We start from the raw sequence: 72,089 nt of genomic DNA on the forward strand, positions 1-72,089 counted from the left end.
ATAGTTTCCACGGAGAATATATTTAATATGATATTTAAGTGTGTCAAGTTTGATCTAATTTGGTTCAGAATAAGATAAAGCCTCCATATATTCGTTTTTCCGGTTTATACAAATATGGCCAAAATTCCCACACTTTACACAAAATTATGTGATAATTTCCCCATATCTTAGTCATATCCTACACACTGTAATGCCAGACTTTCCACAGAACGGTTGAGTTTTAAATGAGGCTCCAAGTCGCCCGACTTGACCAAATAATATATCACAACCCACACTTGACTATATATCTTGGCGGGATCTAACCAATATCCCTGTAAAGTCGCCACTGCTAAGTATCAAAAATTGTAAATATTACTAAAATTGCCCTATATCTCGAATACATATGTATCACCTGATCAATCATAAATGCTCTTTTGTATAATTGCATTCAAATTTCTCTCGCTTCATATTTCCCATATTTTTTTACTGTGTTAACATTGTGCTTCATCCCAGGGCGTTAGCCGATTTAAATTGTAATTCTAGAGTTTTTGTAAAAGTACAAAAAATTGTCTCCATTAAAAGTATTTGTATCTGGAAATGCAAACCTTTATATAGCTCCCAGCAAATTTGAAGTAGTTGAGAGTCTACATAGTGGTGAAGGTTATAATATAGTCGGCTCCGCCCGACTTTAGACTTTACTTACTTGTTTTTTACTAACATTGTGTTTCATCTCAGGGTATTAGCCGACTTAAATGTAAAATCTATAAGTATTGCAGAACTCTGTACAGATCTGCTCAGATATACAGAATATATGTGTATGGATTCATATAGCATCCAACACATTGGACGGATTTGATATGGTATCGAAAATGTGGACTTATAAAGTGGTGAAGGGTATAATATAGTCGGCCCCGCCCGACTTTAGACTTTCCTTACTTGTTTTTTTTTTTAATTTATCCCTTATTACTTTATTTCGGATCATAATAGCCTTATTTAATAACCGGAAATATTTTATTTTTATTATTATCTTCTAAAAATATACATTTCGTCCCTGCAATGGATAAATACAAGTTTCAAAAAAATATGCAATAACTAAATTACAGTAAAAATTACGTTTTAAAATCAAATTGACCCAAGGAGTACACAAGGGTTAATTCAGAAGGACAGGTATGATATAGTCGGCCCCATCCGACTTTCTACAAGTTATAAAATAGCTAAATCGTCAACCGACCTTAGATTTAACGAAGCGCGCCTAACATTATGCAATGGAAATTTCCTCTACCAATTCTATAAAACTTACGCAGCATATTAGCGACACCTATCGGAACATATATATGTTTTGCAACAACTACATGGCATATGAGGTAAGAAAATCTCGATTTTGTAAAAGCGACAGTAAAAAAACTATATTCTATAAAAAATCTTCCAAATTTTATTTCTCTAGAAAAGATTTTCAAAATCTTATTTCTATGGAAAATTTTTTCAAAAATTTATTTCTATAGATAATTTTGTCAAAATTTTATTTCTATAGAAAATTTTGTCAAAATTTTATTTCTATAGAAAATTTTGTCAAAATTTTATTTCTATAGAAAATTTTGTCAAAATTTTATTTTTATAGAAAATTTTCTCAAAATTTTATTTCTATATAAAATTTTCTCAAAATTTTATTTCTATAGAAAATTTTGTCAAAATTTTATTTCTATAGAAAATTTTGTCAAAATTTTATTTCTATAGAAATTTTGTCAAAATTTTATTTCTATAGAAAAATTTGTTAAAATTTTATTTCCATAGGAATTTTGTAAAAATTATATTCTATCGAAAATTGTGTCAAAAATTTATTTCTATACAAAATTTTGTTAAAAATTTATTTCAATACAAAATTTTGTTAAAACTTTATTTCTTTGAAAAATTGCGTAAAAAATTTATTTCAATACAAAATTTTGTTAAAATTTTATTTCTGTAGAAAATTTTGTTAAAATTTTATTTCTATAGAAAAATTTGTTAAAATTTTATTTCTGCATAAAATTTTATCAACATTTTATTTCTATAAAAAATTCTGACAAAATTTTATTTGCATAGAAAATTTTGTCAAAATTTTATTTCTATAGAAAATTTTGTCAAAATTTTATTTTTATAGAAAATTTTCTCAACATTTTATTTCTATATAAAATTTTCTCAAAATTTTATTTCTATAGAAAATTTTGTCAAAATTTTATTTCTATAGAAATTTTGTCAAAATTTTATTTCTATAGAAAATTTTGTCAAAATTTTATTTCTATAGAAAAATTTGTTAAAATTTTATTTCCATAGGAATTTTGTAAAAATTATATTATATCGAAAATTGTGTCAAAAATTTATTTCTATACAAAATTTTGTTAAAAATTTATTTCAATACAAAATTTTGTTAAAACTTTATTTCTTTGAAAAATTGCGTCAAAAATTTATTTCAATACAAAATTTTGTTAAAATTTTATTTCTGTAGAAAATTTTGTTAAAATTTTATTTCTATAGAAAAATTTGTTAAAATTTTATTTCTGCATAAAATTTTGTCAAAATAATATTTCTGCATAAAATTTTATCAACATTTTATTTCTATAAAAAATTCTGACAAAATTTTATTTGCATAGAAAATTTTGTCAAAATTTTTTTTCTATAGAAAATTTTGTCAACATTTTATTTCTATAGAAAATTTTGTCAAATTTTTATTCCTATAAAAATTTTTGTCAAAATTTTATTTCTATAGAACATTTTGTCAAATTTTTGTTTCTATAGAAAAATTTGTTAAAATTTTATTTCTATAGGAATTTTGTCAAAATTTTATTCTAAAGAAAATTGTGTCAAAATTTTATTCTAAAGAAAATTGTGTCAAAATTTTATTCTATAGAAAATTGTGTCAAAAATTTATTTTTATTTATTCTACCAACTGTGGCAAGCGCGATTACAATACTACTGTACTCTTTGTAAGCGGATATAAAACAAAATAAAAAATATTTAAAATTGTGGAGTTGACAGTCAAAATTTTGTCTAAAATCAAAATTTTGTCTCGACAATAATCTTCCAATGGAATTTTTGTTGAAATTTAGTGAAAAGTACTTTTTCGCTAAGGTGTGACCCGAATTCAGTGTTTTGGGTGTGAATTAAATCATTTTGTGATATTTTGCCAAATAAATAATTTTAATATTTTTTTATAATTTTTAATGCATTCTGTCCCCAAATATTTTCCAAAATTCTTGATTTCCCTATTGGATTGGATCCGAGTATATTTGTTCCTAGTCCTAGTCGAATTCGAGTTTACATTTACATTAATTCTCCGCTTCTTTGGCTCGGAATCAATACCAAAATTATTCTTCTAAAGACAAAATCTTTGTGAACCGGACATGCTTCTGTTTTAGTGTATATGAGTCTGAAATAAAGCGGGCTACCATTTATCCTAACCTAAATTAAAAATTTAAAAATTTCTTTTTGGAATAAAAATTGCGACCAAAACACCGCAAAAATACCAAATTAAATTAAAATTTTATTTCTATAGAAAAATTTGTTAAAATTTTATTTCTGCATAAAATTTTATCAACATTTTATTTCTATAAAAAATTCTGACAAAATTTTATTTGCATAGAAAATTTTGTCAAAATTTTATTTCTATAGAAAATTTTGTCAAAATTTTATTTTTATAGAAAATTTTCTCAAAATTGTATTTCTATATAAAATTTTCTCAAAATTTTATTTCTATAGAAAATTTTGTCAAAATTTTATTTCTATAGAAATTTTGTCAAAATTTTATTTCTATAGAAAATTTTGTCAAAATTTTATTTCTATAGAAAAATTTGTTAAAATTTTATTTCCATAGGAATTTTGTAAAAATTATATTATATCGAAAATTGTGTCAAAAATTTATTTCTATACAAAATTTTGTTAAAAATTTATTTCAATACAAAATTTTGTTAAAACTTTATTTCTTTGAAAAATTGCGTCAAAAATTTATTTCAATACAAAATTTTGTTAAAATTTTATTTCTGTAGAAAATTTTGTTAAAATTTTATTTCTATAGAAAAATTTGTTAAAATTTTATTTCTGCATAAAATTTTGTCAAAATAATATTTCTGCATAAAATTTTATCAACATTTTATTTCTATAAAAAATTCTGACAAAATTTTATTTGCATAGAAAATTTTGTCAAAATTTTTTTTCTATAGAAAATTTTGTCAACATTTTATTTCTATAGAAAATTTTGTCAAATTTTTATTCCTATAAAAATTTTTGTCAAAATTTTATTTCTATAGAACATTTTGTCAAATTTTTGTTTCTATAGAAAAATTTGTTAAAATTTTATTTCTATAGGAATTTTGTCAAAATTTTATTCTAAAGAAAATTGTGTCAAAATTTTATTCTAAAGAAAATTGTGTCAAAATTTTATTCTATAGAAAATTGTGTCAAAAATTTATTTTTATTTATTCTACCAACTGTGGCAAGCGCGATTACAATACTACTGTACTCTTTGTAAGCGGATATAAAACAAAATAAAAAATATTTAAAATTGTGGAGTTGACAGTCAAAATTTTGTCTAAAATCAAAATTTTGTCTCGACAATAATCTTCCAATGGAATTTTTGTTGAAATTTAGTGAAAAGTACTTTTTCGCTAAGGTGTGACCCGAATTCAGTGTTTTGGGTGTGAATTAAATCATTTTGTGATATTTTGCCAAATAAATAATTTTAATATTTTTTTATAATTTTTAATGCATTCTGTCCCCAAATATTTTCCAAAATTCTTGATTTCCCTATTGGATTGGATCCGAGTATATTTGTTCCTAGTCCTAGTCGAATTCGAGTTTACATTTACATTAATTCTCCGCTTCTTTGGCTCGGAATCAATACCAAAATTATTCTTCTAAAGACAAAATCTTTGTGAACCGGACATGCTTCTGTTTTAGTGTATATGAGTCTGAAATAAAGCGGGCTACCATTTATCCTAACCTAAATTAAAAATTTAAAAATTTCTTTTTGGAATAAAAATTGCGACCAAAACACCGCAAAAATACCAAATTAAAGTTTTAGCGGATGTGTTCTTTACGGTGTTTTCACGTTCCCCGTGAAAAAGTAACATTATGCTCCATAAACATATTTGGGATCATCATCAATCATTCTCCTTCTTCGCTTGCAATCGTTTTCGATTTGATTTTAAAATAATTAAATACTTACCTCATTTAGAATTTTGTCTTGAAACGACCATAACAAAAATAAATTTATAGTAAAACACACACTTTAAATAATTCATTCAAAAATCTTTATTTTGATTTGAAGTTGTCGAGTTTTGCAAATTTCCATAAGAATTTGAAAGGCAATTCATGCCAGCAGACGATCGTACTCTTGGATGACATATTCAAACTTTTTAATGGCATACTCCACATCCTTATCCGTAATCTGGTGATACAGCACAATGCGAGCATATGACCAGTCACGGGCACTGACCCTTAACACAATGCCACTTGCACCATCCTCCTCGGATGTGACCACACCGTCAGCAAGTTCTTGAGCCGTTACTGTAGCCAGACGTTTGGCCAAGTCATCGGCACTTACTTTCGGATTAACCATGTGTATCAACAGTATATTAGAGTGCACATTGTTTAAGTCAACGGAAACGTTTGGACTGGCCAGATTGTGTAGAGCTAGACATTTGGAGTTGGAGAAAAAAAAAAACAAATGATGAGGATGTCAACGACAACGAAATGCAAAGCATAAATGGGGGAAAACAAAAGATGGAAATTTTAAAATGAGTCGACAACAAAAAAGGGTACAAAGTAAAAACAAAGGATTTTCAAAAAAGAAATGCTTGCCATCATAACGAATAGCAATTCAAGTGCAAAGGAAAAAAATGGAACTTTCTTTAGCAGTTTATTTAAAAATCTAACCTGAGATTCATATGAAAATTATGAGAAATGGGGTATGGATAATGGTAATGGTTAAGTTCCCCGATGTAAAAAAACTCGTTGACTTTAATGTACACAAAGCTATTGTAGCTCACGCACATTTTCATTACACATACGTGAGTCAAGCTGATGGCAACAGCGTGAGTGAGCTTAACCGTGAGTGTGAGTTACGAAAATATTTTCTGTGTGAGTAATAAATTTCGGACTAATACGCTCTCGAAAATACCCATGGTTGCATTGTTGTAAAAGGGCTTATATAAACATCACATACTGAATTTAATCCCAATCGTACGATTCCCAAAAATAGTAAGAATGAACTACTGTATAGTTCAAATGGTCATGATTTGGCGCCAATGATTTTCTTCTTTACTTTTAGTTAATTTAATCTTCCATGAGAGGGTGTAATTTCGTGAACTGCCGTTAAAAAGTACAACAGGACACTAATTTTTCCTGGATTTAACAACGCTGTGTTGAAATCTCAAAATGTGGAGTACAATTTAGTTCAATTTTCGAATGAGTTAGTTTATTCTTGCTATAAAACAATTTTCGGTACCCGACTTTAAACCTTACTTAGTTGTTTTTCTTGAAATTAAGGAAATATTTGTATAACCTCCACCATGGGACGGGGGGTAAAGGGTGATACGGTCAAAATTTGGTCAAGGGAAAACGCGTGTAAATCGGTGAAATCGTTTATTTAAAAATTCAAATTAAATTTCTTTTTCCAGTTTAATTAGTATAAAAGGAAAAATATTCAGTTAGGCTTTCGCTTTTCCAAATCCGAATTGCCGGCCCTCACCCTTAACACCTGCCATCAGATTTTGTACAGCCACCTTGTCCACCTTCTTCGCCGCAGAAAGCCAGTTTGCCTTGAACTGCTGCTCGTCCTTAGCAGTTTTTTTGGTCTTCTTTAGGTTCCGCTTGACAATAGCCCAGTATTTCTCAATTGGGCGAAGCTCTGGCGTGTTGGGAGGGTTCTTGTCCGTGGGAACCACCTGCACGTTGTTGGCGGCGTACCACTCCATGGCCTTTTTACCGTAATGGCAAGATGCCAAATCCGGCCAAAACAGTACGGAACAACCGTGTTTCTTCAGGAAAGGCAGCAGACGTTTATTCAAACACTCTTTCACGTAAATTTCTTGGTTGACAGTCCCGGAAGCTATGAAAATGCTGCTTTTCAAGCCACAGGTACAAATGGCTTGCCAAACCAGATATTTTTTTGCGAACTTTGACAGTTTTATGTGCTTCAAAATATCTGCTACCTTTCCCCTTCCTTTTGCCGTATAAAACTCCTGTCCCGGAAACTGCTTGTAGTCGGCTTTGACGTAGGTTTCGTCGTCCATTACCACGCAGTCAAACTTCGTCAGCATCGTCGTGTACAGCCTCCGGGATCGCGCTTTGGCCGTCGTATTTTGTTTATCATCGCGATTTGGAGTCACTACCTTCTTGTAAGTCGATAGTCCGGCTCGTTTTTTGGCTCGATGCACGGTTGTAGACGATACACCCAGCTTATTTGCGGCATCTCGGAGAGAGAGGTTAGGGTTTCGCTTGAAACTACCGGCAACTCTCTTTGTCGTCTCAGCGGCTTCCGGTTTTCGATTTCCCCCCGATCCAGACTTCCTGGCTGTCGACAAACGTTCCCCAAACACTTTAATTACATTGGTAACGGTTGATTTGGCAACTTGTAGCGATTTTGCCAGCTTTGCGTGCGAGTAGCTCGGATTTTGGCGATGCGCGAGCAAAATTTTGATACGCTGCTCTTCTTGCTTGGACGGCATTTTGACAACTGAAGAGTGAATTCCAAAATCAAAATAGCAGCAACATTCTACACACACACACCTTCAAAATGAGGGGTGTTCAGGTTAATTGCAAAATTGAAAGAAATACGTCAAGTTTATATTGACCAAATTTTGACCGTATCACCATTTATATTAACTTTTTCATTCCGTTTGTAACACATCGAAATATTGCTCTAAGACCCCATAAAGTATATATATTGTGGGTCGTAGTGAAATTCTGATTCGATGTAGCCATGTCCGTCCGTCCGTCTGTTGAAATCAACTTCCGAACGAAATAAGCTATCGACTTGACACTTGGCACATGTAGTTGTTATTGAATGTAGGTCGGATGGTATTGTAAATGGGTCTTATCGGATCACTTTTACGTATAGCCCCATATAAACCGACCCTCAGATTTGGCTCGCGGATCTTCTTGGAATAGCAAAATTCATCCGATTCGGTTGAAATTTGGTACGTGGTGTATGTATATGGTCTCTAACAACCATGCAAAAATTGGTCCATATCAGTTCATAATAATATATAGCCCCCATATAAACCGATACCCAGATTTGACCTACTGAGTCTCTTGGAGGAGCAACATAAATCCGATCCGGTTGAAATTCGGTATGTGGTGTTAGTATATGACCTTAACAATCACGCAACGATTTATTCATATCGGTCCATAATTATATATAGCCACCATATAAACTGATTCCCATATTTAACCTCCGGAGCCTCTTGGAGGAGAAAACTTCATCCTATACGGTTGAAATTATTAAATTATTCTTAAAATTTCTTTATTTTAAAGAACCGACATCTTTGGCTTGGTATCAATACAAAAATCCTTAAACGAAGGTCAAAATCTTTGGATCCAAGTAAACTTTTTTAAAGTGTACCTATAGCGCACCTCAGTAGAAGGTCATTCATTTCTGTCCGCTAAAGGTGGTAACCACGGTTGCCACTGGGGCCAAAATTTAACAAAAATCTATCAACTTCATCACGTATTTTGAAAATTGTCAAAATTTTATTTCTATAGAAAATTTTGCCAAAATTTTATTTTTCTAGAAAATTTTGTCAAAATTTCATTTCTATAGAAAATTTTGTCAAAATTTTATTTCTATAGAAAATTTTTTTATCAGTTTATTGTATAGAAAATTTTTCCAAATTTTATTTCTATAGAAATTTTTCTCAAAATTTTTTTCTATAAAAAATTTAGTCAAAATGTTATTTATGTAGAAAATTTTGTCAAAATGTCATTTCTATAGAAAATTTTTATCAAAACTTTATTTTTGTCAAAATGTTATTTCTATAGAAAATTTGTCAAAATTGTATTTCTTTAGAAAATGTTGTCAAAATTTTATTTCGATAGAAAATTTTATATCTATAGAAAATTTTGTTGAAATTTTATTTCTTTAGGAAATTTTGTCAAAATTTTACTTCTATAGAAAATTTTGTCAAAATTTTATTGCTATAAAAAATTTTGTCAAAATTTTATTGCTATAGAAAATATTCGTCCAAATTTTATTTCTATAGAAAATTTTCGTCAAAATTTTATTTCTATAAAAAATTTTGTCAAAATTTTATTTCTATAGAAAATTTTCGTCAAATTTTAAAGAAAATTTTACCAAAAATCTATCAACTTCACCACGTATTTTGAAAATTGTCAAAATTTTATTTCTATAGAAAATTTTGCCAAAATTTTATTGCTATAGAAAATTTTGTCAAAATTTCATTTCTATAGAAAATGTTGTCAAAATTTTATTTCTATACAAATTTTTTTAAAAGTTTATTGTATAGAAAAATTTTCCAAATTTTATTTCTATAGAAATTTTTCTCAAAATTTTTTCCTATAAAAAATTTAGTCAAAATGTTATTTATATAGAAAATTTTGTCAAAATGTTATTTTTATAGAAAACTTTTATCAAAACTTTGTTTCTATAAAAAAAATTTGTAAAAATTTTATTAGCATAGAAAATTTTCGTCAAAATCTTATTTCTATAAAAATTTTTTTCAACATTTTATTTCTACGGAAAGTTTTGTCAGCATTTTATTTCTATGGAAAGTTTTGTCAAATTTATTTCTCTAGAAAATTTTTTATATTTTTTTGCCAAAATTTTGTTTCTATATAAAATGTTGTCAAAAAATTTTTTTCTATAGAAAATTTTGTCAAAATTTCATTGCTATAGAAAATCTTGTCAAAATGTTATTGCTACAGAAAAATTTTGACAAAATTTTCTATAGCAAAAAAATTTTGTCAAAATTTTATTTCTATAGATAATTTTTTTAACATTTTATTGCCATAGAAAATTTTTCCAAATTTTATTTCAATAGAATTTTTTTAAATTTGTTTTTCTCTAAAAAATTTAGTCAAAATTTTATTTCTATAGAAAATTTTATCAAAATGTTATTTCTATAGAACATGTTTATCAGAATTTAATTTCTATAGAAAACTTTGTCAAAATTTTATTTCTATATAAAATGTTGTCAAAGTTTTATTGCAATATAAAATTTCGTCAAAATTTTATTGCTATAGGAAATTTTGTCAAAATTTTATTGCTTTACAAAAATTTTCCAAATTTTATTTCTATAAAAATTTTTCTCAAAAATTGTTGTGTTTGTTGTTGTTGTTTTTGATTACAGCTTAAAACCATGCATTGACTAAACCACAAGTGTAGCTTAACAGAGGCAGCCCGATGTATCAGGCTCACTTAGACTATTCAGTCAATTGTGATACCACATTGGTGAACTACTCTCTTATCACTGAGTGCTGCCCGATTCCATGTTAAGCTCAATGACAAGGGACCTCCTTTTTATAGCCGAGTCCGAACGGCGTTCCACATTGCAATGAAACCACTTAGAGAAGCTTTGAAACCCTCAGAAATGTCACCAGCATTACTAAGCTGGGATAATCCACCGCTGAGAAACTTTTTGGTGTTCGGTCGAAGCAGGAATCGAACCCACGACCTTGTGTATGCAAGGCGGGCATGCTAACCATTGTACCACGGTGGCTCCCACAAGTGTAGCTTAACCTCTGTTAGTTAAGCTACACTTGTAGTTTAGTCAATGCATGGTTTTAAGGTGAAATCAAAAACAACAACAATGATTAAAGGAAAAAAAACAACAATAACAAAACGAATGAAAAAAAAAAATTATAAAAAATTTAGTCAACATTTTATTTCTATAGAAAATTTTGTCACAATGTTTTTTCTATAGAAAATTTGTCAAAATTTTATTTCTTTAGAAAATTTTGTCAAAATTTTATTGCTATAGCAAAATTTGTCAAAATTTTATTTCTTTAGAAAATTTTCTCCAAATTTTATTTATATAGAAATCTTTGTCAAAATTTTATTTCGATAGAAAATTTTATATCTATAGAAAATTTTGTTGACATTTTATTTCGTTAGGAAATTTTGTCAAAATTTTATTTCTATATAAAATTTTGTCAAAATTTTATTTCTATAGAAAATTTTGTCAAAATTGTATTGCTATAGAAAATTTTGTCAAAATGTTATTGCTATAGAAAATGTTCGTCAAAATTTTATTTCTATAAAAAATTTGTCAAAATTTTATTTCTATAGAAAATTTTCGTCCAAATTTTATTTCTGTAGAAAATTTTCGTCAAAATTTTATTTCTATAAAAAAATTTTGTCAAAATTTTATTTCTATAGAAAATTTTCGTCAAAATTTTAGTTCTATGGAAAGTTTTTTCAATATTTTATTTCTATGAAAAGTTTTGTCAAATTTTATTTCTATAGACAATTTTGTCAAAATTTTATTGTTATAGAAAATGTTCGTCCAAATTTTATTTCTGTAGAAAATTTTCGTCAAAAGTCTACCCAAACATTAAGAATTCTACCAATCTACAAAACAATAAAAAATTGACCATTTTTTGTAGAACTCTACCAGCTGTGGCAACTCTACCAACTGTGGTCGTAACCATCGACGCAAGAAAGAGATGAACAAACAGACGGACATCTCCGGTTAGATTGATTGAGCTGGTAATTCGGAGTTGATGGGTATACATAGTGAAAGCTTTTGGATGTTATTTCCGGGAGTTGAATCTTTGTGCTGATTAATTAATCACTGAACCCTCATCATAAATGGAGGTCTATGAAAAATGTGTTAGCAAAGGTATTGGTGAATATCAGTGAGATATAAAATTAGACTTTCTAATACATTTTATCTTTAACCACACCTCGTATTAGTCTCACTTGTTTTAGCAGCATTGGAGATAGTCGTACATCCAGGCCTTTTTCCGGCTCAAAATCAAAAAAAAAAACAAGGATAAAGGACTGAATAATAACAAAATGCTCAGTGATGTTTAGGGTAAGTGTGTTATGGAACAAAAAGTGGCACTTTAGGCAGTTTATGAGAGAGTGTTTGTTGCATGCAACACATACACTCATTGAAATCCACACACACACTCACTCACTCAATCAAGTTCCTGCAGCATTCCATGTCGCCCATAAGACAAAATAAATGAACGGATGAATGCATACAACGATAGCTAGATCCTATGCGACGACGACGGACACACGAAGAGACGTATGAATGAACGAATGAATGAACGTATGAGGGGATAAGGATGATGAAACAAAACAATACCAAATGAAGCATCTTCTATGTAGCTCCAAGGTGTGACTGTGTGTTAGGAGACATGTCTTTTCGATTTTTGTATTTTGGTATAAATTACCTTCTGCGATACGTTTCGTTCTTTGATAATCCCCATTCAAGCGTGGCACAATTGTCTCGAGAGCCACTAAGCCGGCAGCAGCAAGAACACCACATTGGCGCATTCCACCACCCAAAACTTTGCGTAGATGTCGGGCTCTATAGGGGGAAAAAAGAAAGAAAACAAAAACAGAGTTATACGTATGAGTAATGTACACTCACTAACAAATATATATGGGGTTCCTCTACACACACACATACGCGCGCGCGTACTTTCATATGGGACGTTTCCAAGAAGTTTGATATATCTACAGGGATTCATTATAAGGAGATATAAAAAAGAAGTCAGTTTGCAATTAATATAAAACATTTTATTCAGGTTCATGTGAAGCAAGGTCATAATTTAGCACCATGCAGACTTGTGAAGGTGTCTTTGACACTTAATTAGAGAGAACCTTTTTGGATGACATCGTAATTTACTAAAGGTTAAATGCTATTTCAATTATATAGCTCCTTTGCGCTAGAGAGTATAGATTTAAGAGGTGTTTGGGTAATTTTATACTATAACAATTGTGATTTTTTTCGCACAAGATGGATTAATTTGAATTAACCGGCATTACCGTATTTGCCACTTCAGACACGTAGACACTTCGATCGGGCTGAAGTGTCTGAAGTGAGATGGTAATTTGAAGCCATACTTTTTATATTAGAATCCAAATTAATTTAATTTCCTACGTTGTATTAACGAAATTCTTCATTAAAAGTCAGCCAACGTAACATTTCGTTATAACAATGTAATTTCCGTTACATTTACGAAACCAAATATGAAATACATCTCGTAGTAATAACGAATAATTACATTGCATTTCGTTGAATTAACGAAAACTATTCGTTGTATGAATGAAACTTATTTATTGCATGGATCACGGTTGCAACATTTCTTTGAGAGAGATCCCCAAAATTTCGAAATAATTTCCACAAAAAATCCCCAACTCAAATACTTTTCCCCATGAAAAATCCCCATAGAAAAAATGCATATAATTATTGCATGTGTGCAAATTTTATTCTATGAAAAATAAAAACAATCTTACAATATCGAATTCTTTAATAGGTAAGGACTTCAGCAAGTCTGTTACTCCTCTATTGTTGCAATAGATGTGTGTTTTGCATTAAACATTGCGGAGTTTTTCAGAAAGTTATACTATTCCATCCAAAACTAATCTACCAAAAATTGGAGAAAATCCAAACAAGAATTATTTTGTCAAAATTTTATTTCTATAGGAAAATTTTCTCAAAATTCTATTTTTATAGAAAGTTTTGTCAACATTTTATTTCCTTAGAAAATTTTCTCAAAATTTTAATTCTACAGAAATTTTTTTTGTCAAAATTTTATTTCTATAGAAAATTTTGTTAAAATTTTATTTCTATAGAAAAATTTGTCAAAATTTTATTTCTATAGAAAAATTTGTCAAAATTTTATTTCTATAGAAAATTTTGTCAAAATTTTATTTCTATAGAAAATTTTGTCAAAATTTTATTTCTATAGAAAATTTTGTCAAAATTTTATTTCTATAGGAAATTTTGTCAAAATTTTATTTCTATAGCAAATTGTGTCAAAATTGTATTTCTATAGAAAATTTTGTCAAAATTTTATTTCTGTGGAAAATTATGTCAAAATTTTATTTCTATAGAAAATTTTGTCAAAATTTTATTTCCATAAAAAAATTTTGTCAAAATTTTATTTCTATAGAAAATTTTGTCAAAATTTTATTTCTATAGAAAATTTTGTCAAAATTTTATTTCTATAGAAAATTTGGTCAAAATTTTATTTCTATAGAAAATTTTGTCAAAATTTTATTTCTGTAGAAAATTCTGTAAAAATTTTATTTTTATAGAAAATTTTGTCAAAATGTTATTTCTGTAGAAGGTTTTGTCAAAATTTTATTTTTATAGAAAACTTTGTCAAAATGTTATTTCAATAGAAAATTTTGTCAACATTTTATTTCTACAGGAAATTTTGTCAAAATTTTATTTCAATAGAAAATTTTGTCAAAATTTTATTTCTATAGAAAATTTTGTCAAAATTTTATTTCTATAGAAAATGTTGTCAAAATTTTATTTCAAAAGGAAATTTTGTCAAAATTTTATTTCTATAGAAAATTGTGTCAAAATTGTATTTCTATAGAAAATTATGTAAATATTTTATGTTTTGTCAACATTTTATTTCCTTAGAAAATTTTCTCAAAATTTTAATTCTACAGAAATTTTTTTTGTCAAAATTTTATTTCTATAGAAAATTTTGTTAAAATTTTATTTCTATAGAAAATTTTGTCAAAATTTTATTTCTATAGAAAAATTTGTCAAAATTTTATTTCTATAGAAAATTTTGTCAAAATTTTATTTCTATAGAAAATTTTGTCAAAATTTTATTTCTATAGAAAATTTTGTCAAAATTTTATTTCTATAGGAAATTTTGTCAAAATTTTATTTCTATAGAAAATTGTGTCAAAATTGTATTTCTATAGAAAATTTTGTCAAAATTTTATTTCTGTGGAAAATTATGTCAAAATTTTATTTCTATAGAAAATTTTGTCAAAATTTTATTTCTATAAAAAATTTTGTCAAAATTTTATTTCTATAGAAAATTTTGTCAAAATTTTATTTCTATAGAAAATTTTGTCAAAATTTTATTTCTATAGAAAATTTTGTCAAAATTTTATTTCTATAGAAAATTTTGTCAAAATTTTATTTCTGTAGAAAATTCTGTAAAAATTTTATTTTTATAGAAAATTTTGTCAAAATGTTATTCTGTAGAAGGTTTTGTCAAAATTTTATTTTTATAGAAAACTTTGTCAAAATGTTATTTCAATAGAAAATTTTGTCAACATTTTATTTCTACAGGAAATTTTGTCAAAATTTTATTTCAATAGAAAATTTTGTCAAAATTTTATTTCTATAGAAAATGTTGTCAAAATTTTATTTCAAAAGGAAATTTTGTCAAAATTTTATTTCTATAGAAAATTGTGTCAAAATTGTATTTTTATAGAAAATTATGTAAATATTTTATTTCTATAGAAAATTTTGTCAAATGTTATTTCTGTAGAAGATTTTGTCAAAATTTTATTTTTATTTCTGTAGAAAATTATGTCAAAATTTTATTTTTATAGAAAATTTTGTCAAAATGTTATTTCTGTAGAAGATTTTGTCAAAATGTTATTTCTGTAGAAGATTTTGTCACAATTTTATTTTTATAGAAAATTTTGTCAAAATATTATTTCCATAGATCAGTTAATAAATGAGGCCCCTATGGTCAAAAATAAGGTTATTAGGGGCAAATTTTTCAAAATCGGGCGATACATATATATGGGAGCTATATCTAAATTTGAAACGATTTCGATGAAATTTTGCACATACAGTTAGTGCTATAGAAGATTACATTTAGGGAACCTTGGTTACGATCGGTTGATAAATAAGTGTTTTACGGTCAAATTTGGCAAAATCGGCCGATACATATATATGGGAGCTATATCTAAATCTGAACCGATTTCGATTATTTTTGGCACATACTGTCAGTACCAGAAAAGATTAGAGTAAGCCAAGTTTGAGTAAGATCGCTTAATAAATAAAGTTTTTATGGCCAAATTTGGGAAAATTGGGAGATACATATATATTGGAGCTATATCTAAATCTGAACCCATTTCGATGATATTTTTCAGACTTAAAGGATGATGAAAAAGTTTACTATGTGCAAAATTTGATGACGATCGGTTTGTAAAAAAAGCACAACGTGGCTCCATTTGTCGAAATAGGGCGATACATATATATGGGAGCTATATCTAAATTTGATCTGATTTCTTCCAAATTCAATAGCGTTCGTCCTTGTGCCCAAAAAACACCCTGTACCAAATTTCATCCAAATCGGATGAAAGTAATTGCGACCGGAATCCGGTGAACAACAAATACATGGACAGACGGACGGACGGACGGACACCAAGCGCTAGATCGACTCAGGAGGTGATTCTGAGTAGATCGGTATATATTTTATGGGGTCTAAAATCAATATTTCTGGTAGGCAAATTTTTTGGCCGATCAAACTTATTATACCCTGAGCACTATGTGGTTTAGGGTATAAAAATTCAAAATGTCAGTTGAGTTAAAGACGATTTCTTTAAATTAAAAATGTTTTTCTTTATTTTAAGGAGCATTTGCCTTACTTCAAAGATCTACAACTTCAACAATTTCACGATTTGTGTTCTAAATTTTAATGAAATGATGCAAGGATTATAAACTTTCTTTTAATTAAAATGTCATTATTTTCAAAAATGTTGTCCTTCGCATTACGTAAATTTTGGGTCCTAAAATTTAAGTTGCATAATCTTCCATATTAGGTCAATATTTTTTTCAGTGTAGGCCGATATGGCCCATCGTCGAACGTGGTTTGCATGCAGACAAAAAAAAACAAGTATATACGGCCGTAACTTCGGCCAGGCCGAAGCTTATGTACCCTCCACCATGGATTGCGTAGAAACTTCTACTGAAGACTGTCATCCACAATCGAATTATTTGGGTTGCGGTACTTTTGCCGATGACAAGGTATCTTAAAACTTCCTAATGCCGTAGTATATACCATGTAGTCCATACGTGGTATATATTAAATTTAAAATGGCCGATTACATACGTATATAATTAAGTTTGACAAAATTTTCTATAGAAATAAAATTTTGACAAAATAAAATGTTGACAACATTTTCTATAGAAGTAAAATTTGGACAAAATTTTGTATAGAAATACGATTTTAACAAAATTTTCTATAGAAATAACATTTTGACAAAATTTTCTATAGAAATTAAATTTTTACAAAATTTTCAAAAGATTTAAAATTTTGACAACATTCTCTATAGAATTAAAATTTTGACAAAATTTTCTATAGAAATAAAATTTTAACAAAATTTTCTATAGAAATAAAATTTCGACAAAATTTTATATAGAAATAAAAATTTGACAAAATTTTCTATAGAAATAAAATTTTGCTAGATTATTTTTGCTCGAGTGGCAAGCATGATTATGCACCGATATGGACCAATTTTTGTGTGATTGGGAATCGTCTATATATAACTATAGACCGATATGGACCAATTTTGGCATGGTTATTAGCGGCCATATATTAACACCACGTTGCAAATATGGGGGCTATATATAATTATTTACCGATGTGGACCAATTTTTGCATGGTTGTTAAAGACCATATACTAACACTATGTACCAAATTTCAGCCGGATCGGATGAAATTTGCTTCTCTTAGAGGCCTTGCAAGCCAAATTGGGGGATCGGCTTATATGGGGGCTATATATAATTATGGACCGATGAGGACCAATTTTTGCATGGTTGTTAGAGACCATATACTAACACCATGTACCAAATTTCAGCCGGATCAGATGAAATTTGCTTCTCTTAGAGGCCTCCCAAGCCAAATCGGGGGATCGGTTTATATGGGGGCTATATATAATTATTGACCGATGTGGACCAATTTTTGCATGGTTGTTAGAGACCATGTACTAACACCATGTACCAAATTTCAGCCGCATCGGATGAAATTTGCTTCTCTTAGAGCAATCGCAAGCCAAATTTCGGGGTCCGTTTATATGGGGGCTATACATAAAAGTGGACCGATATGGACCAATTTTTGCATGGTTGTTAGAAACGGATGAAATTTGCTTCTTTTAGAGCAATCGCAAGCCAAATTTGGGGGTCCGTTTATATGGGGGCCATACGTAAAAGTGGACCCTATGGCCCATTTGCAATACCATCCGACCTAGCTTGTTTCGTTCGGAAGTTAGCGTGATTTAAACAGACGGACGGACGGACGGACGGACGGACATGCTCCGATCGACTCAGAATTTTACCACGACCCAGAATATATATACTTTATGGGGTCTTAGAGCAATATTTCGATGTGTTACAAACGGAATGTCAAAGTTAATATACCCCCATCCTATGGTGGAGGGTATAAACAGAATCTGTGTCAAAATTCAGTACGATAGCGCCATTATTGAAGGCTGTAGAGTGATAACAACAGACAAACAATGTAAGATTTCAGATTTGAATAAGATCGGCTAATACATCAAAATTTGAAATGGGAGTAACATAAAAATAAATAAGATTATTATGGTCAAATTTCGATTTGAATCAAAATCGGATCAACTCAACATATAGTTCCCATATATACTATGTATCGTACGATTTTATAAATGGGGTCACATTGCGCAATTTCAAAAAAATTTCAACAAAATCGGCTCAGATTTAGACACAGCCCGATTTTCCCAAATTTGGTCATAAAACCCTCTTTTTATCAACCTATCGTACGCAGAGTTGCCTAAATCTAATATTCTATAGAACTAACTATAAGTGCACAGACTCATCCAAATCAGTTCAGACAGTTAGATAGAGCACCCTTACATATAAATTGCCCGATTTTGAAAAATTTGCTTGAAATTTGAAATGTAGAGGTATTTTAGGACCTCAAATAGGTGTGCCGAATATGGTGTATATCGGTCCATGTTTGGGTATAGCCCCCATATAAACCGATATTCCGATATTACTTATTGGGCTTCTGGACCGTGGTTTTTTTCGATTTGTCTGAAATCGGAAAACTTAAGGACCATAAAGCGGTGTGGAAAAAAATGATGTGTATTGGTACATGTTTTGGTATATCCCCCATATATACCGATCTTCCAATTGTACTTCTTGGGCTTATTGAATCCATAGTTTGTGTCCAAGTTGCTTGAAATTGAAAATCTAGAGGCTTTTTAGGTCCACAAAAAGGGGTGCCGAATATGGCGTGTATCGGTTAGGATTGCCATATGATGGCTGCATACATTCCGGGATTCGTCGGGACAAGCAAAAACAGTCACATTTTTCGAAAATAGTTGCGCATATTTTATCACTTGGTAAATTCGCATAAACGCCATGGCGTAGTCAAACTTTAAAATTCCTAAATATGTTGGAGCCACAGCTGTTTCGGAATTACCACATTCCTCATCAGCATCCTCTACTTGCAGCAAAACTATCAACCAATTATCAGAATAAATTCGGGTAATTCACTCAACCCAAAGTGAATTACACTTGAACCTTCCGAAAAAGGGTTTGGGTTGGAGCCTCTGAAACTTTCTTCCAAGATTGTTTTTTAAAAAACGGAAACCCAAACTCATATTTACTGGCATATTACTTTCGGGTTTGGCAAACAAACTTTAAGCTCTGAGGTTACAATTGCTGCTTCTTTTGTAGTGGCTTTCGATACTGGGAATTTGGATATAACCATGGACATGGGTATACTTCGCATCAGAGTTGGGGATTGTTATAGTGTCACTAAAGGGTCTATGGTGGTGATAGGGATAAAATCGAACTTTCAAACGTTGGCAGGGAGTTCAGACTTGACTTTCTAACAAGCATTTCGCAGAAAAACGTGAATTTGAAATAAAATTAGATATTTGCGTATATCTTTTTACATTTGCTGCTCAAATAAGAGTTGATGATTCGAAAGACAGTGCTTCGATTTTTTTCTCATAGTGATAAGATTAAATGAAATGGTACAAAATCTGACAGATAAATGTACATTTCAAAAGTATGAAAATACAAAAATAGTTTTGAAAACGATTTAATTTAAAATCATTTTCATTTATAAGAAATGGAAAAAAATAAAACATAGGTCCGTCCGTCCGTCTGTTGATATCACGCTAACTTCCGAACGAAACAAGCTATCGACTTGAAACTTGGCACATCTAGTTGTTATTGATGTAGGTCGGATGGTATTGCAAATGAGCCATATCGATCGACTTTTACATATAGCCCCTATATAAACGGACCCCCAAATTTGGCTTGCGGGGACTCTAAAAGAAGAAAATTTCAACCGATCCAGCTGAAATTTGGTACATGGCGTCAGCATATGATCTCTAACAACCATGCAAAAATTGGTCCACATCGGTCCATAATTATATATAGCCCCCATATAAACCGATCTCCCGATTTGGCTTGCGGAGCCTCTAAGAGAAGCAAATTTCATCCGATCCGGCTGAAATTTGTTACATGGTGTAAGTATATGGTCTCTAACAACCATGCAGGAATTGGTTCATATCAGTTCATAATTATATATAGCCCCAATATAAACCGATCCCCAGATTTGACCTCCGGTGCCTTTTGGAGAAGCAAATTTCATCCGATCCGGCTAAAATTTGGTACATTGTGTTAGTATATGGTCTCTAACAACTATGCAGAAATTGGTCCACATCGGTCAATAATTATATATAGCCTACATATAAACCGATCCCGAGATTTGGTTTTGGAGCCTCTTGGAGGAACAAATTTCGTCCGAGTCAGTTGAATTTTGTACATTGTGCTAGTTTATGGCCGTTAACAACCATGCCTAACTAGGTCTATATCGGTCTATAGTTATATATAGCCCTTAGATAAATCGATCCCCAACCACACAAAAATTGGTCAATATCAAGTTTATAATTGTATATAGCCCCCATAGCGTATATGGGGGCTATATAAATAATTTAATTCTGGCTCTCTACCCCATAATTCAATTCTGGCTCTCTACCACGTGTGGACTAACTCAAAATTTAGAAAACGATGATAAGAAGTTTTAATATACCACAACCCAAGTAATTCGATTGTGGATGACAGTCTTTCGTAGAAGTTTCTACGCAATCCATAGTGGAGGGTACATAAGATTCGGCCTGGGCGATATATACTTGTTTCAGCTTTTTTTCTTCATATACTATCAAAGTCCTTTAAAAGCGAGTTAATGACAATTTTATTTTCCAAATTCAGACTCGACTTCCAGTAGAAATATTGCTATGTTTCAAGTAAAAAACGTCTTTAAAATAAAGTGTTGAAAAACATGTCCCATTTTTGAACGATTTTTGCTTTGTAGTCAAGATGCAAAAATGCAACAAATTTAAAGATAACAGGTTGGCTGATAAGTCCCCGGTCTAACAAAGAAAAACACATTGTTTTTTCAAAATTCGTTTTTATTATTCAACATAGAGTCCTTCAAGAGCGATACAACGATTATAACCATTAGCGTAGCTAGACAATTTTCCTAGGGGGGGGATATAGCCACCCTAGCTAAAAATTTATAGACTGAACTTATAGGTTCAATTAATGTTTTATTTCATAAAATTGAATAAAAAATTAGACACCAAAATAACTCGACAATTAATTTATAATAAAGCAACTAAAAGCAGTTCCACACTTTTCCCAGCAAAAAAATTTTGAGTTGTTCTATAGGCACAACTTTAAAAGCACTTCCAAAAATGTCCTCAATTATTTTAACTACACAGGAAGTTTTTTACATCATTTTTTCATATTTTAATATGTAATTTTTTGTTTTCTCTTTTTTCAAATAGTTTAAAAAAAAGAGTAAGAATAAATAAATTGGTACAAATTATTCAAATTTTGCCATAAAAATTATTCGAGGAAAACTGTTTCAAACAAGCGTCAGAATGCATTAAAAATCATAAAAACAATAAAAAATTATTTATTTGGGAAAATATGACAAAATTTTTTAATTCACATTCAAAACACTGAATTCGGATCTCACCTTAAGAAGTGATGCAAATTCATTGCAACGGCTGTTGAAACGGTGGACATTTGTCCTATGACAAGCTCATATTACATTCATTGCTTCTCCGCCAATTTTGCACCACTTCTAGACCCAAAAACAACATTTTCACTACTTTTTGGCGACGCTTTTTCGCAGCATTATTAAGATATTAATTTATGAAAGAATAGTTTTAATATCAATTACTATTTTTTTAATTAAATTGACTAAACTAAATCAATCAAATGGTCAACCACAGCTTTATTTCATAAATATCTGACTTCAAAAATTGCCATCGCCAACTGCTACCACAACCCAAGTAATTCGATTGTTCATGAAAGTCTTTAGCGGAACTTTGTGCGATTGTTATATTGTTATTGTTATAAAAATTAAAAAAACCATTGACATTTATTCAAAAATGGAAAATCATAAATAGAGTTTCAAATTCTGGGGGGGCTAAAATTTTTCTGGGGGGTCTAAGCCCCCTCCCCAGAGGCCTTCCTACGCTTATGATTATAACGACCTTTCAATTTTTTTGATACCATTTTGGTAGTACTCCTTCGGTTTTGCCTCAAAATAGGCATCAGTTTGGGCGATCATCCTATGCACATCCCAAAAAACAGAGGCCATTACATTGCCAGCGGACTTTTGAGTCTGCTGCAGAGACGGTTCATCGGTCGCTGTCCACTCAGCCGACTGTCGATTGTACTCAGGAGTGCAGTGATGGAGCCATGTTTCATCCGTTGTCACATATCGACGGAAAAACTCGGGTTTATTACGAGTTAACAGCTGCAAACACCGTTCAGAATCATCAACACGTTGTTGTTTTTGGTCAAATGTGAGCTTGCACAGACCAAAATGGGTGCCGCATATCCAAATATTGATGAATGATATGACCAACACGTTCCTTTGATATCTTTAAGGCCTCTGCTATCTCGATATACTTCATTTACATTCAAAATCATTTTGTGGATTTTTTTGATGTTTTCGTCGTTAACCACCTCTTTCGGGCGTCCACTGTCCTCCGTGCTCATTTCACCATGCTTGAATTTTGCGTACCAATCAATTATTGTTGATTTCCCTGGGGCAGAGTCCGGAAACTCATTATCAAGCCAAGTTTTTGCTTCCACCGTATTTTTTCCTTTCAGAAAACACTATTTTATCAAAACACGAAATTCCTTTTTTTCCATTTTTTTTCACAATAACAAAAGTTGCTTCACAAAAGACGCTCTATCTCACAAACTAATTGACTTACAGACGTCAAATTCTGACTCGAATCATTTGAAGGTTGGTACTATATACAAATAATATGCATTTAATACTAGCGACGCCACCTATGTGTCAGACCGGGGACTTATCAGCCAACCTGTTAATTTCTTTCATTTTAAAGAATTTTTCTGAATTATTAAAGTCAAGTTGACCTTGGCCCAAAATTTTTTTCTTTCATGTTATGATACCCATTTTTAAGTCAAATCACTTAATTATAAGGACAATACGATTTCATTGAAAAATTTGGACAAGGAAAAAAAACTTTATATTAGAGAAATGCGTCTTCTATGCTAAACAAAATTTGCATTCGTATTTTAAGATATTTGGCAAATTTTGTGAAAGATTGGGGACATTTCCTAGAGACGAAATTCCGGGACAATCCAGGCGAATCCCGGCCATCTGGCAAGCCTAGTATCGGTCCATGTTTTGGTATAGCCCTCATATAGACCGATATCCCGATATTACTTCTTGAGCTTCTAGAAACCGTAGTTTTTATCCAATTTGTCCGAAATTTGAAATCGAGTGTTTTTTTTTTGGGACATTCCCGGCCGTGGTGAAATTCTGAGTTGATCTGGCAATACCCGTCCGCCGTTTGAAATCATGCTAATTTCCGAACAAACCAAACTATCTACTTGAATTGTATTGGAAATGGGCCATATCGGTATATCCCTCAAGTAAGCCGACCCCCAAATTAGGCTTGCGGAGCTTATACACCGGTCCCTCCGATTTAAGTTCTTGAGGAAATAAAAGTCGCAATTACTTCCATGCAGAAAGCACCATTTGAACCAATATTCTTGAGGTAGTTTGTCCACCCAAAGTTCAAAATTTTTTAAAGTTAACCGCTGCGAAGAGAGGGTTTTCATTGCAAACGGCTTCTATAGAAAGCTGGAATATATCAAAGCAGCAATTTTGAAGGTGTTTAGTCGCAGCTTAACGAGGACTAAAATTTGCCATTGCTTGGATTTAAACCCAGTATTATTCGTTTTCTTGCTCTACTGAAAAAATGCTTTAGCTCCACTTCGACCCAAATAGCCCATATATCCCGAATAATCCCATACTGTCTTAATGCGTTTGTTTGTATTTGTGTTTGTGTGTATGTTTGTATATACAGACAAAAGACAGCATTTGAAAGGAGTTAACAAATAATCATTAGTCACAAGGAAAACGACACCTTAAGGATTACTGCTTTTAATCGTTGCCTCTCAAGTAATTGTTCTACTTTTCGGTAGCCTGACATGAATGGCTTCCTTATCCACGTCCCCTTGTCTCTCCACCCCAAATCCCACCAACAGCCAGACTTGGCCCAGAGCTAATCTACAAATATACTTACTCCTTAATGAATGCTTTATTGCCCAACAGGACCGATCCCACTGGCGCAGACAGCCCCTTGCTCAGGCAATAGCAAACCGAATCGAAATCTTTGGTTATTCGAGCCACTGGCACATTAAGATATGTGGCTGCATTAAAAACTCTAGCACCATCCATATGGAGGGCTATATGTTTGCCATTTGTCTTCTCCGGATTCTTACAGATCGCAGCCAGTTCATCGAGCCACTCCAAGGGTACGACTTTGCCACCACACATATTGTGGGTATTTTCTACAATCACCAGAGCTGTAGAAGGCTCGTGACAGTCATCGTACAGACGTAACTTACGTTGCATCTCCTTGAGACAAAAAGTTCCGTCTGTTTCGTTTTTAATTGTTGCTAATTGAACACCAGCGATTTGTGAAGCGCCACCTAGAACAGTTCAATGCCATGATTAATGAAGTGTAAGGTTAAAGGGAGATGCGAATGAGTTGTTACCTTGTTCGTAGAGGAATGTATGTGAGATGTCACCACAGATGGCTTCCGTGCCACGACGATGGCAATGAACCATGACTGAAATGTTAAAGGGGGAAACCATGTTAAACTCGTCAATTGTTAAATGGTTGTCATGTCGTCATTTGAGCGATGAGTTCAATTAAAAAAAGGTCTTTTCTGAAGCATTTGTCAATTATATGCCTATTAAAATCGCTATTTCTATAGAGTTAATCGGAAAGAAATTTTGGAAATTGTTATTTGAGAATTCCAGATTACAACCTCGGCGAAGAAAATTTTGTATACACTAACCTTGTTCATACCCTTTACTATAGGATTGAGATGAGTTTCCGACTATTTATGTGGGACGGAAGGTATTTAATATCGGTAGATATGGAAGTGAATCGAATAAATCGTTCGATGCTAGGATGAATAGAAATATAAAATTCGAATATCGTCTAATCAAAGAAGCAAAAGTTGCAGTCCTCACATACGGTTAGTCGATATTGGATTTTATTCTTTGTGAAAATCGAATTTAATCGACCAATCTACTTTGTATAGTGGTCAAATTCGAGTTTTATACCCAGGGTGGGTATATGTTAGGGTAGGTTAAGTTAGGTAGCCCGATATTTCAGACTCACTTAGACTATTCAGAAATTTCCCCAGCATTACTGAGAGGGCATAATCCACCGCTGAAAAACTGTTTTGTGCTCGGTCGAACCTAGGGAAGAACCCACGGTGACTCCCTGTTTACCCTTTCGCAATCTTAAAAATCGACTAGTCTAATAGACTAACTGCTTTTGCTAGTACCACAAATTGACGAAGTATAAGAAAAAAAGAAAAGGTGATATGTTTGTGCAAGTAGTTCAAGGGTAATTCACTTTGGGTTTAGTGAATTATCCGAATTTATTCGCTTCAAATAGTAAAAGCTGATGAGGAATGTGTGAGTTTCGAAATGAACGTTATCCAACTATCTTGCAGTTTAAAGGGCTTTGCTCAAATAAATTTGACAAACACACTTTTGGTTAAACTACTCTTGTTGTTTACTCAACGTATGGTAAAATTTCAAAAGCCAATTTCCACATTATTCAATTGACCCAATATGCCGCTAAAATTCACAGCGAACATCGTCATCATCATTCTTTGATCGACATAAGAACAGAAGGTCTGTAGACGCTAAGTGGTCTATAGAGTGGATGTGATGTTGCGAATTAGGCATCGCCCTGCTATCCCACACCTGCCAGGAATGTAGTTGAGCCATATAAGACTGCTAACAGCTTCCCACATGGCTTCATTTTTTCTGGAAACTGGGTCACATATTTCTCAACAGTTGCTGCCCAGTCATAATTCCTATGACTGTAGCCTGCACCTAGTTTAATAGTTCCTAGTCTTTTTATTTTTGTCATTCCGTTTGTAACACATCCAAATATTGTTCTAAGACCCCATAAAGTATATATATTCTGGGTCGTGGTGAAATTCTGAGTCGATCTAAGCTTGTCCGTCCGTCCGTCTGTTGAAATCACGCTAACTTCCGAACTAAAGAAGCTATCGACTTGAAACTTGGCATAAGTAGTTGTTATTGATGTAGGTCGGATGGATCACTTTTACGTATAGCCCCCATATAAACGGACCCCCAGATTGGCTTGCGGAGCCTCTAAGGGGAGCATATTTCATCCGATCTGGCTGATATGTGGTACATGGTGTTAGCATATGGTATCTAACAACCATGCAAAAATTGGTCCATATCGGTCCATAATTATATATAGCCCCATATAAACCGATCCCCGCATTTGGCTTGCGGATCCTCTAATATAGCAAATTTTACCCGATTCGGCTGAAATTTTGTACGTAGTGTTAGTATATGGTTTCTAACAACCATGCAAAAACTGGTCGATATCGGTCCATAATTATATATAGCCCCCATATAAACCGATCCCCAGATTTGACATCCGAAGCCTCTTGGAGGAGCAAAATTCATCCGATCCGTTTGAAATTTGGTACGTGGTGTTAGTATATGGTCTCTAACAACCATGCAAAAATTGGTCCATATCGGTTAATAATTATATATAGCTCACATATAAATCGATCCCCAGATTTGACCTGCGGAACCTTTTGGAGGAGCAAAATTCATCCCATTCGGTTGAAATTTGGTACATTGGATTAGTATATGGCCGTTAACAGACATGCAACAATTGGTCGGTCTATAGTTATATATAGCCGATCGCCAATCACACAAAAATTAATCCATATCGCCAAAAATAATTTACCAAAATTTTATTTCTATAGAAAATTTTGTCAAAATTTTATTTCTATAGAAAATCTTGTCAAAGTTTTATTTCTATAGAAAATTGTGTCAAACTGAATTATACGAGTATTTTATCGGTTTTTTTTTGGTTTAATATATACGCCGTATGGACTAACTTACAATTTAGAAGACGGTGTTAAGAAGTTTTAAAATACCTTGCCCTCGGCAAGTGTTACCGCAACCCAGGTAATTCGATTATGGATGAAAGTCTTTAGTAGAAGTTTCTACGCAATCCATGGTGGAGGGTGTATAAGATTCGGCCTCTCCGAACTTACGGCCATATATACTTGTTCTTATTTAATAAAATTTTCATCGCTCTCATTTGCTACGTATCTCAGCAATTTTCATCAATACTTACTTGCCAATAAATTTGCCATAGTGCCAGTGGGTACAAATAATGCTGCTTCCATTTCGAACAGTGCTGCCGATTTCATTTCCAATTCTAAAACTGTTGGATCTTCACCGTAAACATCATCGCCTACGTCCGCTTCGAACATGGCTTGACGCATTTCCTTAGTGGGCATGCTAACCGTGTCGGAACGAATGTCGACAACGTAAGAAGCAGATGTTGTCGAAGGCATGTTGATTGGTAGTTCGAACTAAAATAAATACAAAATTAAAAAATATACATTTTTGTATATTACTTATTTGCACTATTTAAAATGCAATATAAACTACATAAGAATGTAACTTATACACGCTCACAAAAAATCGCTTCTGTAACATATACTCCCAAACATATTTTGCTTCAAGCATATATATTTTTGGGTATTGCCCAAACATTTATATGTTTGATCTCTTCCAATATATAATATGTTTGAAAGCATATTGGTCTAAACAATATATGTTTGGGTAGTCTAAGTTCCAAACATTTTGTATTTTTGCATCCAAATTCAATAATGTTGTCTTCCAAAAAACAATATGTTATTATGTGAACATATAATATGTTTGGAAGCATTTTCACCCAAAAATATTATATGCTTAAAAAAAATTCTCCCAAACAATATTGTGCTCATTTATTTATTTATATATTTACAATCATAATGAATTATGAAAATAAACAGGTAATATAGGTGCTAACAACATAGGTTTTCGACCTGAATGCTCAACATTTTGTTTCTGCCCAATTGTATATTCCCCCACATCTCAAATGTGGGGGAATAGCTGATCAAGTAGCTGATCAATTGCCCAAGGAAAAATAAAATGTTAAGTTTGTAATAACAAGCAACAACCACCAACTTAATTCAATATCGCTCCCTGTTAAATAGCGCTCCAAGTTACTAAACACATATATGTTTATAGGCTATTTCTAAATTAATATATGTTTGCATCCAAGCATATTATATTTACAAACATTTTATGTCCCAAACATAATATGTTCTAACATATTAACATATATGTCCCAAACATGTTATGCTAGTTTATGAACATTATATGCTTGCACTCAAAAATATTGTGTTTAAAAATTTGTGTTCCAAACATATAATGTTTATAGCCAAACATATGAAAAACAGTCTTTTTCATCCGTGTAGATCACACAAAAGAAATATCAGTAGCACTGAACTGCTTTTCGGACTACATACAATTATTTTATGGATTCAAATAACAGAAATATTTCGAAGTTGTATAAATTTCCGAATATATTCACTTTTGTTTGAGTTGGTCAATGTTACTAATATCATAATAACGATTTAGTCATTCTGTAAAACTTCGTGCCAGCAACTGAATAAATTTGATAAAATTTGGCTCTCTTCGTAAATTGTTAAGTTTACATTCCCGGGACATTTCATGTAAATCGAAGTGAAATTGTGGATTCTATTAATGTATTTTTCAAAATCGGCTGATAATCGCTTTTTGAGCTAAATCCCAACCAATTCCTACCTGAAATAATATTAGCTATTTAAGACTCGAAGCAACAATTTCCACAGATTTTTTTTGATTATAAAAAAATCGACGGATATCGCGAAATCAATTCATGATTATGAGTATTTAGAATATGCCACCATTTGTCTAACTTGCTTTCTTACGGGCGTTGCAAACATATCCACTAACTCGTAATCGTCATTTTCGATTGGCAGGGTATAAATAGTTATATTCTCTTCCATTACCTTATTGTAATGCAGTTAGCAAATTCAATTGATAAATTGACAAGAGAAGTGATTTGAATCTATAAAAGGAAAAACTAACAATCTACCTTTCTGTACATATAAAAACCAATGTGTGTTGTATGTATATTTGTATATACTCACATATGTAAGTAAATATATTTTCATAAAATGAATTTGGATTTCTTCCACATTTTCAGTAAAGCAGAGGATAGTCTTCAAATAGTATACACACAAAGAAAAAGTAATTTCCTCCGACAAGTAATACAGTGCCAAATGAAATTCGTTGAATTTTATATAAAAAATATCTATATAAAATTCAAAGATTGGAAATCATGAACGTTGACTCAACACCCTCGACTTCTCGACGAATTCAACTAAATTTATTATACATCATTATATTTTTATACCCTGCGCCACACTGTGGAACAGGGTATTATAAGTTAGTGCATATGTTTACAACGGCGACCGGACATATCCCCCAACGGACATTTCGCCCAAAATGATTTTTGGGCGTTATGACCTCCACTGGGGCGGTCACATCGCCCAATTTTAGTTTGGGCTTTATGTCCTCCCTCATCGCGGTCATAAGCCCCATAAAAAATGTGGGTGTTATGACCGTTTGAATATAATTGAATATAAACAATAGTTTAAAATAACAAATTTTTTTTTTAAATCATTCAAAAGCTATATATAATTACTTCATCTATCCATAATTTTTTTTAATATTTAATAGATAGATATGCCTCTTATTGACAAATATCGAATCCTGCTTTTATTGTGTATGCTGGAAGAAGATGTAAAACTAGCATATCTTGGCTTCATCGTTTGTTTTAATTGTTTTTGACTGGAACATAATTTTTGACTATTTTTCTTCTCAGCGTATGATTGAAATGGAAAAGTGGCTAAAGTGGCACTACGAAGACCTATTTTGCTCGTGAAATAGGTCGGTTAAAGCTCCAAGACATTTGAATTTATATATTGAAACATGAATATTCGGAAATTGATAATTTTTTTTCTTTTGAACAAACCAGACAAATGCTGAATTGAAAATTATGTATTTTAAACTGAAAATTGGAACAAGATGAGATGATCGATTTGCTGATGGGTACGTGAAAAAAATAACGCGCGCGATTTATTTCAAGTACCCATCAGCAGCACATCGATCATCTCATCTCTTTCCAATTTTAATGTTTAGAACAAGATAATAAAAAGAAAGTTGCAAGAATGTGAGGATGAACTAAATGTGATGAATTTAAAAAAGTATTCGCGCGCGCGATTTGGAGGCAGATGAGATGATCGACGTGCTGCTGACGGGTACTTGAAATAAATCGCGCGCACGATTTTTTCAAGTACCCATCAGCAGCACGTCGATCATTTCATCTCTTTCCAATTTTAATGTTTAGAACAAGATAATAAACTGAAAGTTGCTAGTATTTGAGGACGACGAGAATTCGCGCACGCGAATCCTTTGTTAAATTCATCACATTCAGTTTGTCCTCAAGTTCTTGCATCTTTCGTTTTATTAACTTGATTTAAAAAATGAACACAGTTATACTGACATGTCGTTTGTAACCTTCGTAAATATTAGTAATTTCTTGTACCCATAAGATAAAATGGAACGACCGAAAAAGGGACATCAATAAAACAATAGCATCTCCATCATCCATATTATTCATTATTTCAGTTACTGGGGTGGAACACAAAGAGACTGTATGCCAAATCGGCTTCCATAATAGTGGTTTGCTAAAACATCTTTTCCGGCATACTTTCGCACATTTAGTATTCACTCATATGTTCTGATTTGGCAAATAGTGCAATGAGTTCTTGGGGGCTTGTGGAGCGTTGGGGATCAAAACTACTTCATTTAGAACAGTTTTTGATTTGTATTCCGACATTATTTTCCCCATAAAATATTGGGCGTTTTGACCGCCTATTTTTTGGGACATATACCGCGATGAGGGAGGACATAAAGCCCAAACTAAAATTGGGCGATGTGACCGCCCCATTGGAGGTCATAACGCCCAAAAATCATTTTGGGCGAAATGTCCGTTGGGGGATATGTCCGGTCGCCGTTTATAACACCCAGAAGAAGACGAGATAGACACAGTCGATATAGCCACACACAAAAAAATTTTTTTCTGATTCAATCACCAAATTAATTGATCCAATTAATTTTTTAATTGAAATGTCTTCAATCACGAAAATGATAGTATCACTCACAGTTTTAATTGGGCATAGAAAAAATTCTTGATTAAAAAATTAATTGATTTTTTTCAGCAAATTTCAATTAATTTTTTAATTGATTCAATTAAAAATTTAATTGATGTTGATTGCAAAACTCAAATAATTTATTAATTAAAAAAGGTAACTATTTTTAATTACTTTCTGAATTGGCCTAAAGTTTTTATTTGGATTAACAAATGATTGGTTGAAATACATTTTTCATTAAAAATTAAAAAAAAATCAGCTCTTTATTTAACTGAATTAGTCTTCCGAATTTGATTAAAAAGTTAATTGTATCAATTAATTTTTTAATTAAAAATTTTAAAATGTGCAATCATTGACTTAATTAACTTAATTTTCTATCATGATTAAAAAGTTAATTGTATCAATTAATTTATTAATTGAACAAAATTTCAACTTCAATTAACTTTTTAATTGGAAATATTTTGGTGATATTTTTTTCTGTGCATGTCTGTCTGTCCGTGAACACATTTTTGTAATCAAAGTCTAGGTCGCAGTTTTAGTCCAATCGACTTCAAATTTGGCACAAGTATATGTTTCGGCTCAGAATAGATCCCTATTGATTTTGGAAGAAATCGGTTCAGATTTAGATATAGCTCCCATATATATCTTTCGCCCGATATGGACTAATACGGTCCCAGAAGCCAGAGTTTTACCCCAATTTGGTTTAAATTTTGCGCAGGGAGTAGAATTAGCATTGTAGCTATGCGTTCCAAATTTGGTTGAAATCGGTTCAGATTTAGATATAGCTCCCATATATATGTTTTTCTGATTTCGACAAAAATAGTCAAAATACCATCATTTTCCTTGTAAAATCGCCACTGCTTAGTCGAAAAGTTGTAAAAATGACTCTAATTTTCCTAAACTTCTAATACATATATATCGAGCGATAAATCATAAATAAACTTTTGCATAGTTTCCTTAATTTTTAAATGTTTCCTATATTTTTTTACTAACATTGTGTTCCACCCTAGTGCATTAGCCGACTTAAATTTTGAGTCTATAGATTTTGTAGAAGTCTATCAAATTCTGTCCAGATCGAGTGATATTTAAATGTATGTATTTGGGACAAACCTTTATATATAGCATCCAACACATTTGACGGATGTGATATGGTATCGAAAATTTAGATCTACAAAGTGGTGCAGGGTATAATATATTTGGCCCCGCCCGACTTTAGACTTTCCTTACTTGTTATACTTGTTAAAGAAAATTTGAAGGAACAAATTGGAGTTGGCCTTTAAAAATTTTTAAATCTACTCTGGTCTTAATAGGACCACCTTTTTATGTACAGTGAAACCTCCCAAATTTGAACACTACGAAAAACGGCCACCTCTCAAAAGTTGACAATTTTCGTTAGATGGCTTGTATGTTGCTATATTAAAATCAACCTCTCAACTATAGACAAAACTTGTTTGGCCTTGGGAGCCACCGTGGTGCATCACAGGGTCGTGGGTTCAAACCCAGTTTCGACCAAACACCAAAAAAAAAGTTTTTCAGCGGTGGATTATTACACCTCACTAATGCTGGTGACATTTCTGAGAGTTTTAAGCTTCTCGAAGTGGTTCCACTGCAATGTGGAACACCGTTCGGACCCAGCTATAAAAAGGAAGTCCCTTGTCATTGAGCTTAACATGGAATCGGGCAGCACTCAGTGATAACAGAGAAGTTCACAACTGTCCATTGTGATACCACTGAATAGTCTAAGTGAGCCTGAAGTATCGAGCTGCCACTATACCTAACCTAACCTTGCGTGTTAGGTTAGGTTACACACAGAGAAGAGATTGGCTGCATTAGGTGGTAGTTATGAAAATTATTTATCAGTTGTGTTAACCTTATTGCTATATTCAAATCTCCACTACCATTTGGTGAACATGTCAAGTTAGTTGTAGCAACCAAATGTCTTACCTATAAAAAAAAAAATTAGTTTAAATCGGTTGACACGACCTATCATAAATTAATTCCACCACAGTCATTAAGTAGTCATCAGGTACATACATTCTCCATAATCGAATGACATTTGAAATAAATACTATTGTTGCTATTGTTGAACTAACTCCCTCCAATTTTGATCAGAGTCTAGCCTTAGTAAGTAGGACCTGTGGATGCTGATGAGCACAAATATTGGACCGGTCACCTTAACATGGGTTTGTCATTGATCATCCGAATGGCACCAGGAAGTAAAACTCTTTAAGATTACTTTTAACAATAGATTATTCTGATAATTTTATTTTAGAGACTATAGAAATCAATAAATTATATGGGGGTAATTTGCACATATTTCCCGCAGGTCATAAAAAAATTGGTCCATTTCATACGATCCGTTTGAAATTCAGTGTATGTATTAGAGGTGTGCACGTGAGTTATATCTCACGATCACGCACACTCACGACGGAAATATCTTACTCACGCACGATATTGTTTGCTAGGTCTCACGCTCACGCACACTTACGAAAAGATAACTTGTGCTCACGCACGAAAATGTCGTGACTCACGAAAAATACCATGACTCACAAAAAATATCGTGACTCACGAAATATGTCGTGACTCACGAATAATTTTATGAGTAATTTACCTGAGGGACGTGTCTGAAATCATGAGCACGATTAAAATCGAGAGCGTTATTAAACTCTTAACATCCTAGGTGTCACTAAAATTGCAAATGAATTTAACTTTTAAGCATTTTATGTTGGAGAGCGGGTTTATTTTCGTGAGCGTAATTCGTTACTCACACACACTCACGAATATATTGTTTTCGTGACTCACGCTCACGCACGACATTTTGGTTTGTTAATCATGCTCCTGCACACTCACGCCGTTGACATGAGTGTGACTCATGACTCACGCGTTATAGCCTAGTCCGAAATGCGTTTCACATTATAGTAAAGAGAAGCTTTGAAAAACTCAAAAATGTCCACCGCACTACTAAGAGGGAATAAACCACCGCAGAAAAAGATTTTTGTGTTCGGCCAGCAAGTCGAGCACGCAAAACCATTGCATCACGGTATTTCAGTCCTGGCAGAATTTCTAACTTATGCACATATTTTTCATACGGTTCGAATCAATTTTGCCGGCAGAACTTGATTATTTTTCACATAACACAAATAACAATAAAAGCAAACTCTAACTTAAGTATTGTTTTTTTGTTTTACTATCGGCATCAACGGCATAGCAATATTCATCAACATGACCATTCGCCAGTGTTAAACATCATCCAATTCTTTTTGTACATGCCAAATTATCTATTGAATATTTCTAAGCACCACTTATCTACTAAATATATTCTTTTGCTTATTTTTTTTCACTCAAGTCATAATTCAATTATCTTCATAATTTGCTCTTAGAACTACAATCACTTATCATCGCTACAGTTTTTCTACGTGGGCTATGTCCGCAAAAATTTTCAATTAATTTATAAGGTTTCCCATCTTATTCGCTAATGATGCACAAGATTTACGAATTATTAGAAATGTTTTACGCACTTTCGCTGTCGCGCAAGAAGTGATCTATTCGGAACGATTGTCCAGAGGGAACTGAATGGAATGGTGGCTAGCACATTCTCATTCTCTCTACTTTCATTCAATTCAATTTGTAATTAACGAAGGCGAATGAGATAACCGGAGTGTTGCCACATAAACGGAACACTCCGGCATCTATTATAATCAGTAGGCAAAATATGATTGAATGAATGAATAAGGTGATCATCATCTTGTAAACCTTTAAGAATGGAATTTATATAGAAGACAAATCTTTTTTGCTTCAAAAATGTGAAATTTGCACAACATTTTTGAAATTTGCACTCCTCCATTAAAGGCGCATGCCTTTAATGCAGGACAAATTTGATTTACAGATATAATCTTTAAAATAATCATTGGATTAATCGTAAAAACGCTTTAAATATAGGCTTATTTGGAGGATTTTGCATCTTTGGTATTTAGTTTTAGTACATGGTGTTAGTATATGATCTCTAACAATCATGCAAAAATTGGTCCATATCGGTCCACTTTTACGTATAGCCCCCATATAAACGGGCCTCCAAATTTGGCTTGCGATTGCTCTAAGAGAAGCAAATTTCATCCGATCCGGCTGAAATTTCGTACATGGTGTTAGTATATGATCTCTAATGACCATCCAAAAATTGGTCCACATCGGTCCATAATTTTATATAGCCCCCATATAAACCGATCCACAGATTTGAGAATCAAATTTCAGCCGAATCTGTTGCAATTTGGTACGTGTTGTTAGTATACGGTATCCAACAACCATGCAGGAATTGGTTCATGTCACTCCATAATTATATATAGCCCCCATATAAACCGATCCCGAGATTTGGTTTTGGAGCCTCTTGGAGGAGCAAATTTCATACGAGTCGTTTGAAATTTGGTACATTGTGCTAGTATATGGCCGTTAACAACCATGCCTAACTAGGCCCATATCGGTCTATAGTTATATATATCCCTCAGATAAATCGATCTCCAATCACACAAACATTGGTCCATATAAAGTTCATATGGACTAACTCACAATTTAGAAAACGATGTTAAGAAGTTTTAAAATACCACAACCCAAGTAATTCGATTGTGGATGACAGTCTTTCGTAGAAGTTTCTACGCAATCCATGGTGGAGGGTACATAAGATTCGGCCTGGCCGAACTTACGGCCGTATATACTTGTTTTATTCTCATCACCATAGAATGGTGATGGGGGTATAATAAGTTTGTCATTCCGTGTGTAACACATCGAAATATCGATTTCCGACTATATAAAGTATATATATTATTGATCAGGGAGAAATTCTAAGACGATATAAACATGTCCGTCTGTCTGTTGTAATCACGATACAGCCTTCAATAATGGCGCTATCGTCCTGAAATTTGTCACAGATTCGTTTTTTGTTTGCAGGCAGGTCAAGTTCGAAGATGGGCTATATCGGTCCAAGTTTTGATATAGTCCCCATATAAACCGACTTCCTGATTTGGGGTCTTGGGCTTATAAAAACTGTAGCTTTTATCTAATTTGCCCATAGGTCCATGTTTTGGTATAGCCCCCATATAGACCGATCTTCCGATTTTGCTTCTTGGGCTTCTAGAAACTGTATTTACTATCCGATTTGTCTGAAATTGGAAGTCTAGAGGTATTTTGGGAACATAAAGAGGTGTGTCGAAAATGGTCGGTATCGGCCCATGTTTTAGTATAGCCCCCATATAGACCGACTTCCCGATTTTTATTCTTGGGCTTCTATAAACTGTATTTTCTATCCGATTTGCCTGAAATTGAAAATCTGGAAGTACTTTTGGACCTTAAAGGGGTGTATCGGTCCATGGTTTGGTATAGCCTCCATATAGACCGATCTCCCGATTTTATTTTTGGGCTTCTAGAAACTGTATTTACTATCCGATTTGCTTGAAATTGGAAATCTAGAGGTGTGTTGGGACCATAAAGAGGTGTGTTATGGTCGCAGCAAACATATTATGCTTGCAGCAAACATGTTATTTTTGGTGCCAAACATATTATGTTTGCGGCAACCATATTATGTTTGCAGCAAACTTGGCACATGTAGATGTTATTGATGTAGGTCGGATGGTATTGCAAATGGGCCATATCGGTCCACTTTTACGTATAGCCCTCATATAAACGGACCCCCAAATTTGGCTTGCGATTGATCTAAGAGATCAATATGGTCTCTAACAACCATGCAAAAATTGGTCCATATCGGTCCATAATTACATATAGCCCCCATATAAACCAATCCCCCGATTTGGCTTGCGGAGCCTCTAAGAAAAGCAAATGTCATCCGATCCGGCTGAAATTTGGTACATGTTGTTGGTATATGTTCTCTAATGACCATGCAAAAATTGGTCCACATCGATCCGTAATTATATATAGCCGCACATATAAATCGATTCCCAGATTTGCATAATTCATCCGATTCGGTTGAAATTTGGAACATGGTGTTAGAATGTGGTCTCCAACAAACACGCAAGAATTGGTCCATATCGGTCCATAATTATATATAGCCCCCATATAAACCGTCCCCCAGATTTGATTTCCGGAGCCTCTTGGAGGAGCAAAATTCATCCGATCCGGTTGAAATTTGCAACGTGGTGTTAGTATAAGGCCGCTAATATCCATGCCAGAATTGGTCCATATCGGTCTATAGTTATATATAGCCGATCCCCAAACACACAAAAATTGATCCATATCGGTTCATATTCATGGTTGCCACTCGAGCCAAAAATAATCTACCAAAATTTTATTTCTATAGAAAATTTTGTCAAAATTTTATTTCTATAGAAAATTTTGTCAAAATTTCATTTCTATAGAAAATTTTATCAAAATTTTATTGCTATAGAAAATTTTGTCAAAATTTTATTTCTATAGAAATTTGTTTCCAAATTTTATTTCTATAGAAAATTTTTTCCAAAGTTTATTTCTATAGAAAAATTTTTCCAAATTTTACTTCTATAGAAAATGTTGTCAAAATTTTATTTCTATAGAAACTTTAAACTTAATTATATACGTATTTAATCGGCCTTTTTTAGTTTAATATATACCACGTATGGACTATGTGGTATATATTACGGTGTTAGGAAGTTTTAAGATACCTTACCATCGACAAGTGTTACCGCAACCCAAGTAATTCGATTGTGCAACAAACATATTATGGTTACAAGAAACATATTATGCCTGCAGCAAACATGTTATATTTGGTGCCAAACATATTATGTTTGCTGCAACCATAACATGTTTGCTGCAAACATATTATGGTTGCCGCAAACATATTATAGTGTCAGCAAACATATTATAGTTGCAGAAAACATGCTATTTTTGAGTCAAAAATATTATGGTTGCAGCAACCATGTTATGATGGCAGCAAACATAACATGTTTGGCACCACAAATAACATGTTTGCTGCATAGCATATTATGGTTGCCGCAAAAATTTTATAATGTCAGCAAACATATTATAGTTGCAGAAAACATGCTATTTTTGAGTCAAAAATATTATGGTTGCAGCAACCATGTTATGATGGCAGCAAACATAACATGTTTGGCACCACAAATAGCATGTTTGCTGCATAACATATTATGGTTGCCGCAAACATATTATAGTTGCAGCAAACATATTATAGTTGCGGAAAACATGCTATTTTTGGGTCAACAATATTATGGTTGCAGCAATCATAATATGTTTGCGGCAACCATTATATGTGTGCAGCAAACATATTATGGTTACAAGAAACATATTATGTTTGCACCAAACATGTTATTTTTGGTGCCAAACATATTATGTTTGCAACAATCATAATATGTTTGCTGCAACCTAAATTAAAAAAAAAAACAAGTATATACGGCCGTAAGTTCGGCCAGGCCGAAGCTTATGTACCCTCCATCATGGATTGCGTAGAAACTTCTTCTAAACACGTCCATCCACAATCGAATTACTTAAGTTGCGGTAACGCTTGCCGATGGCAAGGTATCTTAAAACCTCCTAACACCACACTGAAAAAAACATTGTCGTGAGGTCAAAGATTTCATGTCTTTAAAATACGAATACAAATTTTGCTTAGCATAGAAGACGCATTTCTCTAACATAAAGTTTTTTTCCTTGTCCAAAAGTCGATAAACTTTTCAATGAAGTCGTATTGTCCTTATAATTAAGTGATTTGACTTAAAAATGGGTATCTTAACATGAAAGAAAAAATTTATAGGCTAAGGTCAACTTGACTTTAATAATTCAGAAAAATTCTTTAAATTTAATGAAATTGTCTTTAAATTTGTTGTCTTTTTGCATCTTGACTACAAAGCAAAAAATCGTTCAAATATAGGACATGTTTTTCAAAACTTTATTTTAAAGAAGTTTTTTACTTCAAACATAGCATAATTTCTACTGAAAGTCGAGTCCTAATTTGTAAAATAAAGTTGCCGTTAACTCGTATGCTTTTTTTTCAGTGCATCTTCTAAATTGTATGTAAGTCCATACGTGGTATATATTAAATCAAACAAGTATATACGGCCGTAAGTTCGGCCAGGCCGAATCTTATGTACCCTCCACCATGGATTGCGTAGGAACTTCTACTAAAGGCTGTCATCCACAATTGAATTACTTGGGTTGCGATAACACTTGCCGATGGCAAGGTATCGTAAAACTTTTTAACACTGTCTTCTAAATTGTAAGTTAGCCCATACGGGGTATATATTAAACAAAAAAAAGGCCGATTAAATACGTATATAATCTAGTTTGACAAAATTTTCTATAGAAATAAAATTTTGACAAAATTTTTTATAGAAATGAAACCTTGACAAAATTTTCTATAGAAATAAAGTTTTGACAAAATTTTCTATAGAAATAAAAATTTGACAAAATTTTCTATAGAAATAAAAACTTGACAAAATTTTCTATAGAAATAAAATGTTGACAAAATTTTCTATGGAAGTAAAATGTTGACAAAATTTTCTATAGCAATACAATTTTGACAAAAATTTCTATAGAAATAAAATGTTGACAAAATTTTGTATATAAATGAAATTTTGACAAAACTTAGTATAGAAATAAAATGTTGACAAAATTTTCTACAGAAATAAATTTTTTACAAAATTTTCTATAGAAATAAAATTTTGACAAACATTTCTATAGAATAAACTTTTGACAAAACTTTCTATAGAAATGAAATTTTAACAAAACTTTCTATAGTAATAAAATTTGACAAAATTTTCTATGGAAATAAAGTTTTGGTAGATTACAAAATTTTCTATAGAAATAAAATTTTGACAAAATTTTCTATGGAAATAAAATTTTGACAAACATTTGTATAGAAATAAACTTTTGACAAAACTTTCTATAGAAATGAAATTTTCACAAAACTTTCTACAGTAATAAAATTTGACAAAATTTTCTATGGAAATAAAGTTTTGGTAGATTATTTTTGGCGATATGGACAAATTTTTGTGTAATAAGTCATCGGATATATATAACTAAAGACCCATATGGACCAATTTTTACATGGCTGTTAGAGGCCATATATTGACAAAATGTACCAAATTTCAACCGTATCGGATGACTTTTGCTCCTCCAAGAGGTTACGGACGTCAAATCTGGGGACGGTTTATATGGGAACTATATATAATTATGGACCGATATGGACCAATTTTTGCATGGTTGTTAGAGACCATATACTAACACCATGTACCAAATTTCAACTGGATCGGATGAATTTTGCTCTTCCAAGAGGCTCCGGAGGTCAAATCTGGGGATCGGTTTATATGGGGGCTATATATAATTATGGACCGATATGGACCAATTTTTGCATGGTTATTAGAGACCATATACTAAAATCAGGTACCAAATTTCAACCGGATCGGATGAATTTTGCCCCTCCAAGAGGCTCCGGAGGTCAAATCTGGGGATCGGTTTATATGGGGGCTATATATAATAATGGACCGATATGGACCAATTTTTGCATGGTTATTAGAGACCATATACTAAAATCAGGTACCAAATTTCAACCGTATCGGATGACTTTTGCTCCTCCAAGAAGTTACGGACGTCAAATCTGGGGACGGTTTATATGGGAACTATATATAATTATGGACCGATATGGACCAATTTTTGCATGGTTGTTAAAAACCGTATACTAAGACCACGTACTAAATTTCAACCGGATCGGATGAATTTTGCTCCTCCAAGAGGCTCCGGTGGTCAAATCTGGGGATCGGTTTATATGGGAGCTATATATAATTATGGACCGATATGGACCAATTTTTGCATGGTTGTTAGAGGCCGTATACTAACATCAGGTACCAAATTTCAACCGGATTGGATGAATTTTGCGCCTCCAAAAGTCTCCGGAGGTCAAATCTGGGGATCGGTTTATATGGGGGCTATATATAATAATGGACCGATATGGACCAATTTTTGCATGGTTGTTAGAGACCATATACTAACATCAGGTACCAAATTTCAATCGGATCGGATGAATTTTGCCCCTCCAAGAGGCTCCGGAGGTCAAATCTGGGGATCGGTTTATATGGGGGCTATATATAATTATGGACCGATATGGACCAATTTTTGCATGGTTGTTAGAGACCGTATACTTAGACCACGTACCAAATTTCAACCGGATCGGATTAATTTTGCTGCTCCGGGAGGCTCCCCAAGCCAAATTTGGGGATCGGTTTATATGGGGGCTATACGTAAACGTGGTCCGATATGGCCCATTTTCAATACCATCCGACCTACATCAATAACAACTACTTGTGCCAAGTTTCAAGTCGATAGCTTGTTTCGTTCGGAAGTTAGCGTGATTTCCACAGACGGACGGACAGCCGGACAGACGGACGGACGGACAGACGGACGGACGGACGGACATGCTTAGATCGACTCAGAATTTCACCACGACCCAGAATATATATACTTTATGGGGTCTTAGAGCAATATTTCGATGTGTTACAAACGGAATGACAAAGTTAATATACCCCCATCCTATGGTGGAGGGTATAAAAAGGTCAATCCAATACGTATATAATTCAGTTTGACAAAGTAGACATAAAATTTTGACAAAATTTTCTACAGAAATAAAATTTTAACAAAATTTTCTATTGTTGTTGTTTTTTTTATTTCAGCTTAAAACCATACATTGACTAAACTACAAGAGTAGCTTAACCAACAGAGGAAAAGAATGTTTGTCAATGTATGGTTTTAAGCTGAAATAAAAAAAACAACAACAATGCTTAAAGAACAAAACCAACAATAACAAAACAAAACAAATGGAAAAAGAAGAGGAGGCACGCTCAAAATAAACCCAGCCATGTGAATTCAAATCGATGATTTGACAGTGGCATAGGAAAAGAGATATGTTTGTTTCGAGTTTATTTCGGCATAAGCCGGCTATCAATGTAAAACCTTTTTTCGGAGGGTTCAAGTGTGGTTTTTGTTGGGTTTAATAAACTGCCTGAATTTATTCTGATAATTGGTTGATAGTTTTGCTGCAAGTAGAGGTTGCTGATGAGGAATGTGGTAATTCCGAAACGTGCGTCCATCCAACCATCTTGCAGTCTATAGGGCTTTGCCCAAATAAATTTGACAAACATTCTTTTCCTCTGTTGGTTAAGCTACTCTTGTAGTTTAGTCAATGTATGGTTTTAAGCTGAAATAAAAAAAACAACAACAATGCTTAAAGAACAAAACCAACAATAACAAAACAAAACAAATGGAAAAAGAAGAGGAGGCACGCTCAAAATAAACCCAGCCATGTGAATTCAAATCGATGATTTGACAGTGGCATAGGAAAAGAGATATGTTTGTTTCGAGTTTATTTCGGCATAAGCCGGCTATCAATGTAAAACCTTTTTTCGGAGGGTTCAAGTGTGGTTTTTGTTGGGTTTAATAAACTGCCTGAATTTATTCTGATAATTGGTTGATAGTTTTGCTGCAAGTAGAGGATGCTGATGAGGAATGTGGTAATTCCGAAACGTGCGTCCATCCAACCATCTTGCAGTCTATAGGGCTTTGCCCAAATAAATTTGACAAACATTCTTTTCCTCTGTTGGTTAAGCTACTCTTGTAGTTTAGTCAATGTATGGTTTTAAGCTGAAATAAAAAAAACAACAACAATGCTTAAAGAACAAAACCAACAATAACAAAACAAAATAAATGGAAAATTTTCTATAGAAATAAAATTTTCACAAAATTTTCTATAGAAATAAAATTTTTGACAAAATTTTCTATAGAAAGAAAATTTTGACAAAAATTTCTACAGAAATAAAATTTTAACAAAATTTTCTATAGAAATCAACTTTTGACAAAATTTTCTATAGAAATAAAATATTGGTAGATTATTTTTGGATCGAGTGGCAACCATTATTATGAACCGAATATATGGGGTTTATATGGGGTCTATATATAATTATGGACCGATGTGGACCAATTTTTGCATGGTTGTTAGAGACCATATACCAACATCATGTACCAATTTTCAGCCGGATCGGATGAAATTTTCTTCTCTTTGAGGCTCCGCAAGCCAAATCTGGGGATCGGTTTATATAGGGGCTATATATAATTATGGACCGATGTGAAACAATTTTTGCATGGTTGTTAGAGACCACATACCATTACCATGTACCAGATTTCAGCCGGATCGGATGAAATTTGCTTCTCTTTTAGGCTCCGCAAGCCAAATCTGGGGATCGGTTTATATGGGGGCTATATATAATTATGGACCGATGTGGACCAATTTTTGCATGGTTGTTAGAGACCATATACCAACACCATATACCAAATTTCAGCCGGATCGGATGAAATATGCTTCTGTTAGAGGCTCCACAAGCCAAATCTGAGGGTCCCTTTATATGGGGGCTATACGTAAAAGTGGACCGATATGGCCCATTTTCAATACCATCCGACCTACATCGATAACAACTACTTGTGCCAAGTTTCAAGTCGATAGCTTGTTTCGTTCGGAAGTTAGCGTGATTTCAACAGACGGACGGACGGACGGACATGCTTAGATCGACTCAGAACTTCACCACGACCCAGAATATATATACTTTATGGGGTCTTAGAGCAATATTTCGATGTGTTACAAACGGAATGACAAAGTTAATATACCCCCATCCTATGATGGAGGGTATAAAAAAGAGTTTTTGCCTGTTCAAAACATGGTCCCTATCGGTCCATATTTTGGTATAGCCCCCATATAGACCGATCTCACGATTTTGTTTCTTGGGCGTCTAGAAACTGTATTTTCTATCCGATTTGCCTGAAATTGAAAATATAGAGGTATTTTAGGACCGTAAAGAGGTGTTTCGCAAATGGTCCGTATCGGTCCATGTTTTGGTATAGCCGCCATATAGACCGATCTCCCGATTTTGTTTCTTTGGCGTCTAGAAATTGTATTTTCTATCCGATTTGTCTGAAATTGAAAATCTGCCTATCGGTCCATGTTTTGGTATAGCCCCCATATAGACCTATCTCCCGACTTTATTCCTGGGGTTTCTAGAATCCGTAGTTTTTATCAAATTTGCCGTAAATTAGAAATCTAGATGTAATTTAGGACCATAAAGAGGTGTGTCGAAAATGGTCCGTATCGGTCCATGTTTTGGTATAGCCCCTATATAGACTGATCTCCTGGTTTTACTTCTTGGGCTTCTAGAATTGATAGTTTTCCCCAATTCGTCTGAAAGTGGAATTTTAGAGGTATTTGAGGAACATTAAGAGCTGGTCAGTATTGGTCCATGTTTTGGTATAGCCCACATATAGACCTAACTCCCGAATTTATTTCTAGGACTTCTGGAATCCGACAGACCACAAATAGGTCAGCAGAATATGGTGTGTGTTGACCCATGTTTTAGTATAGCCTCCACAAACATGTTATGGTTGCAACAAACATAACATGTTTGGCGCCAAAAATAACATGTTTGTTGCATAACATATTATGGTTGCCGCAAACATATTATGGTTGCAGCAAACATTTTATAGTTGCAGAATAGTATGGTTGCAGCAATCATAATATGTTTGCTGCAACCATAATATATTTGCGGAAACCATAATATGTGTGCAACAAACATATTATGGTTACAAGAAACATATTATTCTTTCAGCAAACATGTTATTTTAGGTGCCAAACATATTATGTTTGCTGCAACCATAACATGTTTGCTGCAAACATATTATGGTTGCCGCAAACATAATATGTTTGGCACCAAAAATAACATGTTTGCTGCAAGCATAATATGTTTGCGGCAACCATAACATGTTTGCTGCAAGCATAATATGTCACAAATAACATGTTTGCTGTAACCATAATATGTTTGCTGCGATCATAACATGTTTGCTGCAAATATATTATGGTTACAGGAAACATATTATGTTTGCAGCAAGCATGTTATTTGTGACATATTATGCTTGCAGCAAACATGTTATGGTTGCCGCAAACATATTATGGTTGCCGCAAACACATTATGGTTGCCGCAAACATATTATGTTTGCAGCAAACATGTTATTTTTGGTGCCAAATATACTATGTTTGCGGCAACCATAATATTTTTGCAGCAAACATGTTATGGTTTTCAGCAAACATAATATGCTTGCAGCAAACATGTTATTTTTGGTGCCAAACGTATTATGTTTTCGGCAACCATAATATGTTTGCAGCAAAATTGTTATGGTTGCAGCAACCATAACATGTTTGCTGCAAACATATTATGGCTGCCGCAAACATAGTATATTTGGCAACAAAAATAACATGTTTGCTGCAAACATAATATGTTTGCGGCAACCATAACATGTTTGCTGCAAGCATAATATGTCTCAAATAACATGTTTGCTGTAACCATACTATGTTTGCTGCGATCATAACATGTTTGCTGCAAATATATTATGGTTGCAGGAAACATATTATGTTTGCAGCAAGCATGTTATTTGTGACATATTATGCTTGCAGCAAACATGTTATGGTTGCCGCAAACATATTATGTTTGCAGCAAACATGTTATTTTTGGTGCCAAATATAAAATGTTTGCGGCAACCATAATATATTTGCTGCAACCATGATATGTTTGCTGCAACCATAACATGTTTGCTGCAAACATATTATGGTTGCTGCAAACATAACATGTTTGCTGCAAACTTATTACGGTTGCCGAAAACATAATATGTTTGGCACCAAAAATAACATGTTTGCTGCAAGCATATTATGTTTGCTGCAACCATAACATGTTTGCTGCCAAAATATTATGGTTGCCGCAAACATAGATATGTGGCACCAAAAATAACATGTTTGCTGCAACCATAACATGTTTGCTGCAAACATATTATGGTTGCTGCAACCATAACATGTTTGCTGCAAACATATTATGGTTGCCGAAAACATAATATGTTTGGCACCAAAAATAACATGTTTGCTGCAACCATAACATGTTTGCTGCAAACATATTATGGTTGCCGCAAACATATTATGTTTGCAGCAAACATGTTATGGTTGCAACAAACATAACATGTTTGCTGCATAACATATTATGGTTATGATCGGTATACTAAACGATGGGTCTCAGACTTTTCCTTCTTGGCGTTACATACAAATGCACAAACTTATTATACCCTGTACCACAGTAGTGGTGAAGGGTATAAAAAGAGTTTTTGCATGTTCAAAACATGGCCCCTATCGGTCCATATTTTGGTGCCAAATATAATATGTTTGCGGCAACCATAATATGTTTGCTGCAACCATGATATGTTTGCTGCAACCATAACATGTTTGCTGCAAACATATTATGGTTGCAGCAAACATTTTATAGTTGCAGAATAGTATGGTTGCAACCATAATATGTTTGCAGCAAACATGTTATGGTTGCAGCAAACATAATATGTTTGGCGCCAAAAATAACATGTTTGCTGCATAACATATTATGGTTGCCGCAAACATATTATAGTTGCAGCAAACATTTTATAGTTGCAGAATAGTATGGTTGCAACCATAATATGTTTGCAGCAAACATGTTATGGTTGCAGCAAACATAATATGTTTGGCACCAAAAATAACATGTTTGCAGCAAACATGTTATTTTTGGTGCCAAATATACTATGTTTGCGGCGATCATAAAATGTTTGCAGCAAACATGTTATGGTGTCTGCAACCATAACATGTTTGCTGCAAACATATTATGGTTGCCGCAAACATAGTATATTTGGCACCAAAAATAACATGTTTGCTGTAAACATAATATGTTTGCGGCAACCATAACATGTTTGCTGCAAGCATAAAATGTCACAAATAACATGCTTGCTGCAAACATAATATGTTTCCTGTAACCATAATATATTTGCAGCAAACATGTTATGATCGCAGCAAACATATTATGGTTACAGCAAACATGTTGTTTGTGACATATTATGCTTGCAGCAAACATGTTATGGTTGCCGCAAACATATTATGCTTGCAGCAAACGTGTTATTTTTGGTGCCAAACATATTATGTTTACTGCAACCATAACATGTTTGCTGCAAACATGTTATGGTTGCAGCAAACATAATATGTTTGGCACCTAAAATAACATGTTTGCTGAAAGAATAATATGTTTCTTGTAACCATAATATGTTTGTTGCACACATATTATGGTTTGCGCAAACATATTATGATTGCTGCAACCATACTATTCTGCAACTATAAAATGTTTGCTGCAACTATAATATGTTTGCGGCAACCATAATATGTTATGCAGCAAACATGTTATTTTTGGCGCCAAACATGTTATGTTTGTTGCAACCATAACATGTTTGCAGCAAACATGTTATGATCGCAGCAAGCATATTATGGTTACAGCAAACATGTTATTTGTGACATATTATGCTTGCAGCAAACATGTTATGGTTGCCGCAAACATATTATGCTTGCAGCAAACGTGTTATTTTTGGTGCCAAACATATTATGTTTGGCACCTAAAATAACATGTTTGCTGAAAGAATAATATGTTTCTTGTAACCATAATATGTTTGTTGCACACATATTATGGTTTCCGCAAACATATTATGATTGCTGCAACCATACTATTCTGCAACTACAAAATGTTTGCTGCAACTATAATATGTTTGCGGCAACCATAATATGTTATGCAGCAAACATGTTATTTTTGGCGCCAAACATGTTATGTTTGTTGCAACCATAACATGTTTGTGGAGGCTATACTAAAACATGGGTCAACACACACCATATTCTGCTGACCTATTTGTGGTCTGTCGGATTCCAGAAGTCCTAGAAATAAATTCGGGAGTTAGGTCTATATGTGGGCTATACCAAAACATGGACCAATACTCACCAGCTCTTAATGTTCCTCAAATACCTCTAAAATTCCACTTTCAGACGAATTGGGGAAAACTATCAATTCTAGAAGCCCAAGAAGTAAAACCAGGAGATCAGTCTATATAGGGGCTATACCAAAACATGGACCGATACGGACCATTTTCGACACACCTCTTTATGGTCCTAAATTACCTCTAGATTTCTAATTTACGGCAAATTGGATAAAAACTACGGATTCTAGAAACCCCAGGAATAAAGTCGGGAGATAGGTCTATATGGGGGCTATACCAAAACATGGACCGATAGGCAGATTTTCAATTTCAGACAAATCGGATAGAAAATACAATTTCTAGACGCCCAAGAAACAAAATCGGGAGATCGGTCTATATGGCGGCTATACCAAAACATGGACCGATACGGACCATTTGCGAAACACCTCTTTACGGTCCTAAAATACCTCTATATTTTCAATTTCAGGCAAATCGGATAGAAAATACAGTTTCTAGACGCCCAAGAAACAAAATCGGGAGATCGGTCTATATGGGGGCTATACCAAAATATGGACCGATAGGGGCCATGTTTTGAACAGGCAAAAACTCTTTTTATACCCTTCACCACTACTGTGGTACAGGGTATAATAAGTTTGTGCATTTGTATGTAACGCCAAGAAGGAAAAGTCTGAGACCCATCGTTTAGTATACCGATCGTCTTAGAATTAAATTCTGAGTCGATTTAGCAATGTCCGTCTGTCTGTCTGTCTGTCTGTCTGTCTGTCTGTCTGTCTGTCCGTCTGTCTGTCTGTCTGTTGATGTATTTTTGTGTGCAAAGTACAGTTCGCAGTTTTAGGCCGATTGTCCTAAAATTTGGTATAGGGTCCTGTTTCGGCTCAAAGACGATCCCTATTGATTTTGGAAAAAATCGGTTCAGATTTTGATATAGCTGCCATATATATTTTTCACCGATCTGGTCATAATTGGCGTGTATATCAACCGATCTTCCTCAAATTCCGTACATCCGAATATTTTATGAGTCTCGAAAAACTTGCAAAATATCAGCCAAATCGGTTTAGATTTAGATATAGCTCCCATATATAGCTTTCGCCCGATTTACACTCATTTGCCCACAGAGGCCAATATTTTGCTCCGATTTAGTTGAAATTTTGCACAGGGAGTAGAATTAGCATTATAGCTATGCGTGCCAAATTTGGTTGAAATCGGTTCAGATTTAGATATAGCTCCCATATATAGCTTTCGCCCGATTTACACTTAAATGACCACAGAGGCCAATATTTTGCTCCAATTTAGTTGAAATTTTGCACAGGGAGCATAATTAGCATTGTAGCTATGCGTGTCAAATTTGGTCGAAATCGGTTCAGATTTAGATATAGCTCCCATATATAGCTTTCGTCCGATTTACATTCATATGACCACAGAGGCCAATTTTTAACTAAGATTTAGTTGAAATTTTGCTCAGGGAGTAGAATTAGCATTGTAGCTATACGTGCCAAATTTGGTTGAAATCGGTTCAGATTTGGATATATCTCCCATATATAGCTTTCGCCCGATTTACACTCATATGACCACAGAGGCCACTTTTTAACTCCGATTTAGTTGAAATTTTGCACTGGGAGTAGAATTAGCATTGTAGCTATGCGTGCCAAATTTGGTTGAAATCGGTTCAGATTTGGATATATTTCCCATATATAGCTTTCGCCCGATTTACACTCATATGACCACAGAGACCAATTTTTAACTCCGATTTAGTTGAAATTTTGCACAGGGAGTAGAATTAGCATTGTAGCTATGCGTGCCAAATTCGGTTGACATCGGTTCAGATTTAGATTTAGCTCCCATATATATGTTTTTCTGATATCGACCAACATTTTCCTTGTAAAATCGCCACTGCTTAGTCTAAAAGTTGTAAAAATGACTCTAATTTTCCTAAACTTCTAATACATATATATCGAGCGATAAATCATAAATAAACTTTTGCGAAGTTTCCTTAAAATTGCTTCATATAAACCGATCCCTAGATTTGGCTTGCGGAGCCTCAAAGAGAAGCAAATTTCATCCGATCCGGCTGAAATTTGGTACATGATGTAGGTATATGGTCTCTAACAACCATGCAAAAATTGGTCCACATCGGTCCATAATTATATATAGACCCCATATAAACCCCATATATTCGGTTCATAATAATGGTTGCCACTCGATCCAAAAATAATCTACCAAGATTTTATTTCTATAGAAAATTTTGTCAAAAGTTGATTTCTATAGAAAATTTTGTTAAAATTTTATTTCTGTAGAAATTTTTGTCAAAATTTTCTTTCTATAGAAAATTTTGTCAAAAATTTTATTTCTATAGAAAATTTTGTGAAAATTTTATTTCTATAGAAAATTTTGTTAAAATTTTATTTCTGTAGAAAATTTTGTCAAAATTTTATGTCTAATTTGTCAAACTGAATTATATACGTATTGGATTGATCTTTTTTGATTTAATATATACCACGTATGGACTTACATACAATTTAGAAGATGCACTGAAAAAAAAGCATACTCGGTTCCAAAGATTTTGTCTTTACTTTAAAAAGTTTGGTATTGATTTCGAGCCAAAGAAGCGGAGAATGCAAGTAAGGATACTTTTAAGACACAATTCTCTTTTAAATTTAGGTTTTGTGTACTTGCTTCTAGGAAGCAAATTTTAATTTTTCGTTTTCTCAGCTTTTTTTCTTCATATGCTATCAAAGTCCTTTAAAAACGAGTTAACGGCAACTTTATTTTACAAATTAGGACTCGACTTTCAGTAGAAATTATGCTATGTTTGAAGTAAAAAACTTCTTTAAAATAAAGTTTTGAAAAACATATCCTATATTTGAACGATTTTTTGCTTTGTAGTCAAGATGCAAAAAGACAACAAATTTAAAGACAATTTCATTAAATTTAAAGAATTTTTCTGAATTATTAAAGTCAAGTTGACCTTAGCCTATAAATTTTTTCTTTCATGTTAAGATACCCATTTTTAAGTCAAATCACTTAATTATAAGGACAATACGACTTCATTGAAAAGTTTATCGACTTTTGGACAAGGAAAAAAACTTTATGTTAGAGAAATGCGTCTTCTATGCTAAGCAAAATTTGTATTCGTATTTTAAAGACATGAAATCTTTGACCTCACGACAATGTTTTTTTCAGTGTGGTGTTAGGAGGTTTTAAGATACCTTGCCATCGGCAAGCGTTACCGCAACTTAAGTAATTCGATTGTGGATGGACGTGTTTAGAAGAAGTTTCTACGCAATCCATGATGGAGGGTACATAAGCTTCGGCCTGGCCGAACTTACGGCCGTATATACTTGTTTTTTTTTTTTTTTTTAATTTAGGTTGCAGCAAACATATTATGATTATTGCAAACATAATATGTTTGGCACCAAAAATAACATGTTTGCTGCAAACATAATATGTTTCTTGTAACCATAATATGTTTCTTGTAACCATAATATGTTTGCTGCACACATATAATGGTTGCCGCAAACATATTATGGTTGCAGCAAACATATTATGATTGCTGCAACCATAATATTGTTGACCCGAAAATAGCATGTTTTCCGCAATGTTTTCTGCAACTATAATATGTTTGCTGACACTATAATATGTTTGCGGCAACTATAATATGTTTGCGGCAACCATAATATGTTATGCAGCAAACATGTTATTTGTGGCGCCAAACATGTTTGTTGCAACAGCAAACATGTTATTTTAGGTGCCAATCATATTATGTTTGCTGCAACCATAACATGTTTGCTGCAAACATATTATGGTTGCCGCAAACATAATATGTTTGGCACCAAAAATAACATGTTTGCGGCAACCATAACATGTTTGCTGCAAGCATAATATGTCACAAATAACATGTTTGCTGTAACCATAATATGTTTGCTGCGATCATAACATGTTTGCTGCAAATATATTATGGTATAGCCTCCACAAACATGTTATGGTTGCAACAAACATAACATGTTTGGCGCCAAAAAATAGTTTGCTGCATAATATATTATGGTTGCCGCAAACATATTATTGTTGCAGCAAACATTTTATAGTTGCAGAATAGTATGGTTGCAGCAATCATAATATGTTTGCTGCAACCATAATATGTTTGCGGAAACCATAATATGTGTGCAACAAACATATTATGGTAACAAGAAACATATTATTCTTTCAGCAAACATGTTATTTTAGGTGCCAAACATATTATGTTTGCTGCAACCATAACATGTTTGCTGCAAACATATTATGGTTGCCGAAAACATAATATGTTTGGCACCAAAAATAACATGTTTGCTGCAAGCATAATATGTTTGCGGCAACCATAACATGTTTGCTGCAACCATAATATGTTATGCACCAAACATGTTATGATTGTTGCACCAAAAATAACATGCTTGCTGCAAACTGTGAGTACCTGATTCTCGTAATTGTAGATTTTAGTATAGTTTTTTCAACTACCGAAGTAGTTTTAGTCAATTTCATTTTAAGTCATTAGAAAAAAAAGATCTATTCATTTCTAATTTCAACTGAAAGGAAATTGTGTCATTGGAAAAAAAAAGAGAGAAATAATTAGGTAATTTCCTTTTAATATCTGAAAAATTGCATTTCGACATAAGCGGAGAGGATATTCAAGTTGATTTTTGACAAGAATTTTGTAATCCGTGGGAACATATTAATCTGTTGGAACACAATAACCTGGAACAAAATATAAAAGATTTTAATTTGGACCTTGCTGTGGGACTTTTATCCCACAGCCTAAATTCGATTCGAATGAAAACGAAAATGTGTTGCAGACAGAATTGACCAAAACCAAAGTCCCTTTTTACGTCGAAAAAAAATAAATAAATAATAAAAACTCATCTCCCGAAAAGATAATAAAAACTCATCGCCCGAAGAGAAAATAAATTAAATACTTGAACATGATTAACTAAGATTAAGGACCCTTAATTTAGAACATTGCTCGGACCCTAATTTTCAATTTTGATCTTTACCACTTGATGACACAACTGTATCAAACAAATAATTTTGGAAACCCCAAGTTGGACATCTATATATAGTATATGATTTAGTTTTATTATATTAACCTATAAATTTTTAAAATTTGGAAGCTGTAATTGTCAACAAGCGCTTGTCGACCCAGCGAATGGATTAAATATTTGTGAGTACTACAAGTTTTTAGTATTAATTTACACTATATATAAGATTTTTTAACAATTTGTTTTCCTATTTATAATTTACTAATGTAGTAGCCATGACCCATTTATGCTTAATAATTAATTGTACCATTATCATGTACTAAATTTCTTGTCCATTATTTCGAAATTGAAGATGTGACCGTATAGAATGATAAAAGGGCTGACGAAATGGATAATGGTCGGCATGGCAGGGAGGGGTTTCCTATCAACACTAGATATCATTACCATCTAGATATCTAAACTCACGACTTCTATCCCCTTTAAAAGACGTATGCATCTGTCGTTATTAAACAAAAAAAAAATAATAATAATAAAATCGGAGGAGAATACATATGCTACCCATATATTTTATTCAGTATGTAGCGGACTCGGATCTAACTTCCTTGCCAAAAGAACGCACCCTCCACTGAGCACGGCCGGGACCTATGGTAGCCGAGGTCAAGAGGAGTTAGGGTCAGATTGGAGAGTCGTTACAAAATATAATAGGTTTCCTGTAACCATAATATATTTGCAGCAAACATGTTATGATCGCAGCAAATATATTATGGTTACAGCAAACATGTATTTGTGACATATTATGTTTGCTGCAAACATATTATGGTTGCCGCAAACATATTATGCTTGCAGCAAACATGTTATTTTTTGGTGCCAAACATATTATGTTTGCGGCAACCATAATATGTTTGCAGCAAACATGTTATGGTTGAAGCAAACATAATATGTTTGGCACCTAAAATAACATGTTTGCTGAAAGAATAATATGTTTCTTGTAACCATAATATGTTTGTTGCACACATATTATGGTTTCCGAAAACATATTATGGTTGCAGCAAACATATTATGATTGCTGCAACCATACTATTCTGCAACTATAAAATGTTTGCTGCAACTATAATATGTTTGCGGCAACCATAATATGTTATGCAGCAAACATGTTATTTTTGGCGCCAAACATGTTATGTTTGTTGCAACCATAACATGTTTGCTGCAAACATATTATGGTTACAGGAAACATATTATGTTTTGTAACGACTCTCCAATCTGACCCTAACTCCTCTTGACCTCGGCTCACAAATAAAATGTTTGCTGTAACCATAATATGTTTGCTGCGATCATAACATGTTTGCTGCAAATATATTATGGTTACAGGAAACATATTATGTTTGCAGCAAACATGTTATGGTTGCAACAAACATATTGTGGTTGCAGCAAACATGTTATGGTTGCAGCAATCATATTATGTTTGATGCAAACAAGTTATGGTTGTATCAAACATAACATGTTTGGCGCCACAAATAACATGTTTGCTGCATAGCATATTCTGGTTGCCGCAAACATATTATAGTGTCAGCAAACATATTATAGTTGCAGAAAACATTGCGGAAAACATGCTATTTTTGGGTCAACAATATTATGGTTGCAGCAATCATAATATGTTTGCTGCAACCATAATATGTTTGCGGCAACCATTATATGTGTGCAGCAAACATATTATGGTTACAAGAAACATATTATGTTTGCAGCAAACATGTTATTTTTGGTGCCAAACATATTATGTTTGCAATAATCATAATATGTTTGCTGCAACCTAAATTAAAAAAAAAAAAAAACAAGTATATACGGCCGTAAGTTCGGCCAGGCCGAAGCTTATGTACCCTCCATCATGGATTGCGTAGAAACTTCTTCTAAACACGTCCATCCACAATCGAATTACTTAAGTTGCGGTAACGCTTGCCGATGGCAAGGTATCTTAAAACCTCCTAACACCACACTGAAAAAAACATTGTCGTGAGGTCAAAGATTTCATGTCTTTAAAATACGAATACAAATTTTGCTTAGCATAGAAGACGCATTTCTCTAACATAAAGTTTTTTTCCTTGTCCAAAAGTCGATAAACTTTTCAATGAAGTCGTATTGTCCTTATAATTAAGTGATTTGACTTAAAAATGGGTATCTTAACATGAAAGAAAAAATTTATAGGTTAAGGTCAACTTGACTTTAATAATTCAGAAAAATTCTTTAAATTTAATGAAATTGTCTTTAAATTTGTTGTCTTTTTGCATCTTGACTACAAAGCAAAAAATCGTTCAAATATAGGACATGTTTTTCAAAACTTTATTTTAAAGAAGTTTTTTACTTCAAACATAGCATAATTTCTACTGAAAGTCGAGTCCTAATTTGTAAAATAAAGTTGCCGTTAACTCGTTTTTAAAGGACTTTGATAGCATATGAAGAAAAAAAGCTGAGAAAACGAAAAATTAAAATTTGCTTCCTAGAAGCAAGTACACAAAACCTATATTTAAAAGAGAATTGTGTCTTAAAAGTATCCTTACTTGCATTCTCCGCTTCTTTGGCTCGAAATCAATACCAAACTTTTTAAAGTAAAGACAAAATCTTTGGAACCGAGTATGCTTTTTTTTCAGTGCATCTTCTAAATTGTATGTAAGTCCATACGTGGTATATATTAAATCAAAAAAGATCAATCCAATACGTATATAATTCAGTTTGACAAATTAGACATAAAATTTTGACAAAATTTTCTACAGAAATAAAATTTTAACAAAATTTTCTATAGAAATAAAATTTTCACAAAATTTTCTATAGAAATAAAATTTTTGACAAAATTTTCTATAGAAAGAAAATTTTGACAAAAATTTCTACAGAAATAAAATTTTAACAAAATTTTCTATAGAAATCAACTTTTGACAAAATTTTCTATAGAAATAAAATCTTGGTAGATTATTTTTGGATCGAGTGGCAACCATTATTATGAACCGAATATATGGGGTTTATATGGGGTCTATATATAATTATGGACCGATGTGGACCAATTTTTGCATGGTTGTTAGAGACCATATACCTACATCATGTACCAAATTTCAGCCGGATCGGATGAAATTTGCTTCTCTTTGAGGCTCCGCAAGCCAAATCTGGGGATCGGTTTATATGAAGCAATTTTAAGGAAACTTCGCAAAAGTTTATTTATGATTTATCGCTCGATATATATGTATTAGAAGTTTAGGAAAATTAGAGTCATTTTTACAACTTTTAGACTAAGCAGTGGCGATTTTACAAGGAAAATGTTGGTCGATATCAGAAAAACATATATATGCACACAAAAAAATTTCACGAAAATTTTTCCAATTAAAATTTTAATTGAGTTTTAAAAAATATTCAATTAAAAATTTAATTGATTCAACAAATTTTTTAATTGAAACAAAAATCAATCACAAAAATAATAGTATCAATTAATTTTTTAATTGGATCAATTAACTTTTTAATTGACCTTCAATTAATTTTGTAATTGATACTATCATTTCTGTGATTGAAGACATTTCAATTAAAAATTAATTGGATCAATTAATTTCGTGATTGAATCAGAAAAAATTTTTTTGTGTGTGGGAGCTAAATCTAAATCTGAACCGATGTCAACCGAATTTGGCACGCATAGCTACAATGCTAATTCTACTCCCTGTGCAAAATTTCAACTAAATCGGAGTTAAAAATTGGCCTCTGTGGTCATATGAGTGTAAATCGGGCGAAAGCTATATATGGGAAATATATCCAAATCTGAACCGATTTCAACCAAATTTGGCACGCATAGCTACAATGCTAATTCTACTCCCAGTGCAAAATTTCAACTAAATCGGAGTTAAAAAGTGGCCTCTGTGGTCATATGAGTGTAAATCGGGCGAAAGCTATATATGGGAGATATATCCAAATCTGAACCGATTTCAACCAAATTTGGCACGTATAGCTACAATGCTAATTCTACTCCCTGAGCAAAATTTCAACTAAATCTTAGTTAAAAATTGGCCTCTGTGGTCATATGAATGTAAATCGGACGAAAGCTATATATGGGAGCTATATCTAAATCTGAACCGATTTCAACCAAATTTGACACGCATAGCTACAATGCTAATTATACTCCCTGTGCAAAATTTCAACTAAATTGGAGCAAAATATTGGCCTCTGTGGTCATTTAAGTGTAAATCGGGCGAAAGCTATATATGGGAGCTATATCTAAATCTGAACCGATTTCAACCAAATTTGGCACGCATAGCTATAATGCTAATTCTACTCCCTGTGCAAAATTTCAACTAAATCGGAGCAAAATGTTGGCCTCTGTGGGCAAATGAGTGTAAATCGGGCGAAAGCTATATATGGGAGCTATATCTAAATCTGAACCGATTTGGCTGATATTTTGCAAGTTTTTCGAGACTCATAAAATATTCGGATGTACGGAATTTGAGGAAGATCGGTTGATATACACGCCAATTATGACCAGATCGGTGAAAAATATATATGGCAGCTATATCTAAATCTGAACCGATTTTTTCCAAAATCAATAGGGATCGTCTTTGAGAAGAAACAGGACCCTATACCAAATTTTAGGACAATCGGACTAAAACTGCGAGCTGTACTTTGCACACAAAAATACATCAACAGACAGACAGACGGACATCGCTAAATCGACTCAGAATTTAATTCTAAGACGATCGGTATACTAAACGATGGGTCTCAGACTTTTCCTTCTTGGCGTTACATACAAATGCACAAACTTATTATACCCTGTACCACAGTAGTGGTGAAGGGTATAAAAAGAGTTTTTGCCTCTTCAAAACATGGCCCCTATCGGTCCATATTTTGGTATAGCCCCCATATAGACCGATCTCCCGATTTTGTTTCTTGGGCGTCTAGAAACTGTATTTTCTATCCGATTTGCCTGAAATTGAAAATATAGAGGTATTTTAGGACCGTAAAGAGGTGTTTCGCAAATGTTCCGTATCGGTCCATGTTTTGGTATAGCCGCCATATAGACCGATCTCCCGATTTTGTTTCTTGGGCGTCTAGAAATTGTATTTTCTATCCGATTTGTCTGAAATTGAAAATCTGCCTATCGGTCCATGTTTTGGTATAGCCCCCATATAGACCTATCTCCCGACTTTATTCCTGGGGTTTCTAGAATCCGTAGTTTTTATCCAATTTGCCGTAAATTAGAAATCTAGAGGTAATTTAGGACCATAAAGAGGTGTGTCGAAAATGGTCCGTATCGGTCCATGTTTTGGTATAGCCCCTATATAGACTGATCTCCTGGTTTTACTTCTTGGGCTTCTAGAATTGATAGTTTTCCCCAATTCGTCTGAAAGTGGAATTTTAGAGGTATTTGAGGAACATTAAGAGCTGGTGAGTATTGGTCCATGTTTTGGTATAGCCCACATATAGACCTAACTCCCGAATTTATTTCTAGGACTTCTGGAATCCGACAGACCACAAATAGGTCAGCAGAATATGGTGTGTGTTGACCCATGTTTTAGTATAGCCTCCACAAACATGTTATGGTTGCAACAAACATAACATGTTTGGCGCCAAAAATAACATGTTTGCTGCATAACATATTATGGTTGCCGCAAACATATTATAGTTGCAGCAAACATTTTATAGTTGCAGAATAGTATGGTTGCAGCAATCATAATATGTTTGCTGCAACCATAATATGTTTGCGGAAACCATAATATGTGTGCAACAAACATATTATGGTTACAAGAAACATATTATTCTTTCAGCAAACATGTTATTTTAGGTGCCAAACATATTATGTTTGCTGCAACCATATGTTTGGCACCAAAAATAACACGTTTGCTGCAAGCATAATATGTCACAAATAACATGTTTGCTGTAACCATAATATGTTTGCTGCGATCATAACATGTTTGCTGCAAATATATTATGGTTACAGGAAACATATTATGTTTGCAGCAAGCATGTTATTTGTGACATTTTATGCTTGCAGCAAACATGTTATGGTTGCCGCAAACATATTATGGTTGCCGCAAACATATTATGTTTGCAGCAAACATGTTATTTTTGGTGCCAAATATACTATGTTTGCAGCAAACATGTTATGGTTGCAGACACCATAACATGTTTGCTGCAAACATATTATGGTTGCCGCAAACATAGTATATTTGGCACCAAAAATAACATGTTTGCTGCAAACATGTTATTTTTGGTGCCAAACATGTTATGGTTGCAGACACCATAACATGTTTGCTGCAAACATATTATGGTTGCCGCAAACATAGTATATTTGGCACCAAAAATAACATGTTTGCAGCAAACATGTTATTTTTGGTGCCAAATATACTATGTTTGCGGCAACCATAATATGTTTGCAGCAAACATGTTATGGTGTCTGCAACCATAACATGTTTGCTGCAAACATAGTATATTTGGCACCAAAAATAACATGTTTGCTGCAAACATAATATGTTTGCGGCAACCATAATATGTTTGCGGCAACCATAATATGTTTGCGGCAACCATAACATGTTTGCTGCAAGCATAATATGTCACAAATAACATGCTTGCTGCAAACATAATATGTTTCCTGTAACCATAATATATTTGCAGCAAACATGTTATGATCGCAGCAAACATATTATGGTTACAGCAAACATGTTATTTGTGACATATTATGCTTGCAGCAAACATGTTATGGTTGTCGCAAACATATTATGCTTGCAGCAAACGTGTTATTTTTGGTGCCAAACATATTATGTTTGCTGCAACCATAACATGTTTGCTGCAAACATGTTATGGTTGCAGCAAACATAATATGTTTGGCACCTAAAATAACATGTTTGCTGAAAGAATAATATGTTTCTTGTAACCATAATATGTTTGTTGCACACATATTATGGTTTCCGCAAACATATTATGGTTGCAGCAAACATATTATGATTGCTGCAACCATACTATTCTGCAACTATAAAATGTTTGCTGCAACTATAATATGTTTGCGGCAACCATAATATGTTATGCAGCAAACATGTTATTTTTGGCGCCAAACATGTTATGTTTGCTGCAACCATAACATGTTTGCAGCAAACATGTTATGGTTGCAGCAACCATAATATGTTTGCAGCAAACATGTTATGGTTGCAGCAAACATTGTATATTTGGCACCAAAAATAACATGTTTGCTGCAAACATATTATGTTTGGTGCATAACATATTATGGTTGCAGCAAACATGTTATGATTGTTGCAAACATAATATGTTTTGCACCAAAAATAACATGCTTGCTGCAAACATAATATTATGTTTGTTGCAAACATAATATTATGTTTGTTGCAACCATAATATGTTTGCAGCAAACATGTTATGGTTGCAACAAACATGTTTGGCGCCAAAAATAACATGTTTGCTGCATAACATATTATGGTTGCCGCAAACATATTATAGTTGCAGCAAACATTTTATAGTTGCAGAATAGTATGGTTGCAGCAATCATAATATGTTTGCTGCAACCATAATATGTTTGCGGAAACCATAATATGTGTGCAACAAACATATTATGGTTACAAGAAACATATTATTCTTTCAGCAAACATGTTATTTTTGGTGCCAAACATATTATGTTTGCTGCAACCATAACATGTTTACTGCAAACATATTATGGTTGCCGCAAACATGCTATTTTTTGGTCAGCAATATTATGGTTGCAGCAATCATAATATGTTTGCTGCAACCATAATATGTTTGCGGCAACCATTTTATGTGTGCAGCAAACATATTATGGTTACAAGAAACATATTATGTTTGCAGCAAACATGTTATTTTTGGTGCCAAACATATTATGTTTGCAACAATCATAATATGTTTGCTGCAACCTAAATTAAAAAAAAAAAAAACAAGTATATACGGCCGTAAGTTCGGCCAGGCCGAAGCTTATGTACCCTCCATCATGGATTGCGTAGAAACTTCTTCTAAACACGTCCATCCACAATCGAATTACTTAAGTTGCGGTAACGCTTGCCGATGGCAAGGTATCTTAAAACCTCCTAACACCACACTGAAAAAAACATTGTCGTGAGGTCAAAGATTTCATGTCTTTAAAATACGAATACAAATTTTGCTTAGCATAGAAGACGCATTTCTCTAACATAAAGTTTTTTCCTTGTCCAAAAGTCGATAAACTTTTCAATGAAGTCGTATTGTCCTTATAATTAAGTGATTTGACTTAAAAATGGGTATCTTAGCATGAAAGAAAAAATTTATAGGCTAAGGTCAACTTGACTTTAATAATTCAGAAAAATTCTTTAAATTTAATGAAATTGTCTTTAAATTTGTTGTCTTTTTGCATCTTGACTACAAAGCAAAAAATCGTTCAAATATAGGACATGTTTTTCAAAACTTTATTTTAAAGAAGTTTTTTACTTCAAACATAGCATAATTTCTACTGAAAGTCGAGTCCTAATTTGTAAAATAAAGTTGCCGTTAACTCGTTTTTAAAGGACTTTGATAGCATATGAAGAAAAAAAGCTGAGAAAACGAAAAATTAAAATTTGCTTCTTAGAAGCAAGTACACAAAACCTAAATTTAAAAGAGAATTGTGTCTTAAAAGTATCCTTACTTGCATTCTCCGCTTCTTTGGCTCGAAATCAATACCAAACTTTTTAAAGTAAAGACAAAATCTTTGGAACCGAGTATGCTTTTTTTTCAGTGCATCTTCTAAATTGTATGTAAGTCCATACGTGGTATATATTAAATCAAAAAAGATCAATCCAATACGTATATAATTCAGTTTGACAAAGTAGACATAAAATTTTGACAAAATTTTCTACAGAAATAAAATTTTAACAAAATTTTCTATAGAAATAAAATTTTCACAAAATTTTCTATAGAAATAAAATTTTTGACAAAATTTTCTATAGAAAGAAAATTTTGACAAAAATTTCTACAGAAATAAAATTTTAACAAAATTTTCTATAGGAATCAACTTTTGACAAAATTTTCTATAGAAATAAAATCTTGGTAGATTATTTTTGGATCGAGTGGCAACCATTATTATGAACCGAATATATGGGGTTTATATGGGGTCTATATATAATTATGGACCGATGTGGACCAATTTTTGCATGGTTGTTAGAGACCATATACCTACATCATGTACCAAATTTCAGCCGGATCGGATGAAATTTGCTTCTCTTTGAGGCTCCGCAAGCCAAATCTGGGGATCGGTTTATATGAAGCAATTTTAAGGAAACTTCGCAAAAGTTTATTTATGATTTATCGCTCGATATATATGTATTAGAAGTTTAGGAAAATTAGAGTCATTTTTACAACTTTTAGACTAAGCAGTGGCGATTTTACAAGGAAAATGTTGGTCGATATCAGAAAAACATATATATGGGAGCTAAATCTAAATCTGAACCGATGTCAACCGAATTTGGCACGCATAGCTACAATGCTAATTCTACTCCCTGTGCAAAATTTCAACTAAATCGGAGTTAAAAATTGGTCTCTGTGGTCATATGAGTGTAAATCGGGCGAAAGCTATATATGGGAAATATATCCAAATCTGAACCGATTTCAACCAAATTTGGCACGCATAGCTACAATGCTAATTCTACTCCCAGTGCAAAATTTCAACTAAATCGGAGTTAAAAAGTGGCCTCTGTGGTCATATGAGTGTAAATCGGGCGAATGCTATATATGGGAGATATATCCAAATCTGAACCGATTAACTCGTTTTTAAAGGACTTTGATAGCATATGAAGAAAAAAAGCTGAGAAAACGAAAAATTAAAATTTGCTTCTTAGAAGCAAGTACACAAAACCTAAATTTAAAAGAGAATTGTGTCTTAAAAGTATCCTTACTTGCATTCTCCGCTTCTTTGGCTCGAAATCAATACCAAACTTTTTAAAGTAAAGACAAAATCTTTGGAACCGAGTATGCTTTTTTTTCAGTGCATCTTCTAAATTGTATGTAAGTCCATACGTGGTATATATTAAATCAAAAAAGATCAATCCAATACGTATATAATTCAGTTTGACAAAGTAGACATAAAATTTTGACAAAATTTTCTACAGAAATAAAATTTTAACAAAATTTTCTATAGAAATAAAATTTTCACAAAATTTTCTATAGAAATAAAATTTTTGACAAAATTTTCTATAGAAAGAAAATTTTGACAAAAATTTCTACAGAAATAAAATTTTAACAAAATTTTCTATAGGAATCAACTTTTGACAAAATTTTCTATAGAAATAAAATCTTGGTAGATTATTTTTGGATCGAGTGGCAACCATTATTATGAACCGAATATATGGGGTTTATATGGGGTCTATATATAATTATGGACCGATGTGGACCAATTTTTGCATGGTTGTTAGAGACCATATACCTACATCATGTACCAAATTTCAGCCGGATCGGATGAAATTTGCTTCTCTTTGAGGCTCCGCAAGCCAAATCTGGGGATCGGTTTATATGAAGCAATTTTAAGGAAACTTCGCAAAAGTTTATTTATGATTTATCGCTCGATATATATGTATTAGAAGTTTAGGAAAATTAGAGTCATTTTTACAACTTTTAGACTAAGCAGTGGCGATTTTACAAGGAAAATGTTGGTCGATATCAGAAAAACATATATATGGGAGCTAAATCTAAATCTGAACCGATGTCAACCGAATTTGGCACGCATAGCTACAATGCTAATTCTACTCCCTGTGCAAAATTTCAACTAAATCGGAGTTAAAAATTGGTCTCTGTGGTCATATGAGTGTAAATCGGGCGAAAGCTATATATGGGAAATATATCCAAATCTGAACCGATTTCAACCAAATTTGGCACGCATAGCTACAATGCTAATTCTACTCCCAGTGCAAAATTTCAACTAAATCGGAGTTAAAAAGTGGCCTCTGTGGTCATATGAGTGTAAATCGGGCGAAAGCTATATATGGGAGATATATCCAAATCTGAACCGATTTCAACCAAATTTGGCACGTATAGCTACAATGCTAATTCTACTCCCTGAGCAAAATTTCAACTAAATCTTAGTTAAAAATTGGCCTCTGTGGTCATATGAATGTAAATCGGACGAAAGCTATATATGGGAGCTATATCTAAATCTGAACCGATTTCAACCAAATTTGACACGCATAGCTACAATGCTAATTATACTCCCTGTGCAAAATTTCAACTAAATTGGAGCAAAATATTGGCCTCTGTGGTCATTTAAGTGTAAATCGGGCGAAAGCTATATATGGGAGCTATATCTAAATCTGAACCGATTTCAACCAAATTTGGCACGCATAGCTATAATGCTAATTCTACTCCCTGTGCAAAATTTCAACTAAATCGGAGTTAAATGTTGGCCTCTGTGGGCAAATGAGTGTAAATCGGGCGAAAGCTATATATGGGAGCTATATCTAAATCTGAACCGATTTGGCTGATATTTTGCAAGTTTTTCGAGACTCATAAAATATTCGGATGTACGGAATTTGAGGAAGATCGGTTGATATACACGCCAATTATGACCAGATCGGTGAAAAATATATATGGCAGCTATATCTAAATCTGAACCGATTTTTTCCAAAATCAATAGGGATCGTCTTTGAGAAGAAACAGGACCCTATACCAAATTTTAGGACAATCGGACTAAAACTGCGAGCTGTACTTTGCACACAAAAATACATCAACAGACAGACAGACGGACAGACAGACAGACAGACAGACAGACAGACAGACAGACAGACAGACGGACATTGCTAAATCGACTCAGAATTTAATTCTGAGACGATCGGTATACTAAACGATGGGTCTCAGACTTTTCCTTCTTGGCGTTACATACAAATGCACAAACTTATTATACCCTGTACCACAGTAGTGGTGAAGGGTATAAAAAGAGTTTTTGCCTGTTCAAAACATGGCCCCTATCGGTCCATATTTTGGTATAGCCCCCATATAGACCGATCTCCCGATTTTGTTTCTTGGGCGTCTAGAAATTGTATTTTCTATCCGATTTGTCTGAAATTGAAAATCTGCCTATCGGTCCATGTTTTGGTATAGCCCCCATATAGACCTATCTCCCGACTTTATTCCTGGGGTTTCTAGAATCCGTAGTTTTTATCCAATTTGCCGTAAATTAGAAATCTAGAGGTAATTTAGGACCATAAAGAGGTGTGTCGAAAATGGTCCGTATCGGTCCATGTTTTGGTATAGCCCCTATATAGACTGACCTCCTGGTTTTACTTCTTGGGCTTCTAGAATTGATAGTTTTACCCAATTCGTCTGAAAGTGGAATTTTAGAGGTATTTGAGGAACATTAAGAGCTGGTGAGTATTGGTCCATGTTTTGGTATAGCCCACATATAGACCTAACTCCCGAATTTATTTCTAGGACTTCTGGAATCCGACAGACCACAAATAGGTCAGCAGAATATGGTGTGTGTTGACCCATGTTTTAGTATAGCCTCCACAAACATGTTATGGTTGCAACAAACATAACATGTTTGGCGCCAAAAATAACATGTTTGCTGCATAACATATTATGGTTGCCGCAAACATATTATAGTTGCAGCAAACATTTTATAGTTGCAGAATAGTATGGTTGCAGCAATCATAATATGTTTGCGGAAACCATAATATGTGTGCAACAAACATATTATGGTTACAAGAAACATATAATTCTTTCAGCAAACATGTTATGGTTGCAACAAACATAACATGTTTGGCGCCAAAAATAACATGTTTGCTGCATAACATATTATGATTGCCGCAAACATATTATAGTTGCAGCAAACATTTTATAGTTGCAGAATAGTATGGTTGCAACCATAATATGTTTGCAGCAAACATGTTATGGTTGCAGCAAACATAATATGTTTGGCACCAAAAATAACATGTTTGCAGCAAACATGTTATTTTTGGTGCCAAATATACTATGTTTGCTGCAACCATAATATGTTTGCAGCAAACATGTTATGGTTGCAGACACCATAACATGTTTGCTGCAAACATATTATGATCGCCGCAAACATAGTATATTTGGCACCAAAAATAACATGTTTGCTGCAAACATGTTATTTTTGGTGCCAAACATATTATGTTTGCTGCAACCATAACATGTTTGCTGCAAACATATTATGGTTGCAACCATACTATTCTGCAACTATAAAATGTTTGCTGCAACTATAATATGTTTGCGGCAATCATAACATGTTACGCAGCAAACATGTTATTTTTGGCGGCAAACATGTTATGTTTGTTGCAACCATAACATGTTTGCAGCAAACATGTTATGGTTGCAGCAAACATAATATGTTTGCGACAACCATAATATGTTTGCTGCAAACATATTATGGTTGCCGAAAACATAATATGTTTGGCACCAAAAATAACATGTTTGCTGCAAGCATATTATGTTTGCTGCAACCATAACATGTTTGCTGCAAACATATTATGGTTGCTGCAAACATATTATGGTTGCCACAAACATATTATGTTTGCTGCAACCATATTATGTTTGCTGCAAACATGTTATGGTTGCAACAAACATAACATGTTTGGCGCCAAAAATAACATGTTTGCTGCATAACATATTATGGTTGCCGCAAACATATTATAGTTGCAGCAAACATTTTATAGTTGCAGAATAGTATGGTTGCAACCATAATATGTTTGCAGCAAACATGTTATGGTTGCAGCAAACATAATATGTTTGGCACCAAAAATAACATGTTTGCAGCAAACATGTTATTTTTGGTGCCAAATATACTATGTTTGCGGCGATCATAATATGTTTGCAGCAAACATGTTATGGTGTCTGCAACCATAACATGTTTGCTGCAAACATATTATGGTTGCCGCAAACATAGTATATTTGGCACCAAAAATAACATGTTTGCTGCAAACATAATATGTTTGTGGCAACCATAACATGTTTGCTGCAAGCATAAAATGTCACAAATAACATGCTTGCTGCAAACATAATATGTTTCCTGTAACCATAATATATTTGCAGCAAACATGTTATGATCGCAGCAAACATATTATGGTTACAGCAAACATGTTATTTGTGACATATTATGCTTGCAGCAAACGTGTTATTTTTGGTGCCAAACATATTATGTTTGCTGCAACCATAACATGTTTGCTGCAAACATGTTATGGTTGCAGCAAACATAATATGTTTGGCACCTATAATAACATGTTTGCTGAAAGAATAATATGTTTCTTGTAACCATAATATGTTTGTTGCACACATATTATGGTTTCCGCAAACATATTATGGTTGCAGCAAACATATTATGATTGCTGCAACCATACTATTCTGCAACTATAAAATGTTTGCTGCAACTATAATATGTTTGCGGCAACCATAATATGTTATGCAGCAAACATGTTATTTTTGGCGCCAAACATGTTATGTTTGTTGCAACCATAACATGTTTGTGGAGGCTATACTAAAACATGGGTCAACACACACCATATTCTGCTGACCTATTTGTGGTCTGTCGGATTCCAGAAGTCCTAGAAATAAATTCGGGAGTTAGGTCTATATGTGGGCTATACCAAAACATGGACCAATACTCACCAGCTCTTAATGTTCCTCAAATACCTCTAAAATTCCACTTTCAGACGAATTGGGGAAAACTATCAATTCTAGCAGCCCAAGAAGTAAAACCAGGAGGTCAGTCTATATAGGGGCTATACCAAAACATGGACCGATACGGACCATTTTCGACACACCTCTTTATGGTCCTAAATTACATCTAGATTTCTAATTTACGGCAAATTGGATAAAAACTACGGATTCTAGAAACCCCAGGAATAAAGTCGGGAGATAGGTCTATATGGGGGCTATACCAAAACATGGACCGATAGGCAGATTTTCAATTTCAGACAAATCGGATAGAAAATACAATTTCTAGACGCCCAAGAAACAAAATCGGGAGATCGGTCTATATGGCGCCTATACCAAAACATGGACCGATACGGACCATTTGCGAAACACCTCTTTACGGTCCTAAAATACCTCTATATTTTCAATTTCAGGCAAATCGGATAGAAAATACAGTTTCTAGACGCCCAAGAAACAAAATCGGGAGATCGGTCTATATGGGGGCTATACCAAAATATGGACCGATAGGGACCATGTTTTGAACAGGCAAAAACTCTTTTTTATACCCTCCATCATAGGATGGGGGTATATTAACTTTGTCATTCCGTTTGTAACACATCGAAATATTGCTCTAAGACCCCATAAAGTATATATATTCTGGGTCGTGGTGAAATTCTGAGTCGATCTAAGCATGTCCGTCCGTCCGTCCGTCTGTTGAAATCACGCTAACTTCCGAACGAAACAAGCTATCGACTTGAAACTTGGCACAAGTAGTTGTTATCGATGTAGGTCGGATGGTATTGAAAATGGGCCATATCGGTCCACTTTTACGTATAGCCCCCATATAAAGGGACCCTCAGATTTGGCTTGTGGAGCCTCTAACAGAAGCATATTTCATCCGATCCGGCTGAAATTTGGTATATGGTGTTGGTATATGGTCTCTAACAACCATGCAAAAATTGGTCCACATCGGTCCATAATTATATATAGCCCCCATATAAACCGATCCCCAGATTTGGCTTGCGGAGCCTAAAAGAGAAGCAAATTTCATCCGATCCGGCTGAAATCTGGTACATGGTAATGGTATGTGGTCTCTAACAACCATGCAAAAATTGTTTCACATCGGTCCATAATTATATATAGCCCCTATATAAACCGATCCCCAGATTTGGCTTGCGGAGCCTCAAAGAGAAGAAAATTTCATCCGATCCGGCTGAAAATTGGTACATGATGTTGGTATATGGTCTCTAACAACCATGCAAAAATTGGTCCACATCGGTCCATAATTATATATAGACCCCATATAAACCCCATATATTCGGTTCATAATAATGGTTGCCACTCGATCCAAAAATAATCTACCAAGATTTTATTTCTATAGAAAATTTTGTCAAAAGTTGATTTCTATAGAAAATTTTGTTAAAATTTTATTTCTGTAGAAATTTTTGTCAAAATTTTCTTTCTATAGAAAATTTTGTCAAAAATTTTATTTCTATAGAAAATTTTGTGAAAATTTTATTTCTATAGAAAATTTTGTTAAAATTTTATTTCTGTAGAAAATTTTGTCAAAATTTTATGTCTACTTTGTCAAACTGAATTATATACGTATTGGATTGATCTTTTTTGATTTAATATATACCACGTATGGACTTACATACAATTTAGAAGATGCACTGAAAAAAAAGCATACTCGGTTCCAAAGATTTTGTCTTTACTTTAAAAAGTTTGTCAACAAGCGCTTGTCGACCCAGCGAATGGATTAAATATTTGTGAGTACTACAAGTTTTTAGTATTAATTTACACCATATATAAGATTTTTTAACAATTTGTTTTCCTATTTATAATTTACTAATGTAGTAGCCATGACCCATTTATGCTTAATAATTAATTGTACCATTATCATGTACTAAATTTCTTGTCCATTATTTCGAAATTGAAGATGTGACCGTATAGAATGATAAAAGGGCTGACGAAATGGATAATGGTCGGCATGGCAGGGAGGGGTTTCCGATCAACACTAGATATCATTACCATCTAGATATCTAAACTCACGACTTCTATCCCCTTTAAAAGACGTATGCATCTGTCGTTATTAAACAAAAAAAAAAAAATAATAATAATAAAATCGGAGGAGAATACATATGCTACCCATATATTTTATTCAGTATGTAGCGGACTCGGATCTAACTTCCTTGCCAAAAGAACGCACCCTCCACTGAGCACGGCCGGGACCTATGGTAGCCGAGGTCAAGAGGAGTTAGGGTCAGATTGGAGAGTCGTTACAAAACATAATATGTTTCCTGTAACCATAATATATTTGCAGCAAACATGTTATGATCGCAGCAAATATATTATGGTTACAGCAAACATGTATTTGTGACATATTATGTTTGCTGCAAACATATTATGGTTTCCGCAAACATATTATGCTTGCAGCAAACATGTTATTTTTTGGTGCCAAACATATTATGTTTGCGACAACCATAATATGTTTGCAGCAAACATGTTATGGTTGAAGCAAACATAATATGTTTGGCACCTAAAATAACATGTTTGCTGAAAGAATAATATGTTTCTTGTAACCATAATATGTTTGTTGCACACATATTATGGTTTCCGAAAACATATTATGGTTGCAGCAAACATATTATGATTGCTGCAACCATACTATTCTGCAACTATAAAATGTTTGCTGCAACTATAATATGTTTGCGGCAACCATAATATGTTATGCAGCAAACATGTTATTTTTGGCGCCAAACATGTTATGTTTGTTGCAACCATAACATGTTTGCTGCAAACATATTATGTTTGCAACAATCATAACATGTTTGCTGCAACCATAATATGTTATGCACCAAACATATTATGTTTGCAGCAAACATGTTATTTTTGGTGCCAAACATATTATGTTTGCTGCAACCATAACATGTTTGCTGCAAACACATAGTATATTTGGCACCAAAAATAACATGTTTGCTGCAAACATAACATGTTTGCGGCAACCATGACATGTTTGCTGCAAGCATAATATGTCACAAATAACATGCTTGCTGCAAACATAACATGTTTCCTGTAACCATAATATATTTGCAGCAAACATGTTATGATTGCAGCAAACATATTATTGTTACAGCAAACATGTTAATTGTGACATATTATGCTTGCAGCAAACATGTTATGGTTGCAACAAACATAACATGTTTAGCGCCAAAAACAACATGTTTGCTGCATAACATATTATGGTTGCCGCAAACATATTATAGTTGCAGCAAACATTTTATAGTTTCAGAATAGTATGGTTGCAGCAATCATAATATGTTTGCTGCAACCATAATATGTTTGCGGATACCATAATATGTGTGCAACAAACATATTATGGTTACAAGAAACATATTATTCTTTCAGCAAACATGTTATTTTATGCAGAAAACATGCTATTTTTGAGTCAAAAATATTATGGTTGCAGCAACCATGTTATGATGGCAGCAAACATAACATGTTTGGCACCACAAATAACATGTTTGCTGCATAACATATTATGGTTGCCGCAAACATATTATAGTTGCAGCAAACATATTATAGTTGCGGAAAACATGCTATTTTTGTGTCAACAATATTATGGTTGCAGCAATCATAATATGTTTGCTGCAACCATAATATGTTTGCGGCAACCATTACATGTGTGCAACAAACATATTATGGTTACAAGAAACATATTATGTTTGCAGCAAACATGTTATTTTTGGTGCCAAACATATTATGTTTGCAACAATCATAATATGTTTGCTGCAACCTAAATTAAAAAAAAAAAGAGTTTTTGCCTGTTCAAAACATGGCCCCTATCGGTCCATATTTTGGTATATCCCCCATATAGACCGATCTCCCGATTTTGTTTCTTGGGCGTCTAGAAACTGTATTTTCTATCCGATTTGCCTGAAATTGAAAATATAGAGGTATTTTAGGA

At 33.2% G+C, this 72,089-nt stretch overlaps 1 protein-coding gene across 1 annotated transcript; it reads right to left on the bottom strand.

The window, feature by feature from the left end:
* Positions 1–5,238: 5,238 nt before the first annotated feature.
* Positions 5,239–35,239, bottom strand: LOC142222135 (uncharacterized). Its single transcript, XM_075292102.1, has 6 exons — positions 35,162–35,239; positions 27,686–27,926; positions 25,029–25,103; positions 24,554–24,962; positions 12,373–12,509; positions 5,239–5,643 (listed from the first exon to the last, which is right to left on the bottom strand). The coding sequence occupies exons 2-6, from the start codon at positions 27,906–27,908 to the stop codon at positions 5,321–5,323; spliced, it is 1,167 nt and encodes a 388-aa protein (XP_075148217.1). The 5' UTR covers positions 27,909–27,926; positions 35,162–35,239; the 3' UTR covers positions 5,239–5,320.
* Between the last annotated feature and the right edge of the window lie 36,850 nt (positions 35,240–72,089).

The sequence above is a fragment of the Haematobia irritans genome, chromosome 1 (assembly GCF_050003625.1).
Source record: "Haematobia irritans isolate KBUSLIRL chromosome 1, ASM5000362v1, whole genome shotgun sequence".
In the NCBI taxonomy this organism is placed as follows: Eukaryota; Metazoa; Arthropoda; class Insecta; order Diptera; family Muscidae; genus Haematobia; species Haematobia irritans.

Coding starts and splice junctions, on each gene's coding strand:
- LOC142222135 (XM_075292102.1), bottom strand. CDS start 27,908: ATGCCTTCGACAACATCTGCTTCTTACGTTGTCGACATTCGTTCCGAC. Junction 25,104..27,685: donor TATGGCAAATTTATTGGCAA/GTAAGTATTGAT, acceptor TTAACATTTCAG/TCATGGTTCATTGCCATCGT. Junction 5,644..12,372: donor AACGAAACGTATCGCAGAAG/GTAATTTATACC, acceptor CCAAATGTCTAG/CTCTACACAATCTGGCCAGT.